This window comes from Eulemur rufifrons, chromosome 16 (genome assembly GCF_041146395.1).
Source record: "Eulemur rufifrons isolate Redbay chromosome 16, OSU_ERuf_1, whole genome shotgun sequence".
NCBI lineage: Eukaryota > Metazoa > Chordata > Mammalia > Primates > Lemuridae > Eulemur > Eulemur rufifrons.
Window position 1 is genome coordinate 8,911,361 of NC_090998.1, and position 72,089 is coordinate 8,983,449.

Sequence of the window (72,089 nt, forward strand, 5' to 3'; positions counted from 1 at the left end):
CTTTGAAAGACAGAATAGCGTAGGGGTTGAGAGCATAGGATCTGGAGTCAAACTCCTGGGTTTGAATCCCCACTCCACATCTTATTGGCTGTGGGATCTTACTGGCTGAGTTAGTTATCTAAACTTTCTGGCTTCCATTTCTCCACCTGAAAACTGGTGAGAAGAATCACTACCTTATAAGGTTGCTGAAAGAATTAAGGAAATCCATTTAGTTATCTATCCATCTATTTACCTATCAATCATCTATTTCTCTACTATCTACCTATGATCTATTTCTTGGAGCATAGCCCTCCATAAATATTTTCTATGATTAGTATTGTTTCTTATGATTGCTCTTCTTCCAGAAAGTCATATGTTTTGTTCTTTTCCTTCAAGTTTTTGTTCAAATTTCACTGTCTTGGTAAGACCTTCGCTGACCACCCCATTTAAATTTGCAACTTCTTGGCTGGGTGCGGTGGCTCACACCTGTAATCCTAGCACTCTGGGAGGCCGAGGCGGGTGGATCGTTTGAGCTCAGGAGTTCGAGACCAGCCTGAGCAAGAGCAAGACGCTGTCTCTACTAAAAATAGAAAGAAATTAGCTGGACAGCTAAAAATATGTAGAAAAAATTACCTGGGCATGGTGGCATGTGCCTGTAGACCTAGCTACTCTGGAGGCTGAGGCAGGAGGATCACTTAAGCCCAGGAGTTTGAGGTTGCTGTGAGCTAGGCTGATGCCACAACACTCTAGCCTGGGCAACAGAGCGAGACTATGTCTCAAAAAATAAAAAAAAATAAAAAAAAATTTGCAACTTCCTCCAGTCTTAACATCCTCTTCCCTATTTGAATTTTCCCTATAGCATATATCTCCTTATAGTAAACCATATAATTTACTTGCTTACTTGGTTTATACTCTTTCTATATCTGCTAGAACATAATCTTCATACAGTTGAAGATTTTTTTGTTCTCAGTGTTTGTTATATAACCAGATCCTAGGTCAGTAAATATTGAACACATGAATGAATGATAACTTTTATATTTGTAACTTAATCTTTACTGTTTCAGGCACTAGTCATTTCTATCATTTTCCGTTGTAATTTTAGTCCCTTGTTTAGTTTAACTATTATTTCTTTCTCTCTTTTAGGACCTAGGGATGCTATTAAAGTTATCTTCTCCATGTATGCTGTTCCATACCATCAAGTACCTTGAGGTTGTATGAGGGCTTCCCAAACAGTCATGGGAATGGCTTTATGTTCTTCAAATTATTTTGAATAGAGTTTGGTGCTGTCCATAGTTTCAAGTATTCACTGGGGGTCTTTTGGACGTATTCTCCGTGGATAAGGGGGACTATCATATAAGCTCCAAGAAGGTTAGTTTTGATATTAAAAATAGGACAGGGATCTCTGATATAGTTATCTCACAATTTTAACATTTAATACACATGAAGTAGAAACTAGAACAAACACAAAAGAAACTTTAATATTAGTGATTTATCTTCCAACATTAGAAAAGTAGTAATACCTCTCAAAGGGGCAAATTGATGGATCCTTTTAAATGTTGATTCATGATGCAATTAAAGCTATAAAATTTGTCATAATTTTTTGATAATGACAGAGTCACAATAACGTTCTTTTTCTTGCATTATATCAAAAAATTTCAAAATATGAGTAATCTATTTTTAAAAAGATTAGACAAGTAGTTTCTGAAATTTTCCCTTCCTTCTGATAGTTGTTCCTTCAAAAACACCATATTAGATAGTCTTTTCCCCAAGTGGCAATTATTAACCAATTTTTCACTTTTATTTTGCTATGCCACATATAGCCTTTTTTAAAATCCTCCCTCTAGAATGACAGCTCTGTAAGGACAAGGGCTGTGATATGTTTCCCTCTATTTTCTCAACTTTTACAACAGATCTAGAACATAATGAGCTTGCAATAATAATCATAATAAAATAATAAATAAACACCAAAGAATCACAATAAGATTCTATTTTCCTCTGTGTCCTCCTTATTGTGAAAGGTTGATGGAAACAATTTCCCCATTTGTGAACTGACACTGAGGGGTAAGAATGGATGTGTTAGGAAAGAAACGGGGAGATGAATTTGAGGATACTGTCTCCTGACTCCATAGGCAGAGTTTGGGCTCATGATCAGATGATGCCTCCCTTAGCTATGATCTGAAATGAAAAATCAACAGAAGAGGAACATCTCTTGAGCCCGACACAGTTCTCAACATTGCATCCCACACATGACCCACTGTTGGTTGTTGAGTCTGTGCTGGAGAGAATCAACCTCAGGAAAAGCCACAGAATCAAGGGAAGATGGATGGGAAAGCAAGATGGTGATGTGCCAGTAATTTACTTTGACATTCCTGATCCTGTTGACCCTTTTGTGTATTGATAAGCTCCAAATATATTCTGTGGCCTTATTCTTACCAGGTAATAGGAACTGAGTTCTGTTAGCTTTTCCACGGCCTAGGTGGAGTATGTAGGGTATAGTGTGCCTTGATAGTCTGTGTTTGGCCACAGGGTGGGGTACCGGCCACAGGCTCCAGTTGAAGGTATTAAATAGCTCTTAGGGAGAAAATATGACTTGAAATGTGCTGGGCTCCCTGCTGTTGTTCATGTATCCACATATAGTTAAAACACACATTAGGTTGCTCGTGGTAGACCTGATAAAACAGAAAAACAAAGAGGCAATATTGTCTTGATGCAGGAAAGCCTACAGAGTCCCAAATGAGGAGAGGGATGGATAAAGTCCCTCTGCTCTGTGTCTTACCCTTATTCATCAAATACAATCTACCTTCTCCAGGCCAAAGCACAGGAAACAGGAATTAGGATTCGGACCAAGTAAACTTTCTGATTCCTCAGGCTCCTCCATGCACAGTTTCCCAGCAACCCATACAGGTACTTTTCTCCCCCACCATTCCTCTACCTCATTTACAACTGTGGGTGATACCACCTCACGCTACACCCCATCCAGACAGCTTTGGAAATATATGGAAGCTATTTAATTTTCTGAGTGCAAGCTGAATATACAAAGTAAGTGGCATGTATTGGGGTCAGAAATGTTAAGCAGTTTGTGTTTTCAGAGGCAGTTCTACACTACATAGGACTATCCTGCCCATTGAAAACCATAACTTTACATCATATCTACCACTTAACAAAGAACACCAGGACTTGTGGCCTACTTATCATAAACAGAATGAGTATCTTCTTACTATGGAGAAAACTTTACCTGTCCCTCCAAAATTAGCCCTTGATGTAATAAATGAAAGAGACTGCCCAAGAGACTCAGTAGCTGTTCTCCCCTGCCTTGGGACAGTAAGCTTCCAGAAGCTGGGGACTTCAGGGGAACAAGATGAAAAAGAAGAAATTAAAAATTATCAGTTCAATATTTGCAAAATTTAGTCCCTGCTACAAAGGCAAATATTTAAAATGCAAACATTCATGATTAATATATTAAAATATTTTAGTTGCTCCCTACAGGTGAAATCTTGGGCAAATTACTCAACCTCTATGGGTCCCCATTTCAATATCTATGAAATGAATATTAGCCAAATACTTATAAAATAATTGCATGTGGTATCAAATATATGTGGAATTAATTTTTAATTATCATATTGTTTAGGCTCTTAATTGATAAGAATAAAATAGTATAGTGGATAAATTATAAATATACTGATGTCTTCTTTCCTATTGAGATCAAAGAACTGGAGGAAAAAACTGTGGATGAGAAGATAAAAAAGGCTATATTTTTTTCATTTGTCAGTGTTCAGGAAATCAGAAACTTCCAAATGCCAGAAAGGGAATAGAGGAAAGAGGATTAGCTGAAGGACCATGGGCAAGTCGTTTAACTGCTCTGAGCTTCCCCACTTTAGGAAAAAAACTTACCACTCATGCAATAAAAAATCTGAAATTTTAATTATTTAAGAGCGACCTAGAAATTCAGGGCATATAGTTTGCCCAGGTACACTTTAAAACACATACAGCAAGACTGATGTGCTGGAGTGGACCATTTTTAGAATGAGGAAACCAAGCTTGACTTCCATATTCCACAACTCAACTGTCTGTGGATTTTCTCCTCCTAGTCTCACAACTATTAACTTCATGAAGTAATAGAATGACATTTATTGTGTCAAATTGCCTGTTTAAAAAAGTTAAAAAGGTGAGAGTTTCTGTTGGTGGTGGAGGGAATAAGGTAGTAAAACAATGTAAGAAAATAGTAGTTCTTGGTTGCAAATTAACTTTTACTATAACCTATAGATGTTCAATCATCAGTCATTGAATTGTTAAAGCTTTGAGTAGTCACATTTTACGTATGATTTACCGATTTAGTATGGGGGCAGGGATTTCATTCTCCGTTAAATATTCAAATTTGGGGAGGGAGAGTGGCAAGATGCCAACTGGAGACATTAAAGTCAATAATTTCACCATTTTCCACCCAAGTTTCACCATAATTTTGATGTTTGTTATTGTTTCAATTTTGTGTTGCTCTGATAGGGTTTCTTTTCAAACTGATGTCTTAGCCTTCTTAATGCCTCAACCTAGATCCTGTTCACAGCTGTTATAACAAGTTAGTATAGGCTTATTTTGGCAAAAATTTTGAAATCCATGCATAGTTTTTAATAATATGCATTTTCCATGGACTTTTTGAAGTCTCCTTGTATTAAGAAATATTTATGGAGTTAATGCCTACAAAGTCTTCCCATGAAATTGACTCGGTACCTGACTTATAGGCAACCAGTCTGACAAATATAAAAATGATTGTTTTCTGGCAGACAGGACCTTGGAATTTTGGGGACTTCCAGTAGAGGTAATTTATTCAACTTTGTATTTACTACAGGTGAAATAACATGTCATATATGTTTCTAAAAGTCCAAATTAGTATTCTTTATGAAAGCTCCTGAATGAAGATAATTGTATGGCCTTAGTGGTCACTTAAAACTGAAGGCCTACACCACTAATTAGCCTCCCTTGCACACATATGAAAATAATTAGTCCAAATCTAATGAGACTATCATCACCTTTTTTCCTATTAAGAACAATCTTTAGTGAGGGGAGACTATCAAAAGAATTATCAGAAACTCAAAAATAAGGTAAAAATGATGGTAGTGCATTCTTTCAATACTACTTGGGAGCAAAGGCTGCTTAAGGATTGTCTAGGGGACTAGCCTTAGTTCATCTCATTGTTTACTGTAGAATAATTGTCCCAGACTTACTAAGGCTACTCACTGATTTTTTTTTGTCAGGTGTTGATGAAAATAATTTCTGTCCAGTGGAACAAAAAACTACAGAGTTTGTACACTATTTTACATTAACCAGTTTTATACCTAATCCATCACTCTTAACAGTTTTTTGGTTGTCACATTGTCTGTAAATATCCCAGGTTTTTATATGCTCTTTGAATTGGTCATAATATCTTTCTGGTTACTTCTTTGACATGTGTGCTCTTTTTATATTTGTCTAACATAAATTGTTTTATCTTTTGAAAAATTATACTTTTACGAACACTTTGTCAAAATAAAATGCTATCATAGTTAATGATACTTATTTATTTGTCCCAATATGAATTATAAAATATTTTATAGAAAAAAAAATGTTCTTTGCAAGCTCAGTGGCTCTCTCCTGTAGTTTCAGCAACTTGGGAGGATCCCTTGAGCTCAGGAGTTTGAGTTGCAGTGAACTATGATCATGCCACTGCCCTCCAGCCTGGGTGACAGAGCCAGACTCCGTCTCCTCCAAAAAACAAACAAACAAATCCAAAAAGGTGCCTTTTAATTTACACAACTTGAAAAAAGCATTTCCTTATTTTCAATCTCTTATTTTTTGTATGCTTGCTACAAAGAAACAATTTAATTTTACATTCAGCTGCTCTGTGCTGTGGAGAGAGCATTTCTGGGTCAAGTGTTATTCAAGTGTACTGATGATGAAAGTCTTTTATATGGTTAATGTATTAATGGACTTTGAGTAATCAAAGATCATTTACTGGACATGACAAGCTTCTTTTGTCAGATTAAGTACACATTGTAATGTGTAATTGGCACAGTTTTTCTCAGGCAAAACTTCATTTAACAATAGCTTGATTCCCCCCAGAATCTTTGCCTTTAGTACCTTGAGTATTCTTTGTTTTAATGTTATCTCATTAATTTTCATTACTAAATTTTATAAGGAAAACTTCTGAAAATATTAAGTGAAAAATATAAAGATATTTCTCATACTATTGTTATTTAAATAACAGTGACTCCTTTATGTTTTAAAAATTATTAAGAAGAAAGATCTTCAAAAATACTTCCACTTGGAATTAAATACTAATCAAACATTCCTTTGGGGGTGTACCAGATCAGATTAAAATCTACACCCTTTCGCCCAAATGTGCATTGCATTCCAGAAATATTAATGGCTCATGGATTTATTTTTTAATTATGAGTCATGTTTTTATTTTCTTCATGACCACAGGAGAAATAAATAAGAAAATTCTTCTTGGAGAACTTTACCAACAAGAGAAGATTTGTCTTTTTTTGAGATAAGTTCTAAGCATGGTAGAAGGCTAGGAAAAAAACTGGACTCCACATCTCAGATTTTATTTTATTTATTTTATTTTTATAGAGATAGGGTCTTGCTATGCTGCCGAGGCTGAGCTAGAACTCCTGAGCTAGAGCAAGCCTCCTGTACCAGCCTTCCAAGTAGCTGTGATTATAGACACCTGCTACTGTGCCTAGCCAGATTTTATTTTTTGTTTGCTTGTTTTAAGTTATAGAACAAGACGTTTTTATTGTTAAATCAAACTGTGTGGAAATACATAAAACAAATGGAAAGTTACTTATGTTCTCTTTCCTCCACCCAATGATTTGAATCTGCTTACTTATTTGTTCTGACTTAAAAGACAAATAAGAATAAACTAAGTAAACTGGGCCAATGGATGAAAATATATTATTTTAATTGGAGATTATAGTAGTCTCCTAGGGCTGCCTTAACAAAGTGCTGTAAACTTTGTGACTTATCACAACAGAAATTTATTCTCTCATGGTACTGGAGGCTGGAAGTTCAAAATCAAGGTAGTGGTAGGGCCATGCTCCCTCCAAATGCTCTAGCGCCTTTATCTTAGCTTCTGTGTTGTTGGAAATTCTTAGTGTTCCTGTGTTTGTCTCCATCATCATGTGAAGTCTTCCCTATGTGTCTCTTCACATCATCTTTCCTCTGTGCATGTATTTTCTATTCGTGCAGGACACCAGTCAAATTGGATTAAGGGCCCAGTCTACTCCATTTTGACCTCATCTTAACTTTCCTCTTAATTACATCTGCAAAGACCCTATATTTAAATAAGGTCACATCACAGGTACTGGGGTTTAGGACTGCAACATATCTTTTTAGAGGACACGATTCAAACTACAAAGGAGATAATTTATATTTACCTTTTTGATGATTGTTGACAGCCACTTTTATAAGATAGAGGCAGTGATTTCCCGCTTAGAGCTCACTGAATGAATAAAATGTACTTTTAAACAAGTCTAGCTCAAAGTCTTAATAAATGAACCAAATTCCTCTTTCCTCACACTTAGTTGACTTTTGAAAAATATGAAACTTTTATTCCTTAAAATGTTTGTGGAACATTAAGCAACTCAAGCCAGGTTTGAGTCAAAAGGATCTTCTGGCTCATTTTCCCTACTGGTATATGCTGACATCTTTGTGTTACTCCATTTCTCTTCCAGCTACCTACAGGAAGGGGCCTACTCAGGCCCCGACTCACTCAATCACCCCTTTGTTTTACGGAGTGCCTGCAATATTCCCAGCACAGTGTTGGGGGAACAGGCTGCACAGACACAATTAAGATGCAAGTTTGGCTTTAAAAGAGGTCTGAGTTTATGGATGAGAGGAAAATAAAAAATTTTTAAAGTGTGGAATTTTATAAGTGTGCAATAGAGATATGTCTACTAAATGATTTGGTTAAGCATGAAGAAGAGAGCCCAGCTGCACAGATGGGTGGTCTATCCAGGGATCAGGAAAAACTTGCTTTCTTCTTATTGTCCTTGCCCAGAAGATGAACTACCCGTACTACAAATCTGAACTATTCTCTTGCTTAAAATCTTTCAGTGACTTTGTCAACAAATGAGAAATATTGTTCTAGTTTTTCACTACATTGCAATTTTATTTTTGCTCACATTTTTTTGTCTCCACTTATACATTGTTTTTTTTTTTTTTTTTTTTTTTTGAGACAGAGTGTCGCTTTGTTGCCCAGGCTAGAGTGAGTGCCGTGGCGTCAGCCTAGCTCACAGCAACCTCAAACGCCTGGGCTTAAGCAATCCTACTGCCTCAGCCTCCCGAGTAGCTGGGACTACAGGCATGCGCCACCATGCCCGGCTAATTTTTTTTTTTTCTATATATATTTTAGTTGGCCAGATAATTTCTTTCTATTTTTAGTAGAGACGAGGTCTCGCTCATTGCTCAGGCTGGTCTTGAACTCCTGACCTTGAGCGATCCACCCGCCTCGGCCTCCCAGAGTGCTAGGATTACAGGCATGAGCCACCGCGCCCGGCCTGAATTGTTTTATTCTTTTAATTTATCTTATTATATGAGGGCTGTCTGGAAAGTACCCAGCCATTGTTAATATAATTTTTCACATTACATGGCTGGATACTTTCCGGACAGCTCTTGTGTATGTTCATGAAGTTAATCTTTAATTTTAACTTTGTAGTTCAGTCCAAATTCAGAAATTAAGTCAGAATTAGAATTCACTTCATGTGAATTAAATAAATGCAGTAAAATGAGTCTGAATAAAGAAGATTCAGTATTATAAAAAATTGACATTCATGAGGATTATAAATTCATTCATAATGCAATTCCAAACAATACCCAATATCATTATGGGTATAATTAACTTGGTAAAAAATTTCGGTTTTTACCTGGAATAAATAATGAGCTTACTAGTACACAGAAAAAGTGAAAACAAAGAAATGAGATCAACCCTAGTAGTTATTAAGACACTTTATTAAGCCACAGTAATTCAAATATTTTCATACTTATGAAAGAATAGACTAGCTACTCAACAGATAGCATAGACCATTCAAAAACAAGCCTTAATATAGATGACAATTTAATATGTGATAAAGGAGGCATATTTTGTTAGCAAGGAAAGATTGACTTGGACAATCAATGATAATAGGACTACTGGAAAGCTACATGAGAAAAAAGTCAATTTATATACACACCTACTCACCACCCAATAATGCACAACAAAATAATTTGAGATGGAATTAAATGTAAAAATTTGAATGAGGACTTTTGCTTTCATACATGTAGCATTTTGTCACCACAAAGATCTCTCTAGTACTACCCATTTATAGTCATACCCACCCTCCTCCCCTACCATCCATAACCCCTGGAAACCACTGTTTTTTATCTCTATAATTTTGTCATTTAAAGACTGTTGTATACAAAGAATTATACAATATGTGACCTTTTGCTATTGGCCTTTCCCCCCCACTCAGCATGTTTTTGAGATCCACCCAAGTGGTTGTGTATATCAACTGTTTTTTACTTTTTATTGCCAGTAGTATTCCATGGTATGTACATACCAGTTTGTTAAACCATTTACTTATTGATGGACATTTTGGTTGTTTCCAATGTTTGGAAACATTGTTTTCTTTTTCCATCTTTTTGTGGGTTAATTCAATAATTTTTTGAATGTCACTTTGATCCATCCACAGTGTTTTTGAGTGTACTTCTTTGTACAGTTTTTTGGTGGTTTAAAAAATGCTATAGAGAATAAACACATATTCAGGAAAGGAAATACAATATTGATAAAGAACAAAAAAGTTGCAAATGTCACACATTTATTCAACATACAAATTTTATGTATTTCCAACTCTCTTCTCTCCTCTCTCCTAAATCTTTGTTCTTCACTTTTAGAGAAGTTCATCTGATGAGGTCCATAGTTTCTGTTTTCAAGCATTTCCTTGTTCAGATTCTAAACAGTGGAAGAAAAGGTAGACATATTAGAGAAATTCTGTGACCTACTAAAAAAAGTTTTTTATATTTCAATTATAAATATTTGGACTTAGTAGCTTTTAGTTCTGTTTAATCATAGGGCTGCTCTCAATTTTTTCATATTTTAAAGTGGAGAGCCAAAAGTCTCCCAGCAAATGCTATAAAAAATGAACCCTGTCAACTAGCATAAAAGGCAGGTCTTATAAATCACACCCCTCTTGCTGTACTAGATGAATAATTACAGGGACAATTTTCCTGGCCTTAACTAGTATACAATTAGGAATATCCTAGAAGGATCATGGGTGATAAATATAAGATAGCACCACTGGGTATAGAAAGTAAACTAAATATTAGATAATTTGGTTTTTTTAATTTTATTTATTTATTTTTTATTTCAGCATATTATGGCAGTACAAAAGTTTAGGCTATGCATATTGCCCTTGCCTCCCCCTCCCCTTCCCGAATCAGAGCTTCAAGCGTGTCCATCCCCTAGACGGTGCACATCGCACTCAGATAATTTGGTTTTGATATGTGGCAGATTCCAGGACTCATCTTCAAACAAGCCACTACATACACCAGTAATTATATTTTATTTGCATGTCTTCTATCAAGAAATTTTATAATACATTTGATATACTTCAATTAAAGGACACAACACGTTTTTTTATAATATGGAAAAAATACACATCTTAAGCAGCAGCCTTATGCAGAGAACTGAGATGCTTATTTATTTTCTTTAAGTTGGCATTAGATTTTATTGTTTATACTTTACCACCACTGCAAGGGGCACTGTATTCTTCAATGCTGAATTCATCTGAAACAAAACCAATGATTCGAAAGAAAGAGTGAAGACATTCTGCCATAGACATTTGAGATGTTAACTGTAAATAAACTATGTAAACTGTGAAAGAAAGTATAAAGTATAGCTATAGAGCCAATAAAAATGACTCACTTCTGTACTAAGCTGTTGAGATTGGGGTGGAGGAACTAAGAGAAAAGTGGGCTTGGGTACAGAATTGAGGGGCAAGTTACACAGGTGGTGTGCCTGTGTATAAATATGGGACTCTGAATTGTCCCTTTCATAGTTGCGTTTTTTTTCCACTGGAGTTGTAGCTTCTTTTCTGAACCTTTATTTAACCTAATGAGATAAATTTTAACACTACCAGCATGCTATCATGCTGGTAAGTTTCTAATTCAAAGTCATGAGCAAATGGAAAAAATTCCTGATATATTGCAAAATTTCCCAAATTCTGTGAGACTATTCTAAGCATAAGTCAAAAACAGATCAAATTTTAGGTCTCACATCACACATTGGTACTGGGATATGTGTGTGTGTGTGTGTGGCTTTTTTTTTTTTGTTATTGCTAGTCTTTTTATCTTTCTGGAATAATTCATCCAAGAACAAACAACTTCATAGGAAAATTTAGATAGAATTGATCACTTTATTGCTCCACCATCAGTTTATAAGAATAGCTCTAAGATGTGTTTAGGTGGCACGTGAGAGGTTAACTTACAAGAAAATGATTATCCAGTGAGCATAAAGTCACTTTTTCTTCCAGTAAAAGATTGTGGGGTTTTGTTCTCTTTAAGGTGATCCTTTACTAGGTTAGTCACCAGCTTCTCAAAGCTCAGCATGTCTGAATCCCACTCACCTGTCTCATAATAATCATAGGCTTTTACTGTAGCTGGTTTTAAATTCTCTACTTGGACGTCTTGTTCCACCGAAAAGGAGAAACTCAGGGTTTGACTGGTTAGCTGGAGAGACAGGAAAACTGAATTGGAACCAAAGATTAACTTAGTTATTAGTTACTATCTTCTCTTCCTAAGATACTATCAAACTCTGTAGTTATGCTATCCATCTGTGCCAAAACCTATGGAAAGACTGGGGCATTTTGTGACCTGTATAACATAGTGGTGGATAAAAGAAGGACAAAAGAAGCAGTTGTGTGGAGAGCCAAATGTGATACATCAAGCCTGTTGATCAGTCCAGGCCTCATCTCCCTTTGGAGCTATTTTGCCCTCCTTCACCTGTGTGTATGAACAGCACTGTTTGGAATCTGTTTTGGTTTGTTAGACCCTCTAGTAGTTATTCCAGATCTAGCAGAGCCACAGAGTCTTACCTCTTCAAAGTAAATCAGAACATGGTTGGTGCTCACTTCAGCCCTCTGGATGGGAGGCCCTTTTTGGAGCTGTTGACCAAGAGGATAAGCCAGAAATATGGAATGAGGAAATTTTGTACTAGGAGCAGATTTTAGATATTTATGTTCTAAATGGCTTCTCAGAATATCCAAACTGCTAATTTTGATTGCTTCAAGAATAATTGTAATAATCATAATGATAATAATAATATTTATTGAATACTTATCTCTTTTTATATATGCTATAAATGTTTATACAGATATCTATATGTGATAGGTTAATATGTATAAATATACATGCATATATACCCCCTTTTTCCTTTTTATATGTAGTTGGAAGATAATTCAATAACACTCTGCATATCTAGATGTCTCAGAGTTTTCTGGAACATTGTTTGTCATATTTCTAACTATGCTGTATATTAATGCCATACAACCATGATACCCACTATTAAAATTATGCAAAATCGCTCTGAAGAGGCAAGTTTGAGGATGTAAACCTCTTGAAAACTGCATCAACAAAGTCAAAATGATAAACATCAATGTTGACATTTATCATGACTTTGCTTTCTGTAAAGGATTTAAGGATTACCTCTTTTACTGATGGTTTCACAGGTATGAAGCCTGATACCATCTTCACGTCAACAATGACCATGTTGGAGCTGGGCCTGTCCCCAGTGTAACTATCCAGGCAAGGCAAAGAGAGGGGGCATTTGAATAAGATTCCTTAGAATTCATTTAAGACAGAACTCTCCCCTTCCCCTTTATTTCTACCACCCAATTTGTCTTTCTACCATATTTGTGTCTGTTATGGTTGTTTGAAAAAACCATCATTTTAAATTCATACTCTTCAGATATGGCAACATCATATTATTAACATTAAGGCATTTCAGTAAGTCAAGAAAATTTTCTTTTTGATAAACAACTATTCCATATTCACTATGTGTGACTTTGGACAATGAAGTTCCCCCACACAAAAATAATCAATTTCTCCATATTCTACAAAAGGTCTAGTCATGATTTAGGATTTACCTAATATTGATGTGAATCTGGAATTTTCTGTGAGCATCTACTTCATCACAGTTCTTGGGGACAGTATCAACCTGCAGAGTGAAGGGTGTTTTCCCTTCTTTCTTGAGAAGTATGTTATATCTCAGGGATGTCTAAAATAAATGAAAAAAGTCCTTTATCTTTGGGTTCAAATAGTCTATTCCAGATTATTCATATCTTCGCTTAGCACACATTTCTTTTTTTTTATTTTGAAATTCAAATTTAACTCTTGAGACTTTCTCTTCCATTTGCGGCATCCCCTTGGTCTCACCTGGAGGTACACACATCCTGACCCTGACACGGTGGTGCTGTACTCCCCAGGAATCTCTGGCAGCCCGACTTCCTGTAGCAGGAGGCGGTTGGCATCGTCTACTTGGAATTCTTGAGAGAAAGTGTCTGAAGATTTGACGGTGACCAAAGCTGCTTTCTCACTTTTAGTGAAAGTTGCTGCTCCATATTTGGAGAGGGCTTGAAGAGCTACCACTGTATCCTGAAAAAAGACGGGTGCAGAAATCACCGGAGAGGAAGGCAGCAAAATCACACCAGATGTAAACCGTAACGACACTATGTTCTTTCAGAATTATTTAGTCATAAACACAGTCTATTAACTCAATTTTAATTCAATTCAGATCTGGTTATTAATGATGAATTATTCTAGGTAATTTAGGAGGAAATAAAAAAGTTTCTTTATTCAAATAGTTTACAATATGCATGTGGAAATAACACTTAAATACGTGACACAAATGGAGGCTATTTCAATAATTTATAAATGTATGTGACAATATTAGTTATAAAAATTCAGAGAAAGGAGAGGAAAATATGGGCTAGAACAGTAAGAGAAGACTGAAGAAGATGAGAAAGAAGATTATCTTTGAATAATGAGAAGGGTTTATATAGACAGAAGAGAGTCGTCAGGGAGTGCCAGGCTGGGGAATGTTCTATGTGAAGCCAATTGCAGAAAAATCGAAGGGATCTGCCTAATTAGATCGGTGCATTCATATTTACTGGGGAGAGGACATATTTTGGGTGAAATATCAGATAATTTTAGGATTTGGGTAAAAAAAATTCCTATCTAAGGGAAGTAATCCCATGAAAACACTGCTTTGGGAAGACTGACCTACCTGTACTGTTGGGGGTCCACTAAGGAGAGAAGATGTGAGAGAGTGTAGAAGGCATAGCAGCAATCCACACAGAAAATAACAAGGCAGGTGACAGCGACGGAGAAGGTGTGCATTCGAAATGCAAAACATTCAATTATTCAGCCCCTAAAATATGGTCGTGTCTACATATGTGTTAATATATTTATTTCTCCTTCACAGACCTGAGTGGAGGAGAAGCCCCCATGGGGGTTTTGCTGCTTGGTAATCCACTTCACAATACGCGATGCCACAGACAGGTCCTCTGAAGACGGGGCAGGCTGTACAGTAAGATAGGCAAGGAGCACGTAAGATGTCATCTCCACTTCTGCAGAAGGAGCCCGGGGTTGGTGATAAAATGTCTTAGCTTCTTGAAGTTTCCCAGGACGTTGCCAGTGGATTGAATCCTCTTTAAAATGGAAAAGGGGAGAATCTTTAAGCTCATAGAATGGTTTCAAAATTTAATCCGTAAATGATGATTATAATTAGAGCTCACCGAATAAATTGACATAAATGAACTTAAAAAAGTGTTAAATAGTCATAATCGAGCAAATCTTTGCTAAAAAAATAAAGTCCCAGGTAATCATCTTGAGTCTTTGTGACTATTACATACTTGTGCAATATTAGAAGTTGTGGCTGTATAGAGTCTATAATGGGTGGATTGATAAAATGGTCCAGGTTACCTAGAGAATTTAAGTGCTAGATCAACAATAATTTCTTATGTTCATTAAAATTAAGGTAGCATGATAGGGGTGAACTCCGTAGAGGTGCTCTCCCTTCCTTTTTAAAAATTTTTTATTGATACATAATAATTGTACATATTCATGGAGTACATGTTATATTTTGATACAAGCATATAACATATAATGATCAAATCAAGGTAATTGGGACATGATTCATTGGAAACATTTATCATTGCTTTATGTTTCTCCTTTCTTTTGATCACTGGTGATTGTTAGCAGTGGATTTTGCAGTAGCAGTTCTTACCTTCTTTCACAGCCTCTCTGTCTAGTGATTCAAGCAGCTCTCTTCTCTTGGCCTGGTTTCCTGCTAGGGCAAAGGCATAGGCCAATAATGCCTTGGTATAGACAAGATTTCCGTGGGCCTCAGAGGTGGAGCTCCAGGCTTTTTCAAGGCAGAATAGAACATTTCGGACAAGTGGGTGCTACAAAGATGAAAGGCAATCCTAAAATAGCAGAACTAGGCAAATGAACTGTCCCCAGGCTAACCCCAGATTAAAAACCCCAATGTGCCCATGCAATATCATAGTTCTAACCAAAGAATAGTTTCCTCCAGCTTCCAAAAGGACCTTTACATTCCGGTGAAATATACCAAATCAAATATCATGAAAACCACAATTAATTTTCTTCAGAGATTCATAGTGTCATTATTTTTATTCCTTACAATTGTGAAGGAGGTAGAGGGAATGTGCTTGTACATACAGTGACAGGCAGTGGCATCTCCAGCAGAGCAACGGTGATGTAGGCAGAGAGTGTCACCTCGTCGTCCACCCCGCCCTGTAAGGACCAGAGGCAGAGAGCCTCAAACACTCCAGTAGTCACTAGCCAGAGTCTGCTAACTCTCCTTTTCCCTTTGGCATCTTCACTAGATAGTTTCTTTTCTTCTGCCTTATTGTTGATGTTCCCTCATCCTCCTCTGCCCTAAAATTCTTGAGACTACCCCAAATGACCTTCCCTCACTTTTATTTGAATACTATTTTTCATTCAATTAGAAAAACTGCTAACATTGCTAGATTTCAGGGGCTTTAGAGTCCACCATCCTTCCTGAAAGCTATGCCACGGGGACTGTAGGACTCAATATAAACATCATTCCCTCCTACATATCACTAACTTCAGGGACCAGAACAAAATTAGAGAAGGCATCACCTTCATGGCATTGTTTAGCAGTGATCCAGAGCGCTGGAAACAACCATTTTCCTTTTGTTTCTGTGACAGCCAGGTGAGGGCATTCATGATGTGTGAGTTGTCCACAAAGATGTACCGCTGGGCTTGAGCAAAGGACTTGAGCACAAATGCAGTGAGCCTGTCCAGCAAAAGAGAGGCTGAAACATGAGGACTACCTCACGTTTAGAGCTCACTTTGTGCATTGCCTCCAGACATTGAACTTCACAATTCAGCGGAGGAAATTGTTGGGGAAAATTGTTGGGAAGCTATACTTGAGAGCTGAATATTCTCTAGTCCAGCAAACATATGAATCTCTATTTTTAAATCTCTCAACTTTACTGGTTCCCCAGAGTTGATGCTTTTCATTTTTTTTCCCATGAAATATTTGTTGGAGCCTCCAACCCTCCCCACCATCAAAACTGCCTTTCCTGAATGACTTCTCCTGATTTTACTACATCATAGTTTCTTTCTGTCCTCCCCGTCCTCTCCTTCTTTAATGTACCATGTGAAAGTTTCTTCCTCTTTCATTTTACATAAGACACTTTCTGCCTTATATTTCCATTTTGGAGATCCTTATTTTACCACTGTCTCCTGTGCTATGAGAGCATGTGAGCTTTCAGAGATGAAATGGTGAGATTGCCCAGTAGGGATAACACATATAGCATGTGGGTTTTTAAAGACTAACAATTTTCCACAAAGAACTCTAGATATTAGAGAGTAACTATTTCTAGAATCTTGAAATGTCATGGATCTGCAGAGAGAATATGGAAATAATTTTCTTACCAAGTATTTCCCTGACTTCCATCACCATGATCCCCAAAGGTGCTGTATGAACCATCGCTGTGCTTATAATTCAACTGCCTTTGGTACCCTGAAGAGGAAGTTTTCATAGATTTATGAAATAGCAGAGACATTAAAGGATTATTGAGTTTCTTCATCAATGCCATTGAGGAATCATAGGGCAACTATTATTTTACAAAGATGTCCCCAAGACTTGTTGATACCATCAAATTTTCCAGCTATATAGACATTTTATTGGAAATCACAGCAACAGTGACTATCAAATATTAACTGAAGAGATGATTTGAGATCACCAAAAGATTAGGAGATCAATTATGGGTTTCTCGTGTTGAGTTAGTATCTCACCACTGATGAGGTAGCTGATGGCTTTGGCCTTGGTCTTTTCTGTCAGCTGTCGAGTCTCATTCAGATAGTTTAGAACATAGATGTTAGGGACAAAAAGGACCATATTCTGCTCTCCACAACCATAGGGCATCTGTAGAAGATTCTGAAGGTTTTGCACTACAGAGCCTAGTATATCTCCTGGGGAATGAAAGTTATAGAGAAATGAGAGGATCACAGAGCTGGTTTGTGTTGTGCTAGGGAAATAGATTGGGCTAGCTAATGGAAGGTCAAATTATGTATGGAGTAAAGTGTAAGAACGTACAAAAGGAGAAAAAACGAGAAATAGGAAGGAAAGAAAATGGTGAGAAGAGAAAGTAGACTGCTCAAGGATGGAAAAAGCAGGAAAGAAACTGAATGGCAGGCAATACATCTTTTCTGATGTCTGTGTAAGATGAACTACAATAGCTTTCGAATCTACTAGGAAGCATTGCCACCTTGTAAATCACTTGAAGATGAGGGGACAGAGATGTGAACCTCCTTACTTTTTAGAGTTTATCAAGGTATAATATGTAGCACGACATCTATTTGACCCCATTTCCAACTAATACATAGTGTAACTCTTAGCTGAATGCTCTTTCTTTCGATGCAATGCCTAGTGTCAGGAACTTCATTAATCATGGATGGTGAGGCCCCTGCATTAGAATTATAGGGATGGGCAGCTGCTTCCCATGGGCTGAGATACTCACCCAAAACTGAATATGTTGCCCTGGTAGATCCTTCCACCACATTTGAAGGAATAGTCAGTGACAACTTTTCAGGCACACCAGTATCTAATGAAAGAAGAAAAACACATATAAGAAAGGGGAAAATGAGATAAATGTTATATTTATGTTATGAATCTTTTTATTCTGTATGATCTAGTTCCAAACTTTCATTTCTCGTTATCATCATATAATTTCTTTGATGCAATCCAGGTTTCTATTAAAGTCATGATTAATCTTTCTGTGAAGTCCATATTAACCATATATATTTGTGCTATATTTCTATGGCTTTTTTTGTAAGCATATACTTACAGTATACTTATTTCCTTCTCTTTATGATTTATATTAATTACTGTTAGTGTTTTTTAATAATCACATTCATTCCATAAATATGTATTAAGTGTGTGCTACGTAAGAGGTCCAGTTTTAAGTGCAGTGATATAGAAATTTTCAAAACAAAATTCCCAATCTCCTGGAGCTTTCACTTTTATGGGAGAAGTAAGATAAGTAAGTAAGCAATGTATTTGGCATGATGAACATTGATAAGTGCTATAAAGAAAATTAAAGGTCAAATGTTTATAGGGCAAAATCAGGAAGTGCAGAGTGTGGGGAGGAAGATCCCAATTACGTGGCTCGGTGATAAAAAGTCATATGTGAGTGACTCTAAGTAAGTCAGGAGTAAGATTTACAGATACCCGGGGAAGATGCTTCCAGGAAAAAGGAACAAAAAGTAAAAAGACTCCAAAGATTGAAGCATGCTGGGTGCATTCCAAGAGGAGGAAGGAAGCCAGTATAACTGGAACAAGGAGAGTGGGGGACAGATGGTAGGCTATAAAGTCATGGGATAGTGAGGGTTTGTAGGTGACATTAAAGACTTAGGCCTTGCCTTTGGGCGATATAGGAAATCCCAGAAGGGTTAGAGCAGAGGAAGGGCATGATCTGACGTATGCTTTAAAGGATCCCTCTTTCTGTAGGGGATGAAGGGGAGAAGACCAGGAGACCAATTATGAAGTTATTGAGATGGTCCAGGAGAGGAAGGACTAGAGTAGTGGACGTGGTGAGAAGTGGGCAGATTCTGGATACAATCTGAAGGTGGAGCTGGCTAGATTTGTGAATGATTGGGTGTGGAGAGTAACAGAAAGAGCATAATAAAGGAGAACTCCAAAATTTTTGTCCCCAGCAAGTAGAAGAATGGAATTTCCATCATCTGAGATACAGAAAATTGTGGGAGGAGCAGATTTGTGGGGCCCAGAAGAGGTTCAGTTTTGAACATGTTCCTTTTGAGATGCCTATTAGACCAACAAGCCTATGAGTAGAGATGATGAGTAGGCAGTTGAACATATGAACTTGAGTTCAGGAAAAGGGCGTGGACCAAAGATGTAAATTTTATGGCTTCTAGTGCACAGTTGTTATGAAAGCCATGTGACTAGGTGAGATTATCCAGGGATGCTCATATGGAGAGGAGAGACCTGCAGCGTGAGCACTGTCCTCAAGATGATTCTATTAATAGATGGCACAAAGTTGAATTTTTTAATGGTGATTTTTATGCAGTTATATTAACGATATGAGTAAATATTGGTGTTCTATATATGTTAGTGACGTGGAGTTCCTCTTACAATAACTTGTTTAAGTGAAAACATGAGTACATTTAAACTATAAATTGAGTAATACATAATACCAGTGTCACACAGATATTTCAATATTTTGAAGACAGTTTAGGAAGACATTTGGGAAACACAGGTGTATTAGAAAGAATCCTGTCCTGTGGTCAACAGCTTTTGTCCTCATAATTAGCCAAGAGCTTTTAGGCAAGTCTTTTAATTTCTCTATGTCTGTTTCTTCTTAAAACATGGTAGTAATAACACCCTCAATAGTATTTTCTATTCATTTCTCTAAGAAAATTGAACCTAATTCCAAATAATTTTTATCAGGAAAATGTTTTTCATCAGATGTCCTTATCCTTGCACATGGGAGAGTGTAAGAGTTTTTTGTTTTGTTGTTGTTTTGTTCAGAGGAAAGTATTCCCCAAAGGACACCCCACAACTATGGAATATACTCTGGCAAGTGGCTAAATAGGAAAATTTAATCTGTTTTTTACACTTACCTGATGCACAGAGCAGTGTGTTGAAAGTTTCCTCCTTTTCTAATCCTTCAGGCTATGTATTGACAGAAAAACAATAAAAAAGTAAAGTGATACTGAGTGTGCAGAAGGAAAATGAATCACTTCAAAGTAGAAAAGAAAATGTCAGTGAATACTTGAGTTGGTGATACATTCATATTCCTGGGAATGAAGTGTCACCATCACATCCATGTTAGATAATGGTATATTATATAACAAGGCCTCCGAGACTCAGAGAGAGTACACCCACATACCTCAACTATTAAGGGCTTGACTATAGTGTCCTTCTGTCCAAGTGTTGGGACTTCAGGCACCTCATTGTCACACAATTCCTGAGACCGCACAGCTTCTGCAGTAGCTGTGAAATTCACTTTTCCTAGGGAATAAGGTTCTTAAGGAGTTAAACAGTGATTCTATATGAATAGTTTCTTCCTTTAACTTTCCCAATATATTTAATGGTTTTCTTTCTCTTGATCAGTGTTAAAGGAGGAGCAAAAACATGTGCTGGGGGGTCAGAGAGGAAAGGAAATCATGACAGGACATGAAGTGGAATTTGTTAACAGCATTACCACTCACCCAGTGACTTTGGGGTCACAGCCCAGGACAAGGTTTTCCTCCCATTTCCACAGACACAGTGAGATTCCTCATTCTTCTCCACTGGGATGGCCAGGAAAGCAGAAGAGACCTCCAGCTGCACACTGACCTGTCCCACACCAGCCACAAGTTTGTGAAGGCACACAGGTAGAGGGCAGGGGGGAGAAGCGGGGAGGGACAGTGCAGACCTGTCCAGAGGCTTTGACAAGCTGTCCAAACAGGGTAAATCCTATCAAATGCTGTGGAGTTTAGGTGTTTGCAGTAAGGGAATTGAAAAACTGACAGGAACTAGGATAAATGCTCAGGATTTTGTCTAGTGCCAACAACACAAGGAAGAGATGTTTTCTTTAGTCAAAGCGAGAAAGTGAAGTAATGAGGTGTATATAATGCGGGAATTTAGGAATACACAGATATAGAGGGCTGGATGAATACAACCTTACCACCTTGGAGCTGTCAGGTAACTTTGCTCTTAGTATCTGTTCTGTTCCAAAATTAATATAGATCATATTCAGTTCTGATTTACCACGTTACCTAGAGACCTAGGTAAAGCATGGTGATTATATTCCTTCATTCTGTTTTCACTCACTTCCAGAGAAGCGCCCTTACCCGAATGCATCGGGACAAGTAGTTGAACACAGTGGCTTTGAGTGTGAAGGCTTCTCCTCGCACCACGGAATAGGGGAGGGTGAGTTCGAGGAAGAAGGGCTGGAAGACTACAAGAGAGACGACAGGGGAGAGGCCAAGCCCTGCAGTTCCAGACAAGCAGAGTGCGCTGGCCTTCCACTCTGTGATGGTGTCAGGGACCTTCACCGCCAACTCGCTTCCACCTGATGGGCTAGTGAGGGAACAAAGAAACAGCATTTGAACAAATCTCTTTTTTAACACAAAACATAGCTGACCCTAGAACACGGTAACTCGGTAACCTAGTGTGGTAAATGCTAAACTTGATCGAAAGTTTAGTGCTCCTAGTGCTGTCTTTTAGAAGTCCCCCCTCCCTCTCTCCCTCCCTCCCTTCCTTCTTTCCTTCCTTCCCTCCTTCCTTCCTTCCCTCCCTCCCTCCCTCCCTTCCTTCCTTCTTTCCTTCCTTCCCTCCTTCCTTCCTACCTTCCTTCCTTCTTTTCATTTCCCTTTCCCTTCCCTTCCTTTTATTTAAAGAGGACAGTAGCTTCTTGCTTTCTATTATTTTAGTTATCTAAGGACCACATTAGAAAAAGTTAGCATTGTGTAGCTATGAGATAAATAAACTGGGAACCTAAATATTTCCCAGAAAAGAGTGGAGCAGAACTGAAAGGATCAGGAATCCAGGATGACATCAGAATCATACAGCAGGATTCAAATCCTCTCCTAGGCTAAATTCCAGGCAACATACAACTTACTCGAGTTTCATCAAGTCCCAGATCCAGGTCTCAGGGAAATACTTCCGGACCATCTCCTTCACTTGAAAGTCGGAATGTCCTTCGCTTCTCACTTGAAAAGTCGGAGAGTTTTGTCTCCCCATCATTGGGTAAGCCATTGTTGAAGCAGCAGGTAGTGCAGGGAAGGCTCCCACACCCACTATGGGGAGACAACACGGAGGCCCCAATGTGAACCTCATTTTATCATTGATTTCTTATAGCTGCCTTATTTCTCAAAGTGGAATAATGTCATTTGCTCTGGGAATATTTATTATTGGAACTTGTTATTTTGTTCAATTGTCTATTTGTCCTATATGAAGCTCAATTATATTGCTTCTTCAGATAGGCTCTAGAGTTCTTTTTCCCCAGATGGCTAACTAGAGACTTTGAACACTAATTCTCCCCAGAAGGAAGAACCAAAGTTATGGGTGAATAATCATAGCAGAAGTAGGGTGCTAAGGGGGCAGTGCTAGAGCCTGTTGGAGAGCTCCCAGGAAGAAGCTATGACACAGAAAAAGAAGGAAGCAAGAAGCTGGTGGAGATTGAACAGGGGACTTAATATTACACGGAAAGGGTAGGTGGAGATGTTTTCAGCTCCCCTCACCCTAGTGGCAGACGGCTAGTTTCTGAACTTAAAAAAGAGCTGCTCTGTCCTAATGGGCTCAAGTACTGGAGTGGGCTGTGATCTGGGGACTTTGTTAGGGCATTACACTGGGCTACCAGCTCACATGGGGCTGCTTGCTTTCCCCCTGGGTGCAAGCTACGGTGGCAAGTGCCTAATCAGTGCTTTGTGGAACTCTGCACTGACCAGGGACCTTCAGCCCCGTGTCTTCACATCACCAGATGCCCTGCACACATTCCCCAACATCTGCTCATATTGCAGCAGAGATACAGGGTGGCTGATCCCATGGTGCAGCAGGGCCCCCAGTGGTCTAGGCCTCAGGGATTGCCGTTCCTAATGGATGAGGGAGTGTCCCACAACAAGGGAGCACCCCTGAGGACAAAAGAAACCAGAATGTGAGCTTTTCCTTGTCATAGAGTTCTCCACTATGGGCGGAGAGTGACTGTGCATCTTTCAGCAGAGATGTGCGCACTGTGCTGGGCTCTGTGGGGAAGACTGTGGTTCCACCCCAGTGGCCAGGCAGCCCCAGTGCTCATGAAGGGACATGGAGAGGGGGATTTCTTCTCTCCTCCAACTGCTGCAGACCCTGCTGGGGCTGCTACCACGGGAGCTCAGCACAGATATTGACCATGGATAGCCATTCCAGGGCATTTAGGGGTGACTGCATCCCCATGGGAGGTGTGCCCTCTGGGCCCAGGCTTGCACAAGGGGTAGGATCCCTCCCCGTCTCCACATGGAACAGCAGTGTTCCTGCAGATGGACAGTGGTGTCTGTCTGATCTAAATATCCTGAGGACCTGGACAGAGGCATGACAGGGAGGCAGATCACCTTTCTGCTGGTCTGGTAGTGGAGCTGGGGCAGCTCTCTTCCCTCCCCCACATGGAGACCTTGTTGCATTTCACTGGGAGCTCCCCCTGCCACCCCCATCTGGGCTGGGGCTTGTGCCCACCACTGGAGTATTACGTATACCCATCTGCTTCTGCCACAGTCAGTTCTTACCCATGGGCACTACCTACTGGCCTACAGGCTGAACTGCACAGCCCAATGAAAAGCATACTGACAAAAGTGCACAGCACTGGAGAATGACATAAGCTTTCTGAGACCTCCACCATTCTGGTCCTGCAGGAGACAGTGAGCCTGCTCATGCTTCTAGTACATTGCTACTACAACCAGCATCTGAGAAAGCCACCACACAAAGGCTATCTATAACCAAGGATCTCATACAGAGTCTTTGCCCGTGAAAGCACATAGAATGGAACATACACAATATACATTATAGTCACATTCTTAAGGGGGAAAAAAAAAACCCATCCAATTGAAAATAAATTTCTAAAATAAGAAGAAGAGACAGTCTAGCCAGATGAGAAGAAACCAGAGAAATAATTTTGATAATATGTAAAAGCAGAGTTTTACAACACCCTCAAAGGATCATATTAACTCTCCAGCAATGTATCCAAATAAAAATGAAATCTTTGGAATATCAGATAAAGAATTCAAAATACTGATTTTAAAGAAGCTCAATGAAAGCCAAGAGAAAGTTGAAAGCCAACACAAAGAAATAAGAAAAACAATTCAGGACATGAATGAAAAATTTTCTTTCCTTTTTTAATTATTATTCTTTTTAAATTTTTTGTTTCAAAATATCAAGGGGGCACAAGTGTTTTTTTCTTTTTTTTTACATGGATGTTTTGTATAATGCTTAAGTCAGGGCTTTTGGTATTCACATCACCAGAATAGTGTTCATTGTACCCATTAGGTAAGTTTTTATCCTACACCCACCCTTCCACCCTCCCTCCTTGAATGAAAATTTTCTAAAGAGATAGATATTAAAAAAGAAAACAAAATTCCACCAGCAGGAAAACAAATGCAATCTAAAATCCCTGGCAGCTAAGGTGTTAATAGCTGGGAGGACAGCAAATCAGATATCAAAAGCACCTTGTTTTAAACAAACAAACAAATAAAACCAAACAGACAGAGCTTTTGGAAATAAAAAAATTCATAAAGACATTACAAAAGATGGTATAAAATTTTGACAATAGACTAGACCAAGCAGAAGAAAGAATTTCAGAGCTTGAAGACAAATCTTTAGAATTAACCCAGTCAGACAAAAGTAAAGAAAAAAGAATTTTATAGATGAACAAAGCCTTCTGGAAATATGGGATTATGTAAAGCATCAAAATCTACAAGTCACAGATATTCCTGAGGGAGAAGAAGAAAAAGCAAAAAGTTTGGAAATCCTATTTGAGGGAATAACAGAGGAAAACTTCTCTGGTCTTGCTAGTGATTTAGATATCCAGATACAAGAAGCTCAACGAATTCCTGGGAGATTTATTGCAAGACAACTTCACCAAGGCATATAGTCATCAGATTGTCTAAAGTCAACATGAAGGAAAGAATTCTAAGAGCAGCAAGAGCCAATGAAAAGTTGGTTCTATGGAAAGATAGACAACACTGATAGACCACTGGCTAGATTAACTAAGAAAAGAAGAGACAAAATTCAGATAAGCTCAGTCAAAAATGGAAAAGGAGACATTACAACTGATACCACAGAAATACAAAATATCATCTGAGACTACTATGAACATGTCTGTCCCAAGAAACTAGAAAACCTAGAGGAAATGGATAAATTCCTTGAAACGTACAACTTCCCAAGCTTGAATCAGGAAGAAATAGAACTCCTGAACAGACCAATAATGAGTAGTGAGATTGAATAAGTAATAAAATATCTCCCAACAACAACAACAAAAAGCCCAGGACCAGTTTCTCAGCCAAATTCTATCAGACCAACAATAAAAACTGGTACCAATCCCACTGAAACTGTTCCAAAAGATCAAAAAGGACAGAATCCTTTCTAATTCATTCTGTGAAGCCCGTATCACGCTGATGCCAGAGCCAGGAAAGGACACAACAAAAAAAGAAAACTACAGACCAATATTCCTGATGAACACAGGCACAAAAAATCCTCAAAAAAATACTAACAAACTGAATCCAACAGCACATGAAAAATATAATATACCCTGATCAAGTGGGTTTTATTCTAGGGATGAAAAGACGTTTCAGTATATGCAAATCAATAAATGTGATTCACCATATAAACAATTAAAATAGAAAATCATATGATCATTTCAATAGATGCAGAAAAAGCATTTGATAAAATTCAGCATGACTTCTTCATAAAAATCCTCAAAAAACTAAACATAGAAGGAACATACCTCAACATAATAAAAACCATACTATGACAAACCCACAACCAAGATCATGCTGAACAAGGAAAATTTGAAAGTATTCCTGCTAAGAACTAGAACAAGGCAAGGGTGCCCACTTTCTCCACGCCTATCTCTTTTTGCTGATGATATGATCTTATGACTAGAACACCCTACAGACTCCTCCAAAAGACTCCTAGATTTAACAAGTCAATCAGTAAAGTCTCAGGATACAAAAATCAATGTGTACTGAAATCAGTAGCATTGCTATACACCAATAACGACCAAGCTGAAAACCAAATCAAGAACTCAATCCCATTTATAAGAGCTACAACCCCCCTGCACCCAGGAATGTATTTAACCAAGGAGGTGAGAAATATCTGCAATGGTGGGGGGAGAAGGGGATGGGTATATTCACACTTAATGGGTGCAGTGCGCACCGTTTTGGGGATGGACAAGCTTGAAGCTCTGACTTAGGTGGGACAAAGGCAATATATGTAACCTAAATATTTGTACCCCTGTAATATGCTGAAATAAAAAAAAGAAAAAATTTAAAAAAGTACAAAACACTAATGAAAGAAATTGCAGATGACACAAACAAATGGAAAAACATTCCGTGCTTGTAAATTGAAAGAATCAATATTGTTAAAATGACCATATTACCTAAAGCAATCTACAGATTCAATGCAATTCCTATCAAAATACCAATGTTATTTTTCACAGAATTATTATTATTATTATTATTTTTTTTTTGAGACAGAGTCTCACTCTGTTGCCCAGGCTAGAGTGAGTGCTGTGGCATCAGCCTAGCTCACAGCAACCTCAAACTCCTGAGCTCAAGCGATCCTCCTGTCTCAGCCTCCCAAGTAGTTGGGACTACAGGCATGCACCACCATGCCCGGCTAATTTTTTCTATATATATTTTTAGCTGTCCATATAATTTCTTTCTATTTTTAGTAGAGATGGGGTCTCGCTCTTGCTCAGGCTGGTCTCGAACTCCTGAGCTCAAACGATCCGCCCACCTCGGCCTCCCAGAGTGCTAGGATTACAGGCGTGAGCCACCGCGCCCGGCCTTTTTCACAGAATTAGATAAAACAATCCTAAAATTAAAAAGTGGGCAAATGAAATGAAGACACATTTTTGAAAAGAAGACATACAAATAGCTAACAAACATATGAAAAAAATGCTCAACATCACTAATCATCAGAGAAATGCAAATAAAAATCACAATGAGATCCCATTTTACTCTAGTTAGAATGGCCATTATTAAAAAGTCAAAATATAATAGATGTTAGTGAGGATGTGGAAAAAAGGAAACATTTATTAGACACTGTTGGTGGGAATGTAAATTAGTACAACCTCTATGGAAAATAGTACGAAGATTTATCAAAGAACTAAAAATAGATCCTTTATTCAATCCCACAGTCCCACTACTGGGTATCTCCCAGGAAAAGAAATCATTGTATCAAAAAGACACCTGTACCAGCCTGAGCAAGAGCGAGACTCTGTCTCTACTAAAAAATAGAAAGATATTAACCAGACAACTAAAAATATATAGAAAAAATTAGCTGGGCATGGTGGTGCATGCCTGTAGTCCCAGCTACTTGGGAGGCTGAGGCAGAAGGATTGCTTGAGCCCAGGAGTTTGAGGTTGCTGTGAGCTAGGCTGATGCCATGGCACTCTACCCCAGGCAACAGAGTGAGACTCTGTCTCAAAAAAAATAAAAAATAAAAAAAAAATAAAAAGACACCTGCACTCGTATGTTTATCGCAGCACAATTTACAATTGCAAAGGTAGGCAATCAAGCTAATTGCCCATCAACTGATGAGTAGATAAAGAAAACATTGTGTATGTATACCATGGAATACTACTCAGCCATCAAAAAGAATGAAATAATGCTGTTTGCAACAACCTGGATGAAAGTGGAGGCCATTATCTTAAGTGAAATAACTTAGAAACAGAAAGTCAAATACCAGTGTTCACACTTAAATATGCCAGAGGTGAATAATGAGTACACAGGGACACAGCAAGTGGGATATTAGACACTGGAGTCTCAGAAGGGCATGAGGGAGAAAAGGTGGGAGAGGGCAGTGCAATGAGAAATTACTTAATGGGTACTACATATGCTAATTGGGTGAGGGTTATACAAAAAGTCTAAACTTCACTACTATGCAATATATCCATGTAACAAATCTATAATGTACCCCACAAATCAATAAAATAAAATAAACCAAATATACTCTAGAGGCAACTGTATTTTTTTTAAATAAATAAAAACTAATACAGCTCTCTCTAAGATGATTATTCAACTGGTGAAGAGAAAGATAAAGAGTAACTTAATACACCAAATATTACTTTGACACTGAAATGATGATCACATATCTTCCATTGCAGTGAGAACCAAACAACAGGAATGGCTGAGCAAGAGGATTTCAGGAATGATTTGTTTGTTTGTTTTCACAGTGAATGAAATGTGGAGAGGTAAACAGCAAACAATAGGATGCAGTAAAGTATGCGTTATAGACAATGGGGATTTAAGAAAGAAAAGAGACTCAAGTTTGGTTTGGCCAGAAAAGACTTTACCCAAAGTGGAACTTAAGATGGTCATTGATAGATAGGAAGCAGAGGAGAGTGGGAAGGCATTCCAGGGAAAGGGCTATGCAAATATATGCCTAGAAGTGGGAAGAGATGCTTCAAAAGGATAATGAAAAACTTACTCCTCTAGAATAGAATGTCTATTTTGGGAGTGTGTTTAACATAATTGGGTAAGCAGGAGATATAATTATATAATAAAACCTCATGAAGGTTAGGAGAAATGAATAAGATCTGTTAAGGCAGGAGTTAGTTATCCTAAAAAAGAAAGTGATACTCCAGAGATAAGAAAGAAGAGAGAGATATATATTATATATATATCTTAAGATAACTATTTATAATTTTCTGAAGATAATTATATATAAATACACAATTATAAATAGATATATAAAGAGACTTGAGACAAGAAAGGTAAATTAGAATTTTTTTTTTTAGTAATCTAGTTATGAAATAATGAGGGGCAGGACTAAGGTGATATAACTGAAAAAGAGAAGGAAAAAGTAGATAGGTGACAAATACCAAAAGAAAAATTTATATAGAATATTACAGAATATTTGGGATAAGACTATAATGATGGCACTCCGACTTTTCGTTTTCTGGTCATTCACTGGCATGCTCTCTCTTAAGGTTGAAAAGAAGATATGTACTTGGTTTTGAAGGATATAAAAATCAATTAATAATGCTTCTCAGTTTTTTTTAACATAACATTCTATTACATGGAATCATAATTAGATTTTTTCATTTTATGCTCACAATACCTCAGTGAGTTTGGTGCTGCCATTCTGACTTTAGATATGAAGACACTGAGCCTCCAAAAGGTGAAGTGAGTCTGCAAATTTTCAAAGTCACAGAGAGTAGATAGAGGTGTGAAGAGAAATCGTCTCTTTGTTCTTAAAACAGTGTTCTTTTTTTCACTATATAGGATTTTTTTTTTCCGTTGAGGGAATATTCTTATTCATTCCTTTGTTTTCAACTAAAACTTTACTCCTTGCCTTTCCAGGTAAACAGTCTACTATATTAAAATGTGTTTATTATTTTTTTAAAAAAATACTTTATAGTGCCATCCTTATTTTTTATTAGAAAGTAAGTTTACAAGACAGTCCAGCATGCAGAGAGAAATTTCTCTAGGCCTCATAGCAGCAGAAAAGAATATTCAGAGTCTTTTCAACTTTTCCTCATTTCCAAGTATACCTGAAACACAAAAAGATTGCACAGTAGTATGTCTGCCAAAATTTGAATTATTCTATCTTGGTCAATATAAAAAAATCACTTTGATCTTCATTAAAAAGATATGAGAAAGATAGTTAATATCCATATGTTCCTTCCCATTTCTAGGCCCCCCCTCACAGGTAGGGCAGGGACGTGGGCAGACATGGCATAAGCCATCTCCACTATTGGCCATAAAAGTCATGTGCAAATCTGCTCCTTCTTCCCCATGGCTGTGACCCTGAAAGGCACACTGGAGGTGGTAGAGTCACAGAGGAAAGCAGACTGGTTATCCCTGACTCAGTACTCGGCAGGGAGCTGTTCTGGAGAGCTACTAGACCCACAAGTAGGTCTTATGTGAGCAAAAACTGAACCATTATCCTTAGCTATTGAGATGTAGGGGTTGGTTTTTTACTGCAATAGAATCGGTCTTACTCTAACTAACTCAAATAGTGAATCCACAGTAGATAAGAAGGATATGAAGTAGCAAGACTATAGAAGGCTAGGACAAAAAAAGCAGTCAATTTAGACACCAGAGAGAGAATAATAATAACCACTTTAACATCTTGTTTTTGAAAGGAAAATGTTATTTGAAGATAACTTGCCAAGAAGTTGCTGCAGTTGCAAGATTTAATACTGAGAAAAATAGCTTTTAATTTCAACTCCAGCTAATAAAGCATAATTTTTCTTCTATTATTCTAGCAGACAAATAAATCACACCCTTACCTCCTGCCTGGGCAGCAGGCATTCGAAGATATTGATATGGCAGAGGCAGCTGACAAAACCGTGGCTTATGGATTTTTGAGTTGGTAAAAATATTTAATCCTACAGACTGGAAAAAAATATTAATTGTTAAAGCATAATAACAATCGAATCTTGAAACTGGAATTAATTTCTTGAATTTGTATTGTACTTTCACTGTTATTTTACACATAGCTCATAGGATCATCATGAAAATTCCACACAATAAAGAGGAGAGCTATTTTATAAATATGAAAGCAGAGTCATACAAGGTCAAGTTCATTCAGCTAGTAAATGGGAGTTCGGATTCAAACCCACTTATGATTCCTATTTCTACGTACTCTCTGGTATACTATGATGCCTTTTTAATTGTACTTTTAGCACCCCCAGAGACTATTTTAGCCTTAGATTTTTTCCCCTTCTTTTTCTCTACAAAACAATTATCTATATCTAGAGATACATATATTAAATAGATAGGTAGATCTCTAAATGGCTTTACTACAGAGAGCAATTTTTTTTGGCAACTTAAATTGTAGAGTTGCATATTGGAGGTTTTTCTTTACAATCTTAGTAAACTCTGTTTTGTTTATGTTTTGTTGGAAGACATGCCTTTCCCTGAATATCTGTAGACCTGTAAAATTGAGAGAACTCATCCCTTTTGTGATTGGTCCTTTCCTCTTTTCTTTCTCATTTTTCTCTTAACTGTCTCAAATGTTGCATCCAAAACCCACATGCAGATGCTGGTAGTAGTCTGGGTCCTACAGCCCAGGTGTTCCCGTCTTCTTCCTTTTTCAATGTCAGTCACAGACAAATATTAATACTCCTTGCTCTTTTATCTCAGAGTATGTGGGAAACTGTGGGACTCTTGAGCACAGTTGTCAGTGGTGGTTGTGATACGGGAGAGGAAGAAAAAAGTCAGAACTAAATGTTTAGAGATTAAACAGTTAGTTAATGAACCTGACAAGTGTTCTTTCTGTCCATCCACCACCTAATTTGTGACTCTGGAGGCTCCAGAAGAGAAAGACTTAAATGACTCTCAGCTAAGCTGCAGAAAAATGACGTATGTTTTTCTCAAGGTGTGATGATGAAAGTCTTTACTCCTTTTTGATAGTGGCAAGGTTTAATTTCACAACCTGGATAAACTCCCCTTTTATATTAATAACTCTGCTCAGACATAGTTACACCTAAAGAATCCATTTGAAAACATCCTAACATTTCTAACACAAGTTTTCTTTATCTTTTCTTAATGAAAGGTTACCTTTAGTTTTCCTGAAATTTTAGTGCCCTGTGAGGGCTAAACTATTGCACTTTATGTATTCAATCATGTGTTTGCTCAGTAAGTATTTATTGACTGAGGTGATGGCTGCCAGCAAGGTATTCACCTTTCCATGGGTGTAAGACACACTATGGAAAATATTTTCTTTTGTTTTTCACACATATTAGAATCTCTGAGCCACTGAGAGGGGAATAAGATGGTGGTTAGTAGCTTTGGGATTAAGTTAAGGTTTTGGGCCTAAACTACTTGCTGTTTAAGGTGCCAAAGAAATTTATGGGTGAGTATCTATATGTACACAAAGTTCTGTATGACTCTGAGGTTCCAATACTTTTCGGATACGGATCATTTTGTCAGGGGAAGGGAGGATCAGGCCCTAGAGTTTAGAAGCCCAGTGGTTCTCCATCTTAACAGAGACTTAGAAGTCAATTTTGGCTGTGTTTTTAAGAAGAGGAATTACCTTAAAGATACCGTAAACATCATCATCATCCAGGACTTGCTTTGGCGAGTAAAGGAGTCCATTGTGAGTTATGTCTTCTACTTTGATGCATTTTTCATCGTCTTCATTCTCAGGATCTCCATATCCAATGTTAAGGAGAGTCTTTACTGGAAGCTGATCATACACCTGTAAAATGGAGAGAACAAAGAAAATTTTTTCTTTTTTTTTTAAGAATTTTAAATGTGATAATGTTCAATATGGGATTTAAAAGATTATGGTGTTTATTTAACATCCCCATGCTTATATTGTAAAAATCAACACAGAGAAGCATGGAGAGATATTAAACATCATCAATCCTAATCCTCTTGCTGTACAAAAGAGGATACTATAGAGAGAGATGAAATAAATTGTTTAAGATCTCAGAATTCATTTTGGTTGAGTAAAAATAAAACCCCAATCTCTTGTTTCCCAGACCCAGATTCTTACGTCTAAAAGGAAGAGAAAATGTGGACAGTACAGAGACATGTAATGAAACAAAGCCACTCATAGTCCCATCATCTAGAAAAAAACTCTGTTAATACTTGATTAATTCCTTTTCCCATTTTATATGATTAAGGTCTTACCAAATTTTCTTTTGAGTCTAAAAAGAAAGTTTAGCTTGAGAAAAAACTAGTTGCAGGGGCAACAGAAAATAAATCAGTTCCAGTTTTGCCCAGTGTGTAAGGTGACCTGCTCGGACATATAGTGTTCAGGCTGTTAAACACACAGGGAGCCCCTGCAGACCTCCTAATCTGCCTCTGTCTTCTCTCATCTGTGCTATTGGAATAACCTCTTAACTGTTCCCATGCTTTCATTCTTGCTCCCACACTCTCGGGCAGCAACTACGATCTATTTAGTAGATCAGTGTGAATTGTCCACTCTCCTGGTTAAATCTCCTCAGTGATTCACCATTGCGTTTACGGTCAACTCCAAACTCTGCGTCATGTGAACAGAGCTTGCCACGATCTTCCTAGTTTTCTATTTTACCTGCAGCCTCTACCATCCTCCCCTCCCACCACTACATAGTGGGCCATTCTCTTTTCCTTCTTAGAACACTCCAAACACATTCTGACTTCAGAGCCGTTGGGTGTGCTGCTTCCATTCTTTGTAATGCCTGCTCCTGCCCCTACGCCACCCTCCAATCTAAGAAGACACCTCTAATCACTATTTCAAAAATTGCTCAACTCTTTTATTCTTGATCCCAACATTGTTTATTCTTTCTATAGTACTTATCAAAATCTGGAATTATTATGTTTTTGTTGCTTATTTGTTCGTTTTAATATCTCACATGATTATAAGTCTAAATTGGTCAAAGGCCAAATATGAATTGTTCATCATTAGTTATTTAATTTAGACATTTACACATCCTGGTCTCAGCATAGTGTCCATCCTGTAGTGAAGATGCAATAAATATTTATTAAATAACTAAATGGACCATGAAGCCAGTAAACTATAGGGCCTTTTAAAAAGTGCTTCATTGTAAGAGACATTTTAAAAGACAAGTTTGAAAGAAAACTCTCTTTGGTCGGCACTTAAAACTAGTAAGTAAGTGCCTGGATTTGAGGCAAAGATTAAAAATCTGGTATTTCACATAATACCTTGAAATGTGGTGGGTTAGAAAGTGAGTCTTGAAGAAATTTGGTTCAAATCCCACCTCTAAAATATATTTTTGGCATGCCCTGCCTGCAGTTATTTAATTATATCCTAGTTGTGCTTTCTTCATTCAAAAAATTATGGTAGGAATATCCCCCTCAAATAAATATTTTTCATTTATTCACTCATTAAAAATGTGCTGAGAACCTGTTACACATGAGATTCTGTTCTAGGCACAGGGAAGGTAGTGGCCAGCAAGATGGCTCCCTCAGTGAGGATATAACAGAGAAAAGACAATGGGATGACATGTGTAAAGGACTTTGCGCAATTTCTGTTGTGGAAACGGTCTTCCCGTGTGGGCGCTTTGTGATAGCCAAGGTAGAAATGGGACTCACGGATTGAGGCGAGAGCTCAGCTTCGGGCTTCATGAGCAGCACACTCTGGTCCACTGCACGGAGGGCGCACAGGGAGAGCGCAGTGCCTGTGACCTTCAGGTGCGTGTCTGAGCCTGGCAGGCCCTGGGCTGGGGAGAAACTCAAATTTACCTGTGAAGAGGACAGGATTATAGCAGCGACTTTTATAATTATCACGGTCTCAAATATCTCTTCTACTCCAGGCTAGGACTAGTCTTTTCTGTATTTCCTTTCTCTTCATCCGTTTTAGAGCAGGATTACGAGGCGAACAGCCTAGGAACGACCAATTAAACGTCTCCAGAACAATCTGGAAATATGGTTCCAGTTGACTCGGGTTTCCCCCTCCTTATATAACTGGTAAAATATAAATTGATTTTAATTGCATTGAAATAGAATCCTGAATGGACTGAAAACACACCTACAGGAAGGATACTTACCTTGCTGTAGCTGACCTATCTCTGTGTGGTGCTTTTGTGATGAAATGTGCATAGTTTGCACGGTGCTGTGAAAATTCACAGCCCACCCCTGAGACCAGCCAAGTGTCCTCCAGTTGGCAATCTTAGTCATCTGAAATTCTAAACCAGTGCCGTACTGTTTGCCATGATTGGGGATTTATTGGGTCATTTAAAAAATTAAATATCTAATATGCAGCCTGAGTCAATGGGTTCAGAAAATTCAAATAACTGTGAATAAAGAACATGAACAACAGAATAATGGAAAATTGTGCTGATTTTTCCCCAGAGATTTGATTATGCCTTGACCAATAAACATTTATTGGTAAGTAAATCTATTGATTCCTTCTGTTTAGGTAGACATTTCTTGAGTAGAATCTGAGTGATAGTCAAGTTCTATTGTAGTAACGTATACCTGCTTGTGGTCTACTGAATTAATGCAGCAGCTTGGAATCATATATCATGAGACAAACATGAAAAAAATAAATCATTAATTATTTATCATCAAAATGCATTAGTGTTCATCTCCCTAATTAAATATATTATGAAAATACTGCTTGTGGGAAATTCTATTTTAAACATATTTGTTTTTATTTTTAGAAAATTTAAGTTTATTAAAATATGTTTGTGACTGTCCCAGTCAAACGAACAAGTAAGTTATTTGGGATTATAATCAACTAAAAAAAATATTAACCAAGAAGTGGACATGTTTGCAAATATAAAATGTTTTACTGGTGTGAAAACTAAAACAGGACTTTAAGGCATATTTTGGAGGAGTCTGCATTAATCAATGTTCTCTTCTGCCAATTGTATTTTATGATACCTTCTCCTTTCCAGAGCGTGAAGAAAATACTGACCCACCAGAAAGAGACCTCCACTGTTAGGACGAGTGAGGTGTGCTGGAAGCTGTAGCACAACACGCACATTCAAGATTTAATCCACAGCTAACTGGCCCTGATTAACAGTACAGACATTGAAGCCTAAAGTCGGAGTCTCTTCTCTGTTGATGTGAAACACATAGAAGACCCAAACAGAACAGACATGCTTTCGGGCACCCCGTCCAGGTTTAATAGCATTCTTCAGCAAGATGAAATTGAAGATTTGTATCAGAATCCACTGTGTATTTTTCTTATTTCATTGTACATTTTAAAAAAGAATTTATTAATAAATAAAGTTCTCATGGCAGAAATGTTCACTTGCTATAAATACACATTGTTTTAGTCTCCACAAAGTCGATGTTAAAGAGTCTTTCTAGGTGTATTTTTAAAAAGGTATCTGAAGTACATGGGTCTTATCTGATTGCTAATGTTAGGATTGTGCTGCCAGAGTAGTAAAAATCAGATAAACAGCACCAAATTCTGTTGCAATAAAGCTATTTATACCTCAGTGGGCTTCACATTGCAGCTCTGTATTTCTTATACATAAAAAAGATCCCATTTGAACACATGTTAGATTTCTATGTTATGATCATTATTAGAGTGCCCAGGCTATGTTTTTTGAAACAGAATATATACATACACCCCTCTTCTAGTATATTACCAAACTGAATTTCAACTCTTGACAGACAATCCGCCAGTTTCTGCAGTGGTACATGGAGGTGTGCTGTGCCAGGCTATGACGGGATAAACTTGAGAAGGATCATTTTTAATTGAAAAATTTGGTAAGAAAATATGTTGAAATTAAAACTATGAAAGCTTTGGAGTGGAACTGATTTTGAAATTCATATGAATTTTATGATAAAACAAGAGACTTTTAAAAAATTGTGCTGTGGCCACCTGCTTTGGACATCAGCCTCTCAGGAGATGGCATCATTCTCTGCCTTTAGAGAGACTTTGGAGGAACATTTTAGGAACAATTATGGTAGTCTTTTCATGTAGATAACTCCTTTATTTTTCACATTGCAAAAGGGCAGAAGAATAAAAGGACTAGGATTAAATAAAACAACCCACCTTGTTGGCAAAACACTTTTCAATCTCGAATTTCTCGGTGTCTGCCACGATTTCTCCGTCAGGTAAGACAGCATAAATCAGCAACTGAGCAACAGGAGCAATGTCTGGCTCCACCCGAAAGGAGAAGGAAAACACCCCTTTCACTGGCAAATGAGAAAAGTCCAAAATAATAGATTAGGAACAGAATTCTCAGTTTAGCAAAAAAGGGATTCTTCTATTAATTATTTACATTTGGAGCACACTGAAGTAGAGTTTTGAGAAACTTAGGAGGCTAATGTGAAATGCAAAATATTACAAATTCATTAATATTTTGAATTCAAACTAAATTTCATGATTAATTAAAAAGTTTTCATCAAGCTTTATAGGATTCAAAAAAAGGTTTTGGAGAGAGTTGGAACCCATTATATTAAGTGAAGTATCCCAAGAATGGAAAAACAAGCATCACATGTACTCACCAGAAAACTGGTTTCCCTGATCATCACCTAAATGCACATCTGGGAATGATACCAATCGGATATCAGACTGAGGTGGGGAGTAGGGGAGGGGATGGGTGTATGCCTACACAATGAGTGCATTGCGCACCGTTTGGGGAATGGTCACGCTTGAAGGTGCTGACTCGGGGAGGGGAGGATGCGAGGAGGGGATGGGTATATACCTACATGATGAGTGCAATGCGCACTGTCTGGGGAACTGACACGCCTGGAGCTTTGACTTGGGGGGAAAGGCGGTACATGGGCAACGTATGTAACCTGAAATTCTGTATCCCCCATAATAAGATGAAATAAAAAACAAAGGTTTAAAATAATTGAGTTAGAGGACAAATTAAAAATCAGTTTTCACTTGGAAAAGTCTATAGATTTTATGGTACAATGCCTGCTTGATGCTGTGTTGAACAACTTAAATAAATGAAGTAAACAGGAGCTAGAGAAATAGGCTGAGAGGAGACTCTTCTTGGGCTAGGCTTTTCTGTAATACTAAGCTGAACAAGTTGAGACTTTTTCCCCTAGGTATCTATTTTCTCACTTGCAAAATAAAGAAATTGTACTAATACCTTTCAGTTCTTATTTAGCTCTTCCATTCAGATTTTTAAGAAGGAATGGGATTTGTTATGACTTTTGAGTGCTTAAACAGAAAGACAATACCTAGTATCTCTAGTAGACTGAGAGCATCTTGAGGGCCTGGATCATGTTTTATTAATGCTTTTACCCAAAACTTTGATTACAGAGATATATCGAGATAGAAAGATACTGTCTTTGAGTATAGTTCTGATGGAAAAAACTCTTTCACAATTTGGTTCTAATAAGTTATAAACAAAGAGATAACCTATCTTTGGTTTATGAATTAATTTAAAAATATTTATTATGTACCCACTGTGTGCCAAGTACCACTATAAAAAATGGTGTTTCAGAGATAAAAGACAAACACATTTCAAATCTTAAAATATATATTCTTGCAAACACCATGTATACTCACTATTAAGTTGGAACTAACTGATGAGCATTTGAAAAAAAAAGAACAAATTAAACATGAAGTAAGTAGAAGACATAATTAACAAAGATAAGTGGATATCCATGACATAAAAATATTTAAAAAATTAAGCCAAAACTAGTTGTTTGGGAAGATTAACATGATTGCTAAGCTTCTAGCCAGGCTGATCAAGAAAAGACATGAATTAATAATGTGAGTACCTTGAATGGAAGAGATGCTAACACTATACATAGTACATATATATTAATATTTAAAAACCCATAAAATAATATTATGGACTACTAAATAATAAATTAGACAATTTAGAAAAATAGACAAGGTCTTTAATGACACACACTACCACAAATCACTCAAGAAGATAGCAAACCTAAATTAAACTTTATTAAAGAAAATGAATTTGTGGTTTAAAAATCTTCTCATGAAGAAAATTCTGTGCCCAGATGACTTCACTGGTAAATTCTACAAAATATTTAAGAAAAATAAACACCACATCTTAATTAATTCTTCCAGAAAATCAAAGAGGAAGACATACTTCCCAACTGATTCTATTAGTGTTGTGTTAATACCAAAACCAGACAAAAAAGAAAACTATAGACCTTTACTTTTCTTGAACATAAATATATAAATCTTTAACAAAATTTTAATAAATTGAGTCAAATGATATATTTAAAGGAAAATACATCATGGCCAAGTTTTTTTCATTCTAGGAATTCAATGTTAGCTCAATATTAAAAAATTAGTCAATGTAATTTACCAAATTAACAAACTAAAATAAAACTATCATCTTAATATATATAAAATAAAGGTGTTACAAAGAATAAGATAAAGAAATGCAGGATGAAAAATAACCCTGTATAAGGTGTGGGTAGAAATTTATTTTAAAAATGAAACAAGAAGTTCGTTGCATTACTAGTCAATTATGACTAATATTGATATTCAAAGGCAATGCTTATAATTTGAAAGTGATAGAACATTTTGTAGTAAATAAAACTATGTTGAAGACGGATTTTGCTGGTGTGCTGTGAAATAAAACTGCCAGTGTGATTTAAAAATACATATTGCAGAAAATAAGAAAATGCATTTTAAAGACCTTGTCATTTCACCTTCTATGGAAAACAAAAGCCATGAGAGAGAAAGTTCAAAATAATAAAAAAGACTTTGTTAATTGTGAGGCATTTACAACCTCAAAAATCACATCAGAGTGCCATGGGAACTAGCAGGTATGCAAGTGTCTCAGATCTAAAATAACAGGAGCCAATTACCTATGTGATAGATGACTTCAGAGAAATGTGATTGGATAAGTTTATTAATGAAGGAAGGAAATGAGTTAACTACATGTACATTTTTGGATACACTGGAATTTTTTGGATTTGTATGTAAGGAATTAATCATCTTGTATATTCCCCATTTTCCTTTGTTCTGGTGCTTCTATAATATCATGAAATTAAGAATATAAAAATTAATCTGAAATGCTGGACTGGTCTTTAAATTGCTTTTAGTTTTATATTTGCCTAAAAGCTATACTTGAAGTACTTCTTCAGCTATGGGGGTTTGTAGATGCACATCTATGAACTTGGATATCCTTTCATCAGAATAGCATTAATATATCACAATGGATATTCTACACTGCGCTACTCCTTGAGAGGAAAATGTATATTCATACACTATTGTGAATGGATAAAGGAAGAGAGGAAGAAGATTAGTATGTAGAAAAAAGATAATTTTACTCTTACCATTAGATAGATAGATATAGATAGATGATTGATAGATTGGTCAATAGATATTTAAGTATACCCTTTAAGCATATAGCTAAATATTTAAATTTTTTAGACAAGTTCTTGCCAACCTCTTTTTTTCAAGAAACACATAAAAAATGCTAATTTGTAAAATACGCGTGGCAAACATGAAGGAGTTTGAGAACATCTATTTAGAATTTGGTATACAATATTTTTTTATTTTACTTGTATTGTAAAATTTTGGTAAGAAACATAAAATGCAATGTATTAGTAAAGGTATTAGTTGTTATTTTTAAATAAAACTTCTAAATATTTAAAGAGAAAAAATAAATTAAAAAAATAAAAGCATATAGAAAATTTCTTAGAGTATTGATAATTTAATAAGAAGTTGCCTGCAGAACATTAACTAAGAAATTATTTTGAAAAAAATTTATGAAAAAGAGACTTGTAAACTAATAAAAATTTTGGTACCTGAAAGTGGGGTGCTACTGTAACAAATACCTAAAAATGTGGAAGTGGTTTGGAATTGGGCAATGGGAAGACTCTGGAAGAATTTTGAGGAGCATTGAGAGAAAAAGCCGAGATTACTTTTAACCGCCTTAGTAGAAATATGGATGCTAAAAATGTTACTAGAGAGGACTCAAAATGAAGTGAGAAGCATGATAGAGAAGACACGTACCATGGTAGAGAATACCTAAATTGTTATGGACTGACTGTTAGTAAAAATACGGAAATTAGAAGTACTTCCAGTAGGGCTCTGGAGGAAACTGAAGGAAAGCAAATTCTTATTGTATAGAGACAAAAAGTTTAGCTGAATTGTGTCCTGCTGTTATGTGTGGAAAACCAATTTTGTGAACAATGAACTCAGATGACTAGCCAGAAACTTTTAAAGAAAAGTGTTAAAGGTTCAGCCTAGTTTCTTCCTGCTGCTTATAGTAAAATTGGAAAGGAAAGAGATGAATTGAAGGAAGAGTAAATCAAAGATAAATTGAAAAATGTTCATTAAGGAGAAACCAGGACTTGATAATTTTGAAAATTTTCAGTTTACCCAGATTGCAAAAAATGGAAACATTAAGACAGTCACCATCAGGAAATTATGCTCTAGAAAAAAAATCCATGATGGGACTGGACAACCTTTTGATAAAGGTTTAATTTGCAGCAAAATCATAATGCCAGCGTATTCAGTCACAAAAAAGGCACGTTGAAGAGATTAAATGCATGACTCATAGATCCTCTCATTCATCTCAGCAAAAGCCAAAATGGGAGACAGAATTGTCCAGGAAAGGTATGTGTAGAAGCTTTTTGTTTAATGGAATGAATCCCTGTGACACATAGGAGACCTACATTGTTCTTGAAAAATTTATACTAACAGAAACACTGTCAACTTGGACAAAATGGTACAGAAAGAATATAAACTGAAAGAAAAGAATGTCAGACCCCTCAAATTATACAGGCAGAAAACAAGCTCTGATAAAACTTTTCAGTTGCAAAAATCCTCCACAAAAAAGGAAGGATGATTCCAAGAGTGGAGCCTTGAGCCCAAAGGGCAGAAACATAAACTAAAGAAGATTATTCCCAGGTGCTAAAACCTAAAGTTATTTGTCCAACAAGATTTCAATACTTCTTAGGACTAATGATTTTTTTTCCTTAGGATAGATTACATCTAGGGCCTCATTAACACATAACTTAGACAACTGAGATAACAAGATTTGGGACTTTTGAGCTGATGAGACTTACATGAGCTTTTGGACTTGAGTTAATGCTATAATGGATTGAGGCTTTTGGAAATGTTGTGTAGAGTGAGTATATTTTGCATGTGTGATAAATGTTAGCCTTTGGGGACAAAAGGAAGATCATGGAAACAGAATAATAGCCCCGTAACAATATCCAATTTCTGAAATTTGTGCATATGTTACTTTATATAACAAAAGAGACTTTACAGAAGTGATTAAATTAATAATCTTGAGACGTGAGTATTATCCAGGATTATCCAGATGGGATCAATGTAATCACAAGGGTTTTTCTAAGAGGAAGATAGGAGGGTGGAAGAAAGATTTGAAGATGTTGTGCAGCTGAATTTGAAGAAAGAGAAAAGAAACACAAACCAAGGAATGCAGGAGGCCTCTAGAAGCTGGAAAAAGCAAGAAAACAGAGTCTCCCCTAGAACTCCAGAAGCAATACAGTTCTGATGACATCTTGATTTTAGCCCTGTAAGACTTCTGACCTACAGAACCATAAGATAATAAATTTGTGTTGTTTTAAGCCAGTAAATTTGTGATAATCTGTTACAGTAGCAATAGAAAACAAATATACAAACACACAAAGTATAATTTTTCTTTGGTTATTTTCTGCATTTTTCAGACATAACTTTCAAAGACATTTAATTATAAAATGAATATATTTTTTATTTTAGGAATAAAATTTAAAATACAGAAGTGCTGTGATAAGAAGAAAAAAATTTAAATGGGCTCAAGTAAGCCAAGTATACCCTCCTGTTACATCAGCTGCCTCAACTTTGGATGACAGAAGGTTGGTGACCATTTCCTCTAATGAGCACATAGCTCCAATGTGCTTTGTTCAGAATTTGATAAGAAGAGAGAGAGAAAAAAAGGGAAATCTTGAAAATGCTTACTATTTCCTTTTTCAATGGACAACACATGGATTCCTGATTGGGAGATACTTCCTCTTGCTTTGATCTGAAAACAGAGGAAAATACATTCATTATTGGTTTTTTTTATATTAACTTTACTTTAAAACATTCATAATACATAAACATTCATAATCTTATTAACTCCAACCCAGAAGTTATTTTTGATCACTAAATTTCCCTTTCAATATTTTCATGTGTGTGCTTACATACTTTAAATAACAAATATATTTTATAATGATTTACTATTTTACTTAGTATTTATTATTTCTATGGAATATTAATATTTTACATATACATATTGTTTCAACAAATAATTTGAAGCATCTACTATATGCAAAGCAATATATATTGAAGACAGATATAAATTATACATAAATGTTCTCTATTGCTGCTTCTATTTAAAAAAAACTAAATGTATTGAGCATTCTCTCTGTGCCAGTCATTGAGCTAAATAATTTAATTTTAATTTAATTATTTAACTTGTACTATAATTTTATGAGGTATGTATTAATGTTATCTCTAGGATTCAGGTGACATGACTGACATTTCTCCTTATAGATGAAATTAGATAAATTATCGAAGGTGACATAATGAGGAAGCAATAAAGCTGAAATTCTAATCTATTGTTATTAATAATTTTCCCATTTTTATAGAATTAAGAAAATTGTTTACAGTTAATGCTCCCATACGGGGTTTCCTACATTTAACTTTTTCTTTTTAAAATGATTTATTTGAGTCACTACCGGCTTTGGGCATTTTTAATTTGGGGACATACATAGGTGTATGGGCCTCAAGAGTATCACACCAATTTCCACTGTACTTGTTAATGTACCTTTTACCTGCAATTACACCAGTCATGAGCTTTGTAAATTAGTTAGAATCAAATATTTTCCCAGAAGATTATCTATAACTTTTATTTCCTTTTAAGTAAGTTCTTGGTTCTTATCCTTTGCTTATTTACCTACTGAGTTCTAAGAAAATCATTCTCTTTGACTAACAAAGCTTTTGTCCTAGGCGCTTTCCTCTCCCACTCAGTAAGTTGCCACTGGAACTCAGCAAGAAAAAAACCTAAACGTTTCAGGGGTGACCAGAGCATAAATGAGAAACTAAAGTATTAATATTTGTTAGGGAGTAACTTCTCTTCAAGCATAAAAAACAACAGTACTAATTTTGATAACTTATAAAAGGCACTACTTCAGAAATCAGCAATTTTGGAGTCTACACAATCAGAAAGAGCCACAGTGGTTCTTACTCTTACCAAATAATAGAAGGTTAACTCTTTTTCATCCTTCAGAATCTGTTCATTCAGGATGTAGTGTGCCCAGATCTCCTGGGTTTGCCCACAGGTCAAAGTATCCGCAACAGGTTCAAGGTTAACATAACTCTTGCTCGGGGAGAAAATATGCTTTGCAGTGTGACGTGCTTCTATATGAAATTCATCAAGCCACAAGGTATCAAAACAGTTGTTATTATGTTTGTAAGTCACCTAATGGAAGGATAAATAGGTTATTTATTTATATACATATAACGTAATGAAACCATGCTAAGAAGGCTAATTTCTTAAATACAGCATAATCCATAAACAGCTTCCCCTTAATATCACAGGCTGTGCCGATTTAGTAGATATTATTCATTCTCCATCAAGGTCCATTACTTTTTCATAACTTTATGGCTACAAATTGCATATGAACATTTGAATATTCTCAACAACACAAAACAAAAATAGTAGTATTTCAAAGAAACCAAGCAAAATCTAACTTGTATTAGAATTATAAAAATGTCAAAATTTTCAAGGGAATACCAAGATGATCTATTTAATGTTTCCTGAAACTAAGCCATATTGTCAACAGAATCTATCTAAAAGTTTTCTGACGAAGAATTTTCTGTTTTTTATAATTTGGGTCTCCACATTGCTTAATTTATATTTCATTCTTTGTCATCTTTTCGTTTCTCCTTAGAATTCACATGCTTCTCATATATCCTTAAGGTCATTGGCCCCAGTGATCTCTTGTTTTTTCAGTCTGGACGGCCCCTGTCTATTTACCGTGACTGTGACCAGGGAGGATGTGAAGTTGCTGGTGTCAATCAAAATATCTGCCAAACCACGCTCATCAGTAGTAAAGTTGGACCAATATGTGGCTCCCACATCAACAACGATAGCTTTATTGGGGATTGGCTGATCCTTCCAATCGACTAGAAGCACCTAGAAACGTAAAAGTCATAGCTAGTTTAAAGTTTCACGTGGCAATAGCGCCTTCTACTCTTTCATGGTCACCTCTTTACCTCTGGGTCATTTTCTGAAGAGTTTAGAATCTGAAAAAAAGACTTGTTTTCTGAGCTCTACATTATGATTTTTCTTAATACTTTTTAAAACGATTTTGAAAGCTGAACAGTAGTTTATTCTCTATTATTACTTTTAATTGACAAATAATAATTGTATACATTTCTGGGGTATAATGTGATATTTTGATATGTGTTAACAAAGTGGAGTTGATTAAATATAGCTAATTAACATATCTATCACCTCAATGGCATATCATTTTTTTGTGGTGAGACATTTGAAATTTATGCCCCAAAGTTATTTTGAAATATACAATACATTACTATTAACTATAGTCACCCTGCCGTGCAATAGATTTCAACATCTTTTTAATATTTCCATTTGGATATTCATGGGCACTCAAACCGAGGATATTCAAATGTGGGATCATGTTACCTTCCCAAATTTTCTACAGCTCCAGTGTTCTCTATTTTTAGTATATTGTCCTTGTATCTATCCAGTAGTGATGCAGAAACACTGAGGGTTTTTTTTTTTTTTGAGTAATTTTTTTCTCTTTCACTGCCTATCTTTAACTCACTGCTGAATGTTGTCACCACACCACACCCTCATCAAATATAGTTTAATTTCATCTACTTCACTCCAAAACCGCTGCTACCATACTAGTTAAAACTACAATATTTTTTCCCATTTAGTTTGCAATAGCTTTCTATTTAATCTTCTGCAGTCTGATCCCTCGCTGGTTCATGCTTGGTCCAAACCATTCTCTGTACAGCCTGAGCTAATCTGGTCATGTCATTCTGCTTAAAACCTGCCCTCGCTTCTCAGTCTGAAATTCCTACTGTGTCCTAAAAGACCCTTAAGAACTGTTCCGGCCTACCTGCAACTATTCAGTCAGTTCAGTTACACCTTCTATCTTAGCTGCTGTCACACTGACTACCTTTTAATTCTTTGGCCTTGAAAAGCTGTTTCACACCTAGGGCCTTGGTTGGCCATTCTTCCTTTTATCTTAAATTTCTGGTCAAGTCATACTCATCCTTCAAATTGTTGGTTTTCTCATGATCTTCTCTCCACCTGGAATACCTTGCCAAACTATATCTATATATTTAATAATTTCTTGCTAATTTGATATAAACTATTGCAATAAATGAAGAATATATAAAATTCAAATATAAAATTCAAAATATAAAATAAAAATATTGCCCATACACTGTCAATTCAAAGATTAGTTATTACAAAATAAGATTAAAAATGCCTAGAAACCTTACATCTCTTATATGAAAGAAAATTGGTTGTCTAATAAGCTGAATTATCAGTTCTAAAATTTACCAATATCAATATTGATATTGAGTTTTGAAGCAGAAAGAAACTTTTAAAAACTATCAGTAATAAAAAAATTCAACCATTTAGATGACATGCATCTCTTTATTTCTTCTGTAAAAATTATATTATAAAATTATTGTTTATAGTATGCAGCCAAACCACACAGGAAAAAGTATTATAGAGGTGTGTTAGGAAGTTAATTAATAAACATATGCTTTGTTTTCCTGGATTTTGTGATTATATTTGCTTTTTAAATTAGTAATTTACTATAATTTCTTTTCTTATTAAGAATATTATTTTCATAACAAATTTTGATTTTGTCATTTTAAAATTAATTTTCTTAAAAGTAAGACTTTTGCCCCAAATTATGATTATTATGTTGAAAGAATATCTCACCTGCCCCAAAAAAGGGAGGCCAGGTCTGTAATGTGAATCCACTTTAGTAAATTTCAGTTTGCTTAAGGTATTTGTGATTTCACATGATCCACGTCCAGTTAATTCCAACCCTGAAAAAGAAGTGAATTCAAACAGTTCTATGTATTCAAAACTCACCTCCTACCTCCACCCTAGCCTCACTCCATCATAACAAAACACTATCTTTTCTTATTCTTTCCAGAATTTTGCACACTTAGAAGATAGAAGCTATTTGACAAGCAATTTGACATTAGCTTCACCTCATATAAAACCTTATTTGTATCCATAATCCCTAATTCCTCTGGTTTTGCAAGTTTCCTATTTTTCCACCTATGTTCTTGATTCAGTTCTCATCTCCTCCTCTGTGATCTTCTCCATCTTTGTTTGTGTTGTCCTGCTCTTTCTGCATACAATTAGATTCTTTCTGCATGCAGTTAGATTCTTCACATTCACATTGGCCTAAAACTATGCTTAAATTTCTTCCACAACCACTTCCCTGGAACGATCTTTCTTTTCACTGCATGGCCTATCCACAGTCTAGCCAACACCTGGCACTTTTCCATTTCAGTGAAGTGTAATCTGTATCTTGTTCTCATCATCTAAAACACCACACTACCAAAGTCTAGAAGATCCCTTACTTGCTGCCTATATTGTATTCTCATCCCAGACTTCATCGTACATGAACTCGCAGTAAAGTACCACTGAAACTCTTCTTTCCAGTGACTTCTAAAAAGTTGTACTCTTTTATTTTGCCCTATCCCTGTGACTTCTAATTTTATTATGCTGACTTACATTCTACTGTGTATGTCCTAAATGTAGTTGTTTCCATGCTTGGACCCTTCTTTGTCCTGTCTCTATCTTAAATTTAGCAGTGCTAAATGAGCTCACCTTCAGAGCAATAGCATTCACTCATTTTTTTTTTTAAATTCTTTTTTCTTTTTTTTTTTAATTAAGTGCCAAGTGCCAGGGCATCACTCATTTTTTAATTTTACTTTTTTAATTTTTTGAAATTAAAAAAATCTTTTTTAATTTCAGGATATGGGGATACAAACATTTTGGTTACATGTTATGACTTTGCTTCACCCATGTATTCACTCTTGAGAGGGTATAGACACAATGGAAATGGCTTTAGATTTTCATCTCTAGTCCTGCTTTTGCTCTGGCTCTCTTTAAAATTATCAGCTGAATAAATGCACTTTCATTTTGATATTCCAAATTATAATTAACTATCTTTGACACATCTCATCACAATTGTTCTTTTTCATCCAATCCTGGAAATGGTATTTCCATTTTCCAGGCTCCAAATTTGGAATCTTTGAGGTCATCCTTGAATAATCTTCTGATGTATCACATTGTAGCACATTTTTCATCTAGTCTATCCTCTTCAGGTCAGGTCGGTTAGAACTACCTTTTTGGGGGGGAGTTAAAGAACATTTACTGTGTTACGTTTCCATGTCTTCATTCTTATTTTTTAAAATATTTAACTGACAAAGACTCTATATATTTGAGGTGTACATTTCATGCTGATTTGATATATGTTGTGTAATGATTACCACAGCCCAGTTAATGAACACATCCATCACCACCCATGCTTTACATTAGATCCCCAGAACTTATTTATCTTATACTGAAAGTTAGTATGCTTTGATCAACATCTGTCTATTTCCCCCGAGTCCCTGGCAACCACTATTGTACTCTCTGTTTCTACGAGTTTAACTATTTTAGATTTCACATATAAGTGAGATCATGCAGTATTTGTATTTCTGTGTCTGACTTATTTCACTTGGCATAATGTCCTCCTGGTTCATCTATGTTGTCACAAATGACAGGATTTTTTAATGGCTGAAAAATGTTCCATTGTGTGTATATAAATATAGATATAGTTATCTTTTTTGGTGAGATGTCTGTTAAGGTCTTTGGTCAATTTTTAAAAATTGACAATGAATTATATACATTTATTTCCTTCTTTCAATGGCTGAAAAATATTCTAGTGTGTATGTGTGGTGTGCGGGGAGGGGGGGAACCCCTCCCCTCTATCAATTAGTTGCCAGTGGCAGCCTCCCTTCCCCAAGTCATGACAATCGCTAGGCATTTTCAAATGTCCTGCCTTTGTTTGAAAACCACTGCTTTAGACTATAGAACTTTTTTCTTCATAGAACAACCCACAAGACTAATGTGTTGGGAACTCACATCTGGACATACTGATTTAGTTCATTTGTCCTCATCTTATAGGTGAGGAAATTAAAGCCCAGGGAGGTGAGGTGACCTACCTTAGTCATGTAATTTGTGTAATGCAGGTAAGAAGCATATTGTCCAAGCAAACCCTTGACCTTTGGACTTCAACCCTATCCTAGCTTTTTTGGGTGACACTGACGATGTAGGCCGAGGGTACTATCTGGAGACAGCCCTCATTCAGCTCTGTGAAGCCCTTTCTTTGTCACTGGTGCTTTTCACAGGTTAGAATTATCTTTTTAAAATGTTAATTCATTTAGGCCATTCTCCTCAAATACATCTGAAGGTATCCAGTGCTTTTCAGAATAAAGTCCAAACTCTTTAGTGAATGATTTACTTTCTTCTACACCTTACCACCAGCCTACAGTTTCAGATTCTTCTGAAATTGAACATATTTTTTAATGCTTATCATGTTCTCCCTGTCCATCTCTAATCTTTAAAAATGTTACCCATCCAATATAAATCAGTTGAAATGCTACTGTATCTGTAAGGTTTTCTTCTGGCTCTATATTAGAATTGACTACCTCACTGCATACTCATTTGGCCCTCAGCTTTTACAATTCTTAGAGAAATTTTATTATGGTTATGCACACACACACACTCTTCATTTCTATTTTTAGATGTTTAATTCCTTGAGGGCAGAGACCACATTATTTTCCTAATCCCCAGAAACCATAAAGTATTTTCCAGTGTTTTACATGGAATAGAAGTTTGATAAATGTATATTTAATACATATTTTAAAATGATACAAACCTGTTCCCTCCTCTCTGAACTTGGCTTCCACGTGTATTGTCATGTCATACATTCTTTGTCTCAGCTGAAATACTTTAGTCTTTATGAGTTGTGTGAAACATCCTTTATCATCTGCCTGAAGAGAAAGGAAGAGAATTCCTGGGTCCTCTGCTTTGCTATCAAAAAAGTTATCAATCTATGAAAATTTTTTATTAGGTATAAAAATAAATTTTAGAAATGTTCCAGCCTCCTTTTTAGTGCTTATCCTTTCTCAAGCACAGAATGACATAAAGTTTCTTCATTAATGATTGAGTTATTCATTGTTAACCTTTGCCTTCTCCATTCTCTTCTGAAAACTGATCCCATTTCTGCCATATTAAACTTCCTGGAGTTTTCAAATGTGCCATGATATTTTGTAATTCTATCTCTTTGCATATGTCCCTCAAATGAGAACTTTTTCCCATTCTTACCTTGGCCAACAGTTACTGCTCCTCAAAACTTAACTCAGACATACTGTCGTAAAAGAAGCCTTCTTAACCATCTCTACCTAAATATCAACTAAAGATTGTATGTTCTTAACTGCATGTTCCTGATGTCTAGGACATTAATAGGAATACATACGTTCATTGAATAGATGAATCCTTATAGTAATCTCAAATTTCCATAAATGTTGGGATGCATGTTTTAATAAAGTTTTGTTATCATTTTAAACTTATTTACATGAAAATATGTATTGAATAATAAAATGTAATCATATTTAATTTATTTACACATGAGGTCATGACTGAATTAAAAGTAAAAATTAATCCTAGTGTCCCTGATTTATTAAAGATTTCAGCAGCTAGATCCTTCTCATGTTTATCTTGTTTGTAAACATTTACCTTGATGTTTATTATCATATTCATCACTCTGGCTTCTCATTTATTTGCTTTCTGCAGCTTTGATAACTTTGTCATATCCTTACAGTGCCTGCTCACACTGCCACACCCTGGATTTTACACCCTCCTCCTTTGAAATCAATAGTTTTGCATTGAATTTGTAAACACAACATATTCTACTTTCAGCTGTTTCTCTTAATTAGTCTTATTATACCTCTTCTTTGATATGACTGGGGCCTCTGATCAATTATCCTACTAAGTCTTCTTCTTTTCAACCCAATGCTGGTTTAACACTCCTCCAATGGCAGTGTAGATTCCATGGCATGCCATTTGATTCTCCCTCTAGCCAAATTCTTAACACTTGCCACATTCCTCTGTCACCTGTTTGACTAAAGGCAACTTTGGATATTTCTGTGTGCTTTTATGGCTTTATACCCGGCATGTTGATTGCTTTTGATAAGAAATTACAAAACTGGCCAAATGAATACCAATATACACCCATGAGCCCAGCCCTCAAGGGGCCCCTAATGCTGCTAGGCAATCTTACAACTTTTCCCTTACTCCACAATTTTGCTTGATGACTATTTCAAACACTATTCTCTATAGTATTGTATTCACTATTGTAATCCATGAGAAAACAAGACCTGATGTTAGTGGTTTGGGGGTGTTTCCACGTACCTGTTGACTAAATTCTTCCCAGATATGTTTTGAATGTGTGTTATGGCAGGTGGGATGTATTGGCAGGTATTGAGAATATTTTCTGTACACATTAATTGTCACCAGCCCAGGAACAGGCTTTCCATATGTGTATCTATAAAAGCAAAGTAGTCATACAAAAAGATATTTAATATAAATGATGCAGAGGTTTCTTCACCTGATTTGACCCATTCATGCATCCACCTTAATCGTCTAAAACAATTTTATTACCTTTCATAGCATTTGCATTTTAGAAGCACTTATTCTGAGAGATTGTTTCTCAATTATCTATAACGCTAAGAAAAAGTGTTTAATGAATGTTTTTGAAACATCTACAAATGGAAAATTACTAATTAAGTCTTTCTCAGATCTTTCCTCCCTCTCAGTTGAGGTTTTACTACAAGACTGTCCTACTTCCCTCTCTCTCTGCTGTCAGATTATCTATGCTATGCTTCCAGCTTTGACAACACCTCCTACGTCATTTTAGGGCAAAAAAATTAAGGATATGTTAAAATCGTATTTCTAAGTTCTTCCTAATTTATAAGTATTTTAAGAGGATAAATGAGAAGTTAGGTGGGGGAAGTAATAACTATAAAACAAAAATGTTATATATAAATAGGATCATAATGACTCAGTTTGATTCTGCCAAACATGATGGAAGGATATGATACAAAGCCAAAATTAGTTTATTGTTTCTTAAAGTGTGCTTTATGGACCACTTGCATTGAAATTACCTGGGATACATATTGAGTTACAGATTCCTGATTTTTTTCTCAGATTTATGATAACCTCTGGAGGTGGGGCCAGAGAATTTACATTTTACTAAGCATCCTCCACAGACTGGGATGGACACTGAAGTTTGAAACCTATTGCCTTAGCTCAAACTGCGAGGTCGATAAGATTTAGCCTCAGTGCCCCAAACTTCCCCTTTATAGGTTTTCCCCCCAGATTCCTATAAATGCTGAGAAATGAATAAACCATTTAGTAAATTTCAATTACTTTTGGAATTTTATCTTTCAATCTGAATCAAAAGGCTTTCCCTCTGATGGAAAAATTTAAAGCATCAAGGTTGGCGATAAGGATGCATATATGTTTCTCATGCTGCTTTCAAAAGCAAGAGGAAACATTTCTCTCCTCTGTGCATGTGGAAAATGCTCTAATGCATGAAAAGGCACCCAGGGAAGAAATATGTATAATATATGTATGTTTCATTCTATCATATATATCCAGGATTTAAGGCAGAACATGTGCTTAGCTTCTTTCCAACTATTTTCCATAGTTTAAGAAATTTGGATCAACAAGGAGAATGGCGATAACAGGGCGCAGAATAACAGGGATGATATGAGCATGAACTCTGTAGCTGGATGGCCTGGATTCAGTCTAGCACAGGACCTGGGATACACAGATGCTTCATAAAGTCAGACTTTTTTAAATTGCAGAAGTAATATAGCATAGTGGTGAATAGTTTGGAGTCTGGAGCCAGACTGCTGGATTTAAATTCCACTTAGCCATTTAGCTAGTTCCTATCTGCAGCAATTTGAGCAAAGTTTTTTTTTTTTTTTTACCTTCTATAGGTTATAGTTTCCTCATTGTAAATTGAGGATAAAAATTATCTACATCTCACAGGGTTAGCATAAGAAAAAAAGTTAATAAGTTAATTATACAAGGCACTTAGAACATTGTGTGAAACATTTTAAATGTCCAGTAAATGATTTTATTATTAGCAGAATTGTCATCTGCGATACTCCCTGCTTCCTAGTGAGAGCTTAGGACAGAGTTATTCTTCTCCTAATTGAAATACTTTGAAGTTCAATAACTGTTATGTACAATATATTTTCTCAAAGTACAGAAATAGAAATGAAATGAAATTAAAAAAAAAATGCAACTCACAAGCCACAGACAGATACCACAAAGTCTTCATCCAGAAAACCAATAATCTTGGGCATTTTTACTTGGACCTCAAATTTGGGGATAACTGTTTTCAACAGAAGAGAAAAAGAGGTGAGAATGGACATGAGATCCTGTAAGTATTAGTAATGGATTCTGCCCAGAACCTTATAACATAGGGTCAAATTAAATGACTTCAACTGTAGTAGGGACTATGCGGACAAGGAGACATCATTTGTCCCCATGGGTAGTTTGCACTATGCTAACTGGTTAAGCTGGTGCTACATTTCCTAGTCTCTCTTTCTCTACATTTGTGCAAGATGTCAAAGGTGAAAGGAAAGCAGCACCATTAGTCTCTGAGATCGTCACAGTTACCTGTGGTAACAGAGGGGCCAACTGGTTCCAATTTGTCCTTATTCTTTCCTGCCTGTGTCCAGCTCTTCTTCCCAAATTCTAGCTCTGCTGACTGATGGAGGCTCCAGGTCCACCCCCAGACCTTGGTTAAGGGCCTACCAAAGCGGTAGCCATGCAGAGTGCAGAGATCACAGCCTTCGTGGATTCTTTCATCTGCTCCCCTGCACGGCGCACTCGGGCAGCTGAAGGTGCCTGGCTTCCAGATCTCTGGCAAGCTCTGCTTTATCTATTCCCACTGATGCTTCGTAACTGGTTAGCCATCTTCCCTGATGTGCCAACTCCTTCTGAGGGATCCTTACTTTTCTAGCTTCCCTCACAGTTCTGTAAGGTGTTATTTCTATAATATATGCCTATTCTGTGATTCTTATGGCACAACTCTGGTAAGTCTTAGGGACCTGTTTTCTTATAGGACTCCTCAGTCATGACATAAAATGTTTAATTTACATTAAAAATACACATAACTGATAATTAGTAAGATGGCTTCAATGCCTTACTTAGTAATTAGCTACGGTTGAATACTAAATCAATTATGTTATAGTTTAGTTGATTACTGTACTTAGTTGAGCTATAGTTTAGTTGATTACTAAATTACTATGACTTAGGAATCATAGGCGATTAGAGTAGTGTAGGTGTAGGTTATAGACAGCCATGGGGTAATCCAGGAAACACCTTCAGTTATAAGATACACAAACAGATACATAGTGTGTGTGTAAATGAGGCAAGTATTGGTTAGCAATTTGTGTTCGAACAGGGTCACACGGGCCTATTCAAATCTCTTGCCTCTTATTGGCTCTGCAATTTTGTAAATTGCTAACTAGTAGTGACACGCTTATTTATAAAATGGGGATAGTAATAGTTTCTGCCTCAGACGACTGCTATGAGGATTAAATGAAGCAGTGCGTGAAAAGTGCTTAGCAAACATCCAGGTGAATAAAAAAGGCTTGCCGTTTTACAGCTATTGTACGCTAGACCATTGCTTGCTACCTATATGTAAAATTTATCCAATCTTAAATACTCAGATATCATAAATGCCTTACATGTGTAGAATTCTTACCATATTCATTCACATCAAAGGAGCGCTCTATTCTTCTTCCTGACTCCTTCTGCAGCACAATCTTGTAGGAACCCTGAATGGGCTCCATGGATAGGGGGAAGGAGAGCTGGCTGAGTCCCCCTTGCAATTGGACACTTTGCCATTGGAAAATTCGGTTCCTCTTGGGGTTCTGTAGGTAAAAATATTATGAGTTCATAGAAACAACTAAAACGTGTACTTTTGAGTTAGAGGGGCAGCTTTTCAGGTAAGAATGATATTGGGAGATGTATCACAGATAGTTGGCAAATTGACACCAAAGGTATTAGCAAAATTTTCTAGGAATTCCAGATGGAGAATAAGGCAATAAGTTTACCAGCTATGAGATATTACAGATGACATTTCATACTGGTGCCTCTTTTTGACACCATGTGTATCAATTTTAGCCAGAAATATTGAAGTTTGCTAAATTGCATCATCCCAAAAAATTTTGTTGCTTCATCCCAAATAATTTTGTTTCTTCATTTACATCTTATCCACTTGTCAAAGAGTTTAAGGTAAATAGGGAAAATAATATTTGTTTAGTTTTGGTGAAGTGGGGAGGAGAAAAGGGAGAAAGGCAACTTAATTTAACCTATAGTGAGTCCTCTTTCCTATTGAGTAGAGTATACTACTTACCTCAATATAAACAACCGGGAACTGAAAAGAAAGAAAGAAACAGCATGAGCATCTGACAGAATTTAGAAATGGAAAACCATGACCCCAGCACTGGTAGAGTATGTCGACCAGAGTAAGAGCCTCTACGTTTCTCATCCAAACAAGAAAATGTCTCCTGTTTGGTTCATAGCACTTTGTATGTTTAGTTTGAGACTTACGTCTCTTAAGAAGTCATGACTTTCCTTTTGTGAGATAACACACAATTGAGGAAACCTATTTAGATAAAAAGGTCTAAATAATAAGTTTATTATTATTCTGTGGATATTTGTTTTGCAGATGATATTTAAGAGGTAAATCAAATTCACTTCTTTTTTTCTATTCAACAAAAATAACTGGAATCTTTAAGAGGACAACTTCAACTGAATACTTTCAGAATACGGTTAATGAACTACCTTGACCCTGACCCCTGTTATTCTTCTAGCAGGTATACTCTTACGAGGTCCATCTTTGGTAGATTTAAGTATCTCTTATATTGGTCTCAGGTTTTCCAAAAGAATAGGCCTTAAATTTTTGTCTGTTTTTCCCAACCTCATCCAATTTTATGAGACTCACTGTTTCATCCGAAGGGCGAAAATTGATATCCACGGAGACAATGCGGAATCTCACTGAAACACAGAGATTTTCCCATGAAATCCTCAACAGGGACTCAGGTCAGTAACAGCATGCCGGGATTTGCATGACTGCAGAATAAAGGAATAAGGAAACTCCTCCCTCCTCCCAAGCTTTCCTTGCTATTTTGTTCCTTTTACCTGTTTGTTCTGGCTTGTAGATGGGTTTGTCTGTCTGGACAAAGACTGTGTTCTCTACTTTGGTTATGTGCATTCGTTTCCTCTTAATGAAATGCTGAGTTGGCCCTTTTACCTGCACAACAATGACCGCGGGGGAAGATGGCAACTCCGGAATCTGTAAAACAGAAATGGGCTGGAGAATCTGCCCATACTCACTTCCCAGTGTCTCAGCCTTTGTGGGTTTCTGTTTTCCTGGTTAGTCTCTGAGAATCAGTAAGGGATAAAGTCAAGGATTATGCCTTGCTTTATAAGTAGATAATTATGATTGTATAACATGACAGTAATAATTCATTGATTTGATCGAAGGAGAAAATATGATTGCAGTAAAATGAACTAATTCTTCAATCTGGCCATGACAGTAAATGATATGGGATGCTTGCCTTTTCACAGCAATATGGTGGTATTAAAATAATTATTAAATTTTATCTTCCAAAGGTCAAAAACAACCTTATATGTTATCATTTGTACTAAGCCAGTATGGTTAAACATTTAATAAGTTAAGTAATAAAAGGTTAAAAGGACAATACATCAACCATCAACCGTCTGTGAGATATTAGATGAGCCATTTGACTGTATGAATCTCAGTGTTTATATCTGTAATGGCATGAACATGATTTACCCTCAGAAATTTACTTTAAGAGCAAATGACATCCTTGCTGTAAGTACAGTTTGCTTTCACGTATTGCACTAGATACGTTTATAAATATTATGTGAGCATATTAGGTAGAATTTTCATTCTGAGACTCTAATTTGAAATTCATTCTGTATTCCTCGTTTTTCCTTCATTAGGGTTTTCTGTGTTTGAGGGATCAGAACACAAGGTATCCAATATTCTGTCTCTCCCCATCGCCCTTATCCCGAGGAGTGACACTGACGATGAAGGGGCTGCAGTGGAAAGAATTCCTCTCTGCCACCAAGTCTGTGAGGAGGTCCCTGCTCTGCATTCCATGCTCCAGAGTCACGTTCACTGTCACCGTCTCATTCAGGTGATGAAGGATGACACAGGCCTTTTCGGGAACACCAGTGTAGAGCTCTGATGGGACCAGCACCACGTACTGCCTGTGGAGAAGACAGGTCTGGATCAAAAATGGAGAGGTTAAAAAGACATCATTGTTGTGGCTCTTTTCTAGATAATCTTTGCTCTTGTCACCAATCATAGAGCAGAGCCAGATTTCAGTAGAAGGGGATTCTTCAAAGGCCAACCCAAAAGACTTGCAGAACTGAGATAACCCCAAATTAAACATCAATATGCTTCTCTTGTATTGTGGAAGTATTCAGCCTCATAATATTAGAAAGCCAGTTAATGTCATGGGTAAGCAATCCAAGAATTATTCTATATATTTTTTGGATAGACACTTCAAATTTATAAAATGTGAATTATTCAGCATATCATTGAAAGCATTAAGAACTCGTCTGCATGTGGTCTTGGGTTTCATATGGATGATACTACAAATCTCTTTGTTCCAGAAAACACTAGAAAAATGACATTTAATACATGGTGAGGAGCTGAAGCAACTTTATCTTTTCTTTCTTTAAGTCTCTGGTGATGGAAGACAAGTCCAGCCAACCCAGGCTAATCACCAGACATGTTACCACGGGCACCCACATGCCACTCTCCTGCCACTATTTGCCTTTCACTTACAATCACACAAATCCGCTGCACTTTGTGATGTTATATGTTTGCATACACTTTTCTCTCTTTCTAAGTGTCCTTGTCTATCTGGAAAACTTCTATTTGCCTCATAAGACTTATCTCACAAGCAACTTTCTCTATACAGAATTTGGTGATGCCTCTTCCCTTATATCAGGTCCCATGAAGAGTTGGGTTTTCCTTATGAATATTCCTACAGATTGCTGCAATGTCTGCTTCTGTTGTGATATATTTCATTTTCTGTGCACCATTTTCTCTCCTTTTTCTATTCTGTGAGGTATTGAGGGCAGGGTCTGAATTTTGTTAATCTTCATATTCCCAAGACTTACTACCAGTCCCTAAAGGTTTGCTGAAGGATTGAGTGCCCTGACACACAAATCCTGGCTTGTCTGTAGGTCATACATTCATCTTGGTAATCCCTGACTTGGGGAAAACACAGACACTGAGTCATTTCACAGTGGCTAAAACCCTGCAGCCCATTTGGTGAACCAATAAAAGTTTTATCTTTTTTGGTAGGAATTCTACATTCTTATTGTTAAATGTTTCGCAAATGTTACTGCCCTATGTCTTTGAGTGTTCTAGAATTGGAGTATGTCTCTTTCCACATGAGCAACAACAACTTACTGACCCTTCCAAGCCCTTCAACAACAGGAAATTGCAAAAGAAATCAAGAAATAATGATTAAGGAGATAACAGTGGGAAAGAAGGAGGACAGAATTTCCTGGGGATATTGCTTACGGTTTTGCAGTAGCTGAAGCATCACTGGGAAGGAGCAGAAAAAGTAGAATCAAGACTGGCTTGGGCAGTTGGTTTCCCCTCATGGTGTGGAGAGGAAGAGGAAGGAATGAGGGTCAGAGCCCTTGATTCCTTGAACTGTGTGCTTGTTTCAGACTCACTGGTTTTTATGTCAGCTGATCGGGCAGTGAAAGCAAACTGCCAAATATGTTATTTTTGTAACATATTAACTACTTCTAGCATAAAAAAATCAATTCCAGATCAGTTCCATGACCATCAGTATTCTTTCATTCACTCTCCCAAATTTTCCAAACGCTTAAAAATAGTACTTTGAGGCTACCATTGGCTCAAGTTATTAATCAGTACTTTAAATATTTTTAAGAAAAATCAAAATAAATTACATGGTTTGATGAAATAAATCAACATTCTTGACTTTTAAAAAAGGGATATTAACATAAGTCCATATCCTAAATCTCTTCTTGGTAGTCCAGAAAGCATCACATAGATTCACCCAAGATTCATCCTAAATGTCTCTTTAATGAAACAAGGAAATGAAATCTATGACCAAATTTTAAGCAAAATAAGTTTGGAGGTGATTGGTCCATTGTTTGAAAGTTTAACTTTTGATTCTTATAGCTATCCTTATATTTGTTTAGTACAGAGAAAATAACAGTTCATTTGGGAGTAACAAGCCATGTAATACATTTTTACTGTGCACTCAACATCTAGAGTAGAAAGTCAATTATTCATTTTATTCTCTAAGGAAGTGACCTCTACCTGATGAACATTATTATTTAAATGTAGCTAGGGTGATATAAAAATATTTTATTAATGCTGATGCATCAAGCCATTTGCTTTCCAAGGAAGATTGGCATGTTAGAATCTATTTTTATGGAATTCTGAGTGAGGATGGGGAATATTCTATTGTGCTCACCTCTAAATTGGGGCTAGGCAGGTCTTTTTTTTTTTTTCCACCTCTAAACACTTTAATATAAGTGTTTAATAAGAATATTTCCATATAATGACAATTCCAGTATTACAACTAGTGTAATTAACAAATATTTCCTAAACTTGTATAAAATCCAATTCATACTTAATTTATAGGCAGGTCTTGATACACATTTTTGTATATGATCTGAAAGAGTGACAAAGAAGTGAAGATAACATATGTGACAACTCTTCATGAACAGAAAAACTACAGATATGTAAGATATTAAAATTACAATGATGAGAATAAACTGTGGGTGAAAAAATGCCAAGTCAAATGGAATGAACTATCATAATACACTGGGCTAGCCTTTGGTGGTTGGCAAATGCTTGCAGAATGAATGTGAACTCTTCTGCTTTATTTTGGCTCCTCTCATGAGAATCTGCATGCCCTCTCCACTTCCACTCTCCCACTCTTCCTAGCTCTCCTCACCTCCTACACCCCACTCCTGCACTGCCATGAATGCCTTCTTCTCTATCAGCATAAGATGGGATAAATTAACTTATCATTTTCCCAGGCATGATTATACTTTTTAGATATGTACCAAACCTATATTCAACCAAATGCTGACTTGACTAAGTATAAAAATTGTTTTTTTTTTAAGAAGTAAAAATCATCATTATAGTTTGAACTTCTAGAATGGATGAATAAGTCTGACATATTATAAAATATATATATTTTTTTGATACAAAGTCTTACTCTGTTGCCCGGGCTAGAGTGCCATGGCATCAGCCTAGCTCACAGCAACCTCAAACTCCTGGGCTCAAGCAATCCTCCTGCCTCAGTCTCCTGAGTAGCTGGGACTACAGGCATGTGCCACCATGCCTGGCTAATATTTCCATATAGATTTTTAGTTGTCCAGCTAATTTCTTTCTATTTTTTTTTTTTTTTTTAGTGGAGATGGTGTCTCGCTGTTGCTCAGGCTGGACTCAGACTCCTGAGCTCAAACAATCCTCCTGCCTCGGCCTCCCAGAGTGCTAGGATTACTGGCGTGAGCCACCACGCCCAGCCCCAAATTTTATTACTTTGATTCTTAATTAAAAGTTTTCTTGATACATTTTAAATATTTGACATTATGGGGAGAAAATAATATTTTCTCAGCACTGTCAGCTAAGGCTTTTATAGTCTTGTGATCTTCAAATTTTTGTGTGTATTCCCTAAAAGAATTTTATTCAACATGTAACCCCTCACACATACTTGACATCTAAAATTTTCATCATGAGTAAGATGACATAAGAGTGTAGCATAAATACTGACGTTTCAAAAATAAATGTGTAAGTATCACTTTTTAAATGTATCCAATAAAATGCAGACACTGTGGTGATTTGTTGCCTATCATCATCCATTTAAAACATACATGAACTATTTTTTTGTTGGTAGGAAATTTTACATCATTCTTTTTTCTTTTTGATCTTATATTTTCCATTATACTTCCTCAAGTAATTTTAACTTGGTGTTTCATACTTCAATATATTTTATTGGTCACCCTATTTTATATGTCTGCAATTAAAGATAATCATAATTATTATAAAAAGTGTTCTCAAAAAAAAAGTTCTCATGCCATAAAGTTCTAATTAGTAATAATTTTTTCTGTATTGTTACTATAAAAGTTATTATCATTATGTTACATATAAAAACTATGTATATCTACTGTAATATTAATAAATATTAAGTATGAGAAAATTGTGTTTGAAAATAATTTAATGTAATAAATCACGTATTCTATCTGGATCCCTCAAAAAGATTATGTATCCTTGGATGAATATTGCTTATTGCTAGACTGAAACAAGTTTCAACTATCCATTCTCTCTCTTTTTTTTTTAACCTCCTTTTTTTTACTTTCTTTAATTTTATTTTTTTATTTCAGAATATTGTGGGGGTACATTTAGGTTACATAAATTGCTTTTGTACCATTTGAGTCAAAGTTATAAGTTTGCCCATCCCCCAGATAGTGTGCATTGTACTCGTTAGGTGTGAATTTACCCATCCCTTCCTCCCCCTTCCACCTGCTTGATTTCCAATGAATGATATTTCCATATGTGCACATAGGATTGATCAATTAGTTCCAGTTTAATGGTGAGTAAATGTGGTGTTTGTTTTTCCATTCTTGCAATACTTCATTTAGAAGAATAGTCTCCAGTTCCATCCAGGTTAATACAAGAGGTATTAGTACACCATTTTCTTATGGTTGACTAATGCTCCATGGTATACATATACCACATTTTTTTAATCCACTCATGTTTTTTTTTAATTTTTTAATTTCAGAATATTATGGGCATACAAACATTTTGGTTACATATAATGTATTTGCCTCACTCAAGCCAGAGCTACAAATGTGCTCTTCCTCCATACAGTGTGCTCCACACCCATTAGTTGTGAGTTTACCCACCTCCACCACCTCCCCTCCCACCTGACCAGCACCTGATGAATATTACTTAGATGTGAGCACCTTAGTGTTGGTCAGTTAGTACCAATTTGATGGTGAGCACATGTGGTGCTTGTTTTTCCATTCTTGTGATACTTCACTTCGAAGGATGGGCACCAGCTCTATTCAGGATAATATGAGAAGTGCCAGATCACCATTGTTTTTTGTAGTTGAGTAGTATTCCATGGTATACATATTTCACATTTTATTAATTCACTCATGTATTGATGGGCACTTGGGTTGTTTCCACATCTTTGCAATTGTGAATTGTGCTGCCATAAACATTCGAGTACAGATGTCTTTATTATAGAATGTCTTTTTTTCTTTTGGGTAGATGCCTAGTAGTGGGATTGCTGGATCAAATGGTATTTCTATTTTTAGTTTATTGAGGTATCTCCAAATTACTGTACACAGGGATTGTACTAATTTGCAGTCCCACTAGCTGTGTACTAGTGTTCCTATCCCTCCACATCCACACCAGCATTTGTTGTTTTGGGACTTTTTGATAAAAGCCATTCTCACTGGAGTTAGGTGATATCTCATTGTGGTTTTGATTGGCATTTTCTGAATAATTAGAGATGTTGAGCACTTTTTAATATGTTTTCTGGCCATTATTCTGTCTTCTTTTGAAAAGTTTTGGTTCCTGTCCTTTGCCCACTTTTTGATGGGGTTGTTTGATTTTTTTCTTGTTAATTTATTTAAGTTCTATATAGATTCTTGTTATCAGCCTTTATTGGATATGTAGCATGCAAATATTTTCTCCCATTCTGTAGGTTGTCTATTTACTCTAATGATAGTTTTCTTGGCTGTGCAGAAGCTTTTTAATTTAAGGAGGTCCCATTTATTTATTTTTGTTGCTGCTGTGATTGCTCTGGGGGTCTTCTTCATAAATTCCTTGCCTAGGCTGATGTCTATAAGAGTTTTTGCAACATTTGCTTCTAGAATTCTTAAGGTTTCATGCTTCAGGTTTAAATCTGTTATCCGTCACGAGTTGATTTTTGTGAGAGGAGAGAGGTGGGGATCCAGTTTCAATCTTCTAGACGTGGTTATCCAGTTTTCCCAGCACCATTTCGTGAATAGAGATTCTTTTCACCAGTGTATATTTTTGTCTGCTTTGTCGAAGATTAGATGATGATATGAGGTTGGTTTTATATCTGGGTTCTCAGTCCTATTCCAAAGGTCGGTATCTCTGTTCTTGTGGCAGTACCATGCTGTTTTGGTTACTATAGCCTTGTAGTAAAGCTTGAAATCTGGTAGACTGGTGGCTCCCAATTTGTTCTTTTTGCTTAAGATTGCTTTGACTATATGAAGTCTTCTCTGGTTTCATACGAAGCATAGAATTATTTTTTTCTAGATCTGTAAAGAATGATGATGGTATTTTAATTGGGATTGCATTAATTCTATAGATCACTTCAGGTAGTATGGACATTTAAAAAATATCAATTTTGCCTACCTATGAGCATGGAAGGATTATCCATCTGTTTACATCTTCTGTAATTTCTTTTCTCAGTGTTTCATAGTTCTCCCTATATAGGTTTCTCCCCTCCTTCATTGAATATATTCTTAAATATTTAATTTTCTTTGATGCTATTGTGAAAATGTTGCATCTTTAATTTGATTTTTGGCTTGACTTTTATTCCAAAATTTCTAATGTCATGCTTTTCTTATACCAGAAATAGATTTTAGATGGGTATTTGTTGCCTGCAATGGGCTGTGATGCCTTGATTAAAAGAGTTTGTGCAAATATCAATATTTTGAATTATCTTTTTGCAAGAGACAAGCAAGAAATTTTTCACTCCAAGTCACATCTGAAATATATATTATAACTGAAAGAGGATATTTATATATTAAAATAAACTTATAAGTCATGCCTTGATTACATTACTGGCATTATACAGTGAATTTATACCATTATTACCTACAACAATCATAGGATTATTGATTGTGCCCGATTTCGATTTCAAGGATTCAAGAAATGATGTTGAAATAAATTGAGGACAAAGCTGAATTTAAATGGAAGATTTTAATGAAATATCAAAGTCAAAGATAAATATCATGGTATTCCAATAGGTATTACACATATGCCAAAAGTGATAAATATGAAGGCTTTATCACAGCATCAAAAATTTTAATAAGAAAGTCAAAAGCTAAGTTATGACTGTAATTATCACATTAAATACTTATATAATATTTATTTTTTTATTTCAGCATATTATGGAGGCACAAAAGTTTAAGTTACTTATATTGCCCTTGCCTCCCTTCCCCCACTGAGTCAGAGCTTCAAGCGTTTTCATCCCCCAGACTTACATAATATTTACTTAAATACTTAAATAAGGGCTCGAGGAGAAGAAGTAAATGTGAAAAGAACTGACTTTGTAATTGCTGATAATTTTGATATGTTAATTGTATAAAATAGATATTTTTAATTATCAAAATAAAACTATTTTTAAAAGAAACTTTATAAAAGACATTACCTTTGGACATAGTTCTAAACCAATGTCATTTCCAAAGAAAATGTGTTTACAGAGCATTGAGCAACTTTGAGTGGGTTAAGAATGAAAGTGTTCTTGCCGCCTTAGTGTACATTGGGGGAGGCAGAGATAGAATCATTGGCACATGTAGAATAAAACTGATGCTCATATTAAAACATGTGGGACATGAATAACATTACTTTTATTGAACAAAATAGCAGGAATCTTGGTTGGGATAATTTATCTATCATGATAACTTGCTGATTAATACTGTATATTTTTTCTCCTTGTGAATACTTGGCCTGTTACAGAGCAGGCTGGAAGAATAAGGGGGTTACAAAACATGTATCCATCCTTCAAGCATTTCCCTGTACAGATTCTGAGAGGCAAGACAAATAATAAAAGACATATAAGGAATGCATTACTTTTTGTCTTATTAAAAACTCATGCTTAATAATTACATTATATTAATATTCAGAGATCAGGCCAGAGGGCTTGTCAACTGAGCTGTAATTCCTCCAGCCTGCTTTATTCAAGACTGCAGTGGTACTTCCTTCAATGAATATCCCTAAAAACTGCCCTAGTAGCAAAATAATCTACTCAGACCAGTCTTCTTTATTCCTCTGAGTCATCAATGGAAGTTTCGCCCAGGAGAATGAAAGGTACAGTGCCTGTGCCCGTGTGCACGCATGTGGGTGCACACATACACATGCACACACACCCTGGGACCCCCAATCCCCACAACCCTAACATGCTGACGCTTGTACCTTTTCTGCTTCAGCCATACTGAACTCCTTGCTTTCCTCCAGTGCTTGAGAGTCTTTCTACTTAGAACCTTTGTGCCTTTCGTTACCTTCTCTTGCATTGCTCTTCTGCAGATATTCATAGCTAACTTCCTCACCTCCTTAAACCTGTACTCCTCTATCACCTTCTCAGTGAGGTCTACCCTGACCACACCATTTAAAATTGCAGTCTACCTCCCCATCTTGTGTCACTCCTGATCTCCATTGCTCTGCTTTTTTTCATAACACTTGTTACTTTCTGACATGTTATATAATGCACTTACTTATTTTTTTCTTGCTTATTGCCTGTTTCCCCTCACTAGAATATAACATAGAAATTTTGCCTTGTTTTTTACTGTTCCTTGTCATTGAGAACTATTAATATAACCATTAATAACATTTAATAATTATTTATTGAATAAGGCCGGGCGCAGTGGCTCACGCCTGTAATCCTAGCACTCTGGGAGGCCGAGGTGGGCGGATCGTTTGAGCTCAGGAGTTCGAGACCAGCCTGAGCAAGAGCGAGACCCCATCTCTACTAAAAATAGAAAGAAATTATATGGACAGCTAAAAATATATATATATAGAAAAAAAAAAATTAGCCGGGCATGGTGGTGCATGCCTGTAGTCCCAGCTACTCGGGAGGCTGAGACAGTAGGATCACTTGAGCTCAGGAGTTTGAGGTTGCTGTGAGCTAGGCTGACGCCACGGCACTGGGCACTCACTCTAGCCTGGGCAACAGAGTGAGACTCTGTCTCAAAAAAAAAAAAAAAAATAAAATAAAATAAATAAATAATTATTTATTGAATAAATGAATGAAAACAGCATGTGGCTATGAGATATGAAATTTGTGTTTTCTCTCTTAAAATATGTAAAAAGATAGATGAATAAATTGAATTGTATGCATATATTTCATATAGAACAAAATGACAACATTTCAAGGAGAATGAGTTAAGACTTACCTAAGATAATGTCAAGTTAGTCTTTCTGCAAGTAATCATATACCAGATTCAATTACATAGTTTTATCAGTAGATCACAGGGCTTTCTTCTTCTTTTAATAATGATATAGATGAAGATGTGTGTGTGTGTGTGTGTGTGTGTATTTATATATACATATCCTGTACATGTAAGCATATTTTAAAGTCTTTAAAAATATTGGCTAAATATAAGAAAGATAGAAATGTGGCTCTCTTTTACATCTTTCTAGTGTATTATTATTTTCTAGGAGACTATTTCTACATAATTTTATTTTTGAGGTAGTAATAAAATATTTTGTAAGATATAAAAATCTATTGAGTTCATATAGATTATTCCATAGTCGGTAAATGACAAGATAATCAAAGGCCAATTAAAGCTCATTCAAGGTGGTAAATAGGTTATATTTTCATGCAATAAAATGATAGTGTAGAGCAATAATTAATAGCAACATACCACTCTCTGAAACCTGCCTTTTTGTCAAATAAATATGTGGATTTGCGAGATGTTAATTTGTAATTTCCTAAGAAGAAAACAAGCATATATTTTTAAGGAACAACTCAGAGAAACAAGTTTATTATTTTGAGAGAATAGTATCCTTTTTGAAAATCTAAAAGCGATCCTTCCATTCCCCAGTTGACATAAAGGAGCTCCAAGCTCATGGAAAGAAGGACAGATGTTGGGAGAAAAAGACATAGACGTGGTTGTATGTGCCTTCCTCAACATGGAGGGGACCCACGTTACATTATGGTAAGAAAATTCAGGAAGAGAACCATTAAAATAAGAAAACAGGAGCTCTCATTCTTACCAATAACCTTAACCTTACCAATACATACATTTTGATTCTGAATAGTTAGGAAAGATAGAAATTATTTTAAGAGAAATACTATGATTTTCTCAAAATTACAAAACCATTAAGCCTGTGATGATTGAATTACCCTCACAATTTTAGGCTGGTGTCTGATTTAATCACGGAGGCAAGAAGGACTTGGTCAGGTTAAATGACTTAAGTGTTTGTGATCTCCCTCCAAGGGTCTGCAATCTCTTTACTGTGTCAGCCAGCCCCTCCCTTCCTCATTGCCCCTGATCATTTAACTGTTGCTGAAGGAGTGAAAGAGCAGAGAGCAGACACTAGAGTATGCATATTAGAGAAAAAATTTGGAAAAGAAAAAAGATTGGTAAAATATTTTGTTGAGCCTTTATTCCTTGACAAACACTATTCTAGGCTTTTTTGGGTCTTGGCTTGGTAGCTGAAAGTAAGGAAGACTTTACAATTCCCCTATTCTGAGATTAACTGCCCTGGCGGGGGAGGGGTGGAGGTGGCAGGGATCCTTGCAAGAATTGTTTTATCTCTCAGTAATACTATAACAATATACATAAGATTTGATTAAATAAATGACTTCTTTATTCACTGAAAGAGATGAATTGTAATGGTGAATCAGAGGTTCAAAAAATTGGTTTCATAAATTATTTTTTTATTTCAAAATATTACTTAAGGGGTATAAGTGCTGTTACATGGATACCTTGAATAATTCTTAAGTCAGGGCTTTTAGGGTGCCCATCACCAGATAATGTGTTCGATGTACCCAATAGGCAAGTTTTTTTTTTTTTTTTTTTTTTTTTTTGTTGAGACAGAGTCTCACTTTGTTGCCCAGGCTAGAGTGAGTGCCGTGGCATCAGCTTAGCTCACAGCAACCTCAGACTCCTCGGCTTAAGCGATCCTACTGCCTCAGCCTCCCGAGTAGCTGGGACTACAGGCATGCGCCACCATGCCCGGCTAATTTTTTCTATATATATTTTTAGCTGTCCATATAATTTCTTTCTATTTTTAGTAGAGACGAGGTCTCGCTCTTGCTCAGGCTGGTCTCGAACTCCTGACCTCGAGCGATCCACCCGCCTCGGCCTCCCAGAGTGCTAGGATTACAGGCGTGAGCCACCACGCCCGGCCTCAATAGGCAAGTTTTTATCCCACAATCTCTGCCCCCTCCTGGTTTCTTGGTTTCTCATGTTCTTTTTTTTTTTTTTTTTGTCTTTTATTTTTTATTTCATCATATTATGGGGATACAAATGTTTAGGTCACATATATTGCCTTTCTCCTGCTGGAGTCAGAGCTTCATGCGTGTCCAACCCTAAGACGGTGTGCACCACACCCATTAGATGTGAATTTATCCTTTCCCTCCTCCCCCCGCACCTGCCTGACACCCGATGAATGTTTTTACTGTATGTGCACATAAGTGTTGATCCATTAATACCAATCTGATGGTGAGTACACGTGGTGCTTGTTTTTCCATTCTTGTGATAGTTCACTTAGATGGGCTCCAGCTATATCCAGGAAAATATAAGAGGTGCTAGATCACCATTGATTTTTGTGGCCGAGTATTGCTTTGTACCTGTGTGTACCCATTCTTTAGCTCCCACTTATAAGTGAGGATATGATGTTTGGTTTTCCATTCCTGAGATAACTCTATTAGGATAACGGTCTTCAGTTCCACCCAAGTTGCTGCAAATGACATTATTTCATTCCTTTCTATGATTTAGTAGTACTCCATGGTATGTGTACTACATTTTCTTTATCAATTGATGGGCACTTAGGTTGATTCCACATCTTTGCTATTGTGAATTGTGCTGCAATAAACATTTGTCTTTGTGACAAAATGACTTCATTTCCTTTGGGTAGATACCCAGTAGGAGGATTGCTGGATCGAATGGTAGGTCTACATTTATTTCTCTGAGGACTCTCCATACAGTTTTCCATGGAGGCTGTACTAATTTCCAGTCCCATCAACAGTGTATAAGCATTTCTTTCTCTCTGCATCCACACCAGCATCTATTGTTTTTTGACTTTTTAAGAATGGCTATTCTGATAGGGGTAAGGTGGTATCTTATGGTAGTTTTAATTTACATTTCCATGATGATTAGTGATGGTGAGCATCACTCATATGTTTGTTGGCCCTTTGTCTATCTTTTTTTGAAAAATATCTGTTTATGTTTTGTGTACACTTTTTGATGAGGTTATTTATGTATTTCTTACTGATTTGTTTGAGTTCTTTGTTGATTCTGGGTGTTAGACTTTATACATCCATGTATAGTTTGCAAATATTTTCTGTTCTGTAGGTTGTATTCACTCTTAATTATTTCCTTCTCTGTGCAGAGGTTTTTAATTTAATCATCTCATTTATTCATTTATTTTTGTTGTTGCTATATTTGCCTTTGGGGTCTTAATCATAAATTCTTTGCCTAGGCTGATGTCTAGAAGAGTTTTTCCTATGTTTTCTTCCAGAATTTTAATGGTTTCATACCTTAAGTCTTTTATCCATCTTGAATTAAGTTTTCTATATGATGAGAGATAGGGGTCCTATTTTATTCTTCTGCTTTATGCTTCTTGCTTTATGTCCAGTGTTTATTTATTTATTTTCTCCTTGGAAGATCTGTCCAGTTCTGTCAATGGAGTGTTGAAGTCCTCAGCAATTACAATGCTGCTGTTTATCCCTTTGTTTATATCTAGTAGGGTTTGCTTTATAAATCCAGGTGCACCTGTATTGGGTGCATAAATATTTAGGATTATTATGTCTTCTTGTTGAATTGCTCTCTTTACCATTTACCATTATGTAATGACCATATTCATCTTTCTTTACTACTATTGATTTGAAGTCCATGTTATCTGACATGAGATTGGCTACTATACCTGCTTCCTTTGATTTCCATTTGTATGGAATATTTTTTTTACATTCCTTCAGCTTGAGTCTGAATGAGTCCTTGTGGGTTAGATGTGTTTCCTGTAAACAGCAGATACTTGGTATATATTTATATATACATATATATTCAGCCAGTCTATGTCTCTTGAGTGGGAAATTCAAGCTGTTCACATTTTTTGAAAGAATTGGTAAGTGGGATGCATTTCTGCTCATCCTGCTTGGTAGAACCTTATTGTTTTGTTTAAATTCTTGAGCTATTATTACATATGGGCTTTGAGATTTAGCTTTTGGGTGATTTTACAGTGGTGGGTGTCTGTTGTGCGGAATGATGTATAATGCAGATCTGAGTATTTCCTGCAGGGCAGGTTTGGTCTTGACAAATTCCCTCAGGGTTTGCTTGTCTCAAGGGTCTTTATTTTGCCCTCACATAAAAAACTTAGTTTTTCAGGATACAAAATTCTAGGCTAGCCATTACTCTGTTTAAGAAGACTGAGGTTAGGGCCCCAGTTTCTTCTGGCTTATAAGGTCTCAGTTGAAAAGTCTGCAGTTAGCTTAAAGGGTTTTCCTTTGTAAATTACCTGATATTTTTACATTACAGTTTGCAGGAGTCTTTCTTCATATTAACTTTGACCTCTCTGATGACTATGTGTCATGGTGATTGACTCTTCATGATGAATTTACCAGGAATTTGTTGAGATTATTATACCTGGAAATCTAAATTTCTAGAAAGACTGGGTAAGTTTTCCTCAATTATTCCATGAAATAGGTTTTCCAAATCTTGTGTGTTCTCTTCTTCACCCCCAGGAATGCCTATGATTCTTATGTTTGACCTTTTTACATAATCCAATACTTCTTGTAGGATTTGTTCATTCCTTCCATTTCTCTCTTCTTTGTCTTTGACTGACTTGTTTAATTCGAAGGTGTTGTCTTCAAGCTCTGAAATTCTTCTGCCTGGTCTAGTCTAATCTTAAAACTTTCTACTGTGTATTACTAATTTCTTGAATGAAGTTTTTATTTCCAGAAGTTCTATTTGAATTTTTGTTAATAATTCAATTTATTTTTTATTCATGTCTTATATTGTTTGTGTGGTTTATTTGTGTTGGTTTTCCATTTCTTTTGTATTTCATTGAGCCTTCTTATAATCCAAATTTTGAATTCTTCATTTGTCATTTTGATATTTTTGATTTGGTTGGTATCCCTTGGTAAAGAGTTATTGTTTCCCTTTGGGGGTGACCTATTGCTCTGATTTTTCATACTTCTGTAGTTCTTTTGCTGATTCCTTCTCATCTGGCCTCTCAATCCAGTCCTGGGGGTACTGTGCCTAGCTTTCAGGCTTGTCCCTGTGTCCCTGAAGATCAATCCTTTACCATACCAGGGAGAAGAGTGCTGGTCCCAAGTTGCCTATGGGATGTTCAAGGAGTTTTGATGGTCCTCCTGGGTTGCCTTTGTCCTGCTGTCTTCACCTTCTCCCAGCAGTGTGAATTGTGCTGTGTTCCCCAGCTTACCCTCTGATATGGGGAGTGGTCTGGTGAGTATGAATGTCATATCCTGTTTGCTTTAGTTGGGTCATACTGGGATGCACTATTGAGTTGTTTTCCATGTTATTTGTTGATATTTGTATGAAAGAGCCTGTTGCTAAGATATTCTCTTGGGGCAGACTCTGGTGCCCTAAGTGGAGTACTTGAGTCCCTCAAGCTTTAGGAGAGACCCTGAAGCTCGCAGGGGGTTGCTTGGTCTTCACCACCACTGAAATGGAGAGAGGGGCAAGGCAGTTCGTGTCTAGGATGTGGGAGCCCGAAAGGCTTTGCAAAGCCTCGGCAGGGCCCAGCAAATACTTCTCTGGCCACTAGGGGGAGCCGCTGGTATGAGCATCAGGATGGGCTCACCAAACCAGGAGGGCTGATCATGGGGGAGGGGCCTAAATGCTTAGTGCTAAGGCATAGGTCTAGGATATCTCTGCCCTTATCCGGAAGCAGAAAGGCAGTTTTTCCATGGGGAGGGTTTGTCACTCCCCCAAATTGCCACTCCTTCTACCCCCGCCGCACACTGCATGCGTGCTCCTTCACCACCCAAGTTCAGCTCTCAAACCTCCCCCTGGTCTGTATGTCTGACCCACTAGCATGTGTCTTCGTGAAATGCCAGCTGGCAGTGAGTTCCAAAGTTGTGCACCCCGTTCTACAACCAGTCCTTGGAGGAAGAGGTGTGGGCACCCTCTATGGGAGCCTCTGCCTGTATCTTGCACCTGCCAGAGAGAAGTGGCTGCCCATGAATTTCTCTGCAAGAACTGCTCACCCTGTCATAATGAGTGGGGGGAGGGACCACAGCACTGGTGCAGCTGGCACACCTGAGTGTGAGGCTTTCAGTTGCCATGGAACCAACTATTCCTCTCCAAATG

General features: G+C 36.5%; 1 protein-coding gene across 2 annotated transcripts; it reads right to left on the reverse strand.

Moving 5' to 3' along the window:
• Positions 1-9,788: 9,788 nt before the first annotated feature.
• Positions 9,789-58,505, reverse strand: LOC138397167 (pregnancy zone protein-like). 2 transcript variants are annotated; one of them, XM_069491107.1, is made up of 36 exons: positions 58,360-58,505; positions 56,846-57,029; positions 55,932-56,085; positions 55,735-55,787; positions 55,144-55,164; positions 54,490-54,658; positions 53,025-53,109; positions 51,117-51,249; positions 49,582-49,696; positions 46,578-46,687; positions 44,625-44,783; positions 43,839-44,066; positions 42,563-42,626; positions 36,707-36,849; positions 34,288-34,437; positions 32,282-32,446; positions 30,534-30,639; positions 22,167-22,344; positions 21,397-21,625; positions 20,773-20,899; positions 20,451-20,572; positions 20,182-20,233; positions 18,063-18,146; positions 17,338-17,514; positions 16,975-17,062; positions 16,174-16,330; positions 15,730-15,804; positions 15,275-15,452; positions 14,473-14,696; positions 13,423-13,641; positions 13,134-13,264; positions 12,694-12,784; positions 12,084-12,152; positions 11,616-11,718; positions 10,736-10,777; positions 9,789-9,943 (listed from the first exon to the last, which is right to left on the reverse strand). In XM_069491107.1, the coding sequence occupies exons 1-36, from the start codon at positions 58,440-58,442 to the stop codon at positions 9,921-9,923; spliced, it is 4,491 nt and encodes a 1,496-aa protein (XP_069347208.1). In that variant the 5' UTR covers positions 58,443-58,505; the 3' UTR covers positions 9,789-9,920. The 2 variants fall into 2 exon arrangements, with proteins under 2 accessions (XP_069347208.1, XP_069347209.1); XM_069491108.1 differs by having other exon boundaries at positions 55,932-56,076; positions 56,840-57,029.
• Between the last annotated feature and the right edge of the window lie 13,584 nt (positions 58,506-72,089).

Coding starts and splice junctions, on each gene's coding strand:
- LOC138397167 (XM_069491107.1), bottom strand. CDS start 58,442: ATGAGGGGAAACCAACTGCCCAAGCCAGTCTTGATTCTACTTTTTCTG. Junction 53,110..54,489: donor CTTTGATGTGAATGAATATG/GTAAGAATTCTA, acceptor TGTTGAAAACAG/TTATCCCCAAATTTGAGGTC. Junction 34,438..36,706: donor AAAAGTGTTTTGCCAACAAG/GTGGGTTGTTTT, acceptor TCCTCTTCACAG/GTAAATTTGAGTTTCTCCCC.